Below are 72,089 nucleotides of genomic sequence, written 5' to 3' on the forward strand. Positions count from 1 at the left end.
TATGTATGGTTTTGGTTTACAGGGCGCATATGGTGACGGGTTTTTTTGACGTCTACTTTGTGTTATTCTCTTTCTTTTGTATGTATTATTTTGTTTTACTTATGTATGTAATTGTGTTTTTTTACTATCTATGTCCCCCATGATGTCATATAAGACCTCTGGGGGACATTCACATTTTTTTTTCTTTATTTGACACTTTCTTACTGTAGCTAGGGCGTCCATAGGAGCCCTAGTTACAGGGGAAAGCAACCCCTGTGGTGACATTAGTCACTTGCAGAGCTGCCAGAGTCTAGTCTGACCCTCCAGCTCTGCAGTAGCAGGGAATCCCAGGAGGTCACATGACCCCCCGAAGCTCCTGTAGTGAAAGTACATGTTACTTTCACTTTCCCCACAGAGTGCTCATTGAGCACTGTATATCTGGGTAGCAAAAGGCAGGAAGGGTTAAAAACCCCTCCTGCCTTCTGCTCTGGGTAATCAGCTGTCACTAACAGCTGATAACCCGTTCCTGCCTCTGACTGACTACGTAATTTTACTATCGGCGGTGCTCTAAGCCCAGGACCAGCCACCGTAAATTTACGGTGGCTGGTCCTAAACGGGTTAAACACCAGCTAAACTGATGAAAGGGTTATTCCCGAAATGTGTCTTCATATGCTGATCACGTATTTTATTAAATAAAAGGAGAAGTTTTCCACACCTTTGGTCACTTCCTACATGCTTTAACCTGGAGTATTGTGTCTCCTCCACTACTAGCTTTTAGTCCTCCACCCTATCTCTTTTTTTCCTCCTTGTTCACATGATATAATATAAGGTCAGTATAGTGTAGTTGGCTGTTAGACATAGCAGTTCTAGATTTTAGGTAGAAAATCTAAGAGAATATGTATTGTCTCCTTCAGACAAGTGTCAGGTAGTGTCCACACTGAGGGGACAGGTTACTATGGGAGACATTAGCATTGATGTGGATTAGAGATAGCAGACAGCAGTAGAGACACTTTCAGAGAGAGAGAGAGAGAGAAAGTATGATTAAGTGATAATGATAGTCTCCAGACAGTGCACCAGTGTCACTTTGTATGACCTTGGAAGGAATATAGGAAAAGATGTATAGATAATAGACATATGTATAGGACAACAGGAAAAGAAAGAAAGGAAAATGGCTTGATGAGTACTGTTTCTGTGTGGTATGGTTGAATTTACAAATGGCTAAAGAGCTTTTCTTCATTTGAATGCTTGATTCTTGCAAGCCCTGATAGCAAAATTGCTTCTTCACTTCAGCCTTACAGAACTTGTTTTAAGTTAGAGAAGGGAGGGGGAGTGTGTGATTGACCTTGTAATGTAGGAGTCTGGGAGCTGTACTCTGCTTGCGTGAATTGGATAGAGACTTATGATGAAGACAGAACTAAATAAAGTGTCTCCTTTGCTGGCTCTACCTCCCCTCCTCTTCCCCTTGCTGTTTGGGTCCCCCAGGGCTCGGTCCTCGGCCCCCTTCTTTTCTCTATCTACACAGCCCCTGTTGGACAAACCATCAGGAGATTTGGCCTCCAATACCACCTCTATGCTGACGACACCCAGCTATACACCTCTTCCCGTGACATCTCTGCACCTTTACTCCAAAACATCACCGACTGTCTGTCTGCTGTCTCTAACACCATGTCCTCTCTCTACCTAAAACTAAACCTCTCTAAAACTGACTTACTGGTATTTCCACCTTCCACTAACCGACCTCCTCCCGACATCTCTATCTCAGTGTGTGGCGCCACCATAACTCCTAGACAACATGCCCGCTGCCTTGGGGTCATATTTGATTCTGATCTCTCTTTTACCCCCTACATCCAATCTCTGGCCCGAACATGTCAGCTGCACCTCAAGAACATCGCAAGAATCCGCTCTTTTCTCACTGTGGACACGTTAAAAATGCTTACTGTTGCCCTCATCCACTCCCGGCTCGATTATTGCAACTCGTTGCTGATCGGCCTCCCCTGCACCAGACTCTACCCTCTCCAATCCGTCCTAAATGCCCGTTAAATACAGAATACAATTTAAACTTGCTACTTTCATCCACAAAGCCCTCCACAGCGCAGCGCCCCCCTATATCGCCTCCCTCATCTCAATCCATCAACCAGCCCGGGCTCTCCGCTCTGCTAACGAAACCAGACTGAGCGCCCCTTTAATTCGAACTTATCATTCCCACCTCCAAGACTACTCCAGACCGGTCCTCTGGAACGCACTACCAAAGGCTACCCGAGCAATCCAGGACTCGCAGAACTTCAGGCGTGCTCTAAAAACGCACCTCTTCAGGGAGGCATACGGCAGTCCCTAAACAAACCCCTCTGTATTCCGCCTGATAACATGCTCCCTGACCTACTGACTGCAATCCCTGCTAGCCATCATAAACCACTCCTGCAGTCATACTGTTTCAGCCATCACACGGCTAAATGTCTGACCATTGTCTGTGTATAACATCCCTCACTCTCCACCTCGCAAAACCGTGCACATCTCCAGCCCCTTTACCTTCTGTATCACCCCACTATTCGTAGTATGTAAGCTCGTTGGAGCAGGACCCTCACCCCTATTGTTTCCATCAAGTGATTACTATGTAACCGAGGCTCTGTAATGTTTGTACTTTTGTCTTTCTGTATTCCCCTGTCTATGTAAGCGCTGCGGAATATGTTGGCGCTATACAAATAAAGTTTATTATTTATTATTATTACGGTGTGTAAGTATAAGCTTGTGCAAATACGAAGTTGAATAGGAAAGATACAGGAATCTTAAGGTATGATCTTGCTGTTATTTGTGTAAATGTAGGTTCTGTGATTGACTTGCAGTGTGTATAATTGTTAAATAGTGTTACTGTTGTGTTTTCAGTGTGATAACGTCATGTAAGAGAAATAAATTGATGATCAACAGGATCATTCCCTGACTAACGTTAGGCTGAAGACACTAGAAACAGTTAACGTTTTTTTTCCTTTTTTTTTCTCTTCTCCCTTTCACTTCTCTCCCTGATAACAGGAATTCCGGAGAGAGGAGTTGTTAGGTTAGAGAATCAAGTGAATTCGTATGCGAATGAGGTGAGTAGTAGTACTTGCGTGCATTTTTATGCTATTTGGTAAACATTGTGTGTAGAGGATTATATGCTTATTAATATTTACATGAGAGTGAAACACTTGACCACACAGATGAAAGTTGTGACAAGAGTTCAAGCAGTGATGAATGGAAAATGTGTGATGCAGAATGTAATCTGACCATACGTACTGTAAATCTGTTGGATTTGTAAATATCATTCAAACTCCATTCCTAATGCAGATATTGACTAGGGTAAAAAAAATTTCTCCCCTACACATAAGACTCTAATGACCGCTCAGTGTGGGATGTGTATTTTATCCTGCAGATGAGTTCAAGGGAATTAGAGGGTTTATGAGAATTATTCAAGTTTTTTTTCTCTCCCAGATATTATTGTCATGCTCCATCATGTAAAAAGCCAAGATCTGCTCCCATTACTTCTATAGTGGTAGAATTTCATCTTCATTTCTATGCCTTAGTAAATGTCAGTGTCAGTCTTCACTGCAGCTTTGGTATTCTATTTGTAACGAGCAACAAGTAGGAAGAGGCCTACACTCTCTGATCGATTGCTAAGATGCGGCTGAGGAGCCGTGTCACAGTGGCAATGAATGCAGCATGCTCTTTGTAATCTTGTGCACCATTGAAGGTATACAACAGGATCTGGACGACTAATGGAATTAGGTGATCATGATGCCAGTATCTGGATTAAAAGCTCTTGGTAGCGAAATAAGACTAACACACATATGTAGGTAAATGGCAAGCACACCATTTACTTTTAGACCTGTGTTTGTCTGCATTAATCTTAAGCACAAGAAATTGCATATACAACTTGCATATACACTGTTTAACACTTTATACAGGGGGAAAAAACAACCTTTGAGGAGGCAGCATCTGAGGAAGAGCTATAGAGAGAGAACTGATGAGAAAATACTCCTTATCAACCCCACTAACACTTTTGCCATTCCTGAAACATTGTGCTCAAGTATTGTTTAGTACTCACAACATCTTATGAAGATTCTCTAATGCTTGTCTGAAGCTGTGAGTTTGTGTTGCTGTCCGGTAGGAAGGAGACCTGACTTGAACAGACTTCAGGTTTGGAAAAACAAACAGTTTCTCTCAGCATCAGGATATTTTATGAGCATCTGCACACAGGATTTCTTGAACATTTACATAGCCTGTCTCTAAGTACAGCAGGACAAAGGAGGAGAAAAAGCGGTGTGCTAGGGCTTCACATGGCTGTCGGCTTCCTCCATGTCTATCTTGGCTCCTCTCCCTCTCCTCTGACTGACCTCTTCATTGTCTCACTCCATACTGCCCTTTCACTTTGGTCTTCTAATACGGCTTATCATAAAAAAACCTGTGCCACTCGAAAATAAGCAGAAACCCCACATTTTTTTTCCTCACTCAGGTGGTCTGTCACAGCTAAGCAGCTAACTAATTGATTTATGGCGGTGCTTAGCAACCTTAACTCTTTAGTTTCCTGACTCCCTTTTCTTATTAAATGAAGTCCAGCATAACTACTCTTTGTTAAATGAACTAGTAGTTAGAGCAGTTGCTTTTAACTTGCAGGTAAAGTACTTCTCTTCTCTAGTGCCAGTCCAGGTCACTACATATTCATGAACTCAGAAGTTCAGGTTAAGCAGTGATAAACATTGCCTGCCCAGTAAACCTTTTCTGCTTGCCTGACCAGGCATTGAAAAATTAAAAAACACTACATTTTTTTCACACCTTGAAGACGGTGGTCTAGTTTTTTTTGTCTTTCTTCTTAGCCCTGGGGCTACCGGACTATACTAAGCCTTTCAGGCTTTACTGTACAGGAATGAATGGACACACTGCGCTGTCTTCATGTAGGTTCAGCCTGGTCAGCAACGTCCCATTGCATATTACTCAGCACGCCTTGACCCTGTTGCTTGTGGTGCCCCCATTTGTGTTAGAAACAGTTGCAGCAGCTCGATAAAAGTTCTAAGATAGGTTTAAATCTTCCTGTGACAGTATTAGGCTCCATGATGTCCCGGTCATACTAACACAAGTTCAGCTCAAACATTTGTCCACAGAACATCACTTTTGACTACAGTGCGCTCTGCTCATGCCACTCAGAGACAGTGAATTCAGTCATGTTGTTGATCAGGCATTAGACAACCCTGATTTTGCACTCTTTGTGGATGGATCGAGGTTTGGTGAAGAAGGCAGGTTCTCTACAGGTTATGTTGTGCTCTCCTTACATAATGTGGTCAAAGACGAACCCTTTCCATCTCATGTCAGCCCGAGAAGCTGAATTGTAAGTTCTGGAAGAAGCATGCAAGCATGCTCAAGAGGACGTGACTAACATCTGCATGGACTAACGCTATGTCTTTGGCATTGCTCATGACTATGAACCCATCTGGAAAGCAAATGAAACACCAATGAAAAACAGAAAAGGTGTACAGGTACTGCTGGAAGCCCTCTTGCTGCCCGAGAGAGTGGCCTGAAAGCATAATAAGTGGCCACTCTAAGGATGGCACAAAAGGGGCAACCGTAAATCAGCGAACTGATCAGGCTGCAAAGACAGCCACAGAAAAGCTCAGACGTAATCCTTCATGGGTTGGGGCGGTACAGGTACCTCTTCAGACGTTACCCCCAGTGGATTATAACCTGTTGATGCAGGTACAAAAGCAGGCAGCCAAGGGGGAAAAAAAACAATGGGAACCAGAAGGAAGGGCAGAGAGACCTGGAGGTACACGAATGGTATCCAACGAACTCTGTCTTCCGCAGGCCCTCTATCCCATCATGGCTCCGGCCTCCCATGGAAATACACACCTGTCTCAAACAGCTATGACAGATGTGGCTGCTAGTCACTGGTATCCATGAGGATTTAGCGTCACGGGAGCTAAATACACACAGGGCTGCCCGATTTGTGCACAGAACAATGTGGGTAGGTCTGTACAGACTCCTGTGAAGTGCGCTCCTCGTCCTGACTACCCGTTCCAGCGTCTTCAAATAGGCTACTTTCTGGTCTGCCTGAACCTGTTCTCAGGGTAAGCAGTCTGGCCTACCCCCTCAAAAACGCCACCGCCAAAAACTGATCTCTGTGGTGGTATACAGGTGCAGTGTACCAGAGACAATTGAGAGTGACCGAGGCACTCCCTTCACGAGAAAAGTGATGCAGGAAGTAATGAAAGAATTGGTGGTAGAACAGGCCTTTCATGCTCCATAACATCCACAAAGCAGTAGTAGGGCAGAGAGCTTAAATGGTACCTTAAAAAACAAGATCCAGAAGGCCATGGCAGAGCTCAATAGACAATGGACCGAGTGCCTCCCCCTGGCACTCTTCTTTGTAATGTACACACTTGACAGAACAAGCCTCAGCCCATATGAGGTACTTTTCAGGTCAGGCCAAGATTAGGATTGTATTTTCCATGATAATTCCAGATGCAGCCTGGTAGCCTGACAGACTATATTATTATACTTTATATTATTGTTTATACTTATTATATATTATGTCGTTTGATATGTTTCTCACTTCAGCCTATGCAAACACTCATATATATTAGTATATCTACCTTCTTAGTAAATAGTTAGCAGCTAAATGGTTAACTCGTTCAATATTGTACACTGGTGTGTGTTGGATTCTTGTGCCATATCTCCCATGCATGGGTTAACACTGTGGGAGTGTATGAGGGAGGCACGCTGTGGGAGGTGTAGTGTATAAGGGAGGCACGCTGTGTGAGGTGTAGTGTGTAAAAGGGTAACACTGTGAGAGATGTACTGTGTGTGTGAAGGGGTCACACACTGGGAGATGTGGTGTGTGAAAGGGTAACACTGTGAGAGATGTAGTGTGTGTGAAGGGGTCACCTTGGGGGAGGTGTAGTTTGTGTTAGGAAACACACTGGGAGGAGTAGTATGTGAAGGGTTCACATTGTGGGAAGTGTATTGTATGAGGGAGGAATACCATGGGAGGTGTAGTATTTGAAGGGCTCACATTGTGGGATCTGTAGTTCATACTGTGGGAGGTGTAATCTATGAGAGGGTCACATTGTGGGAGGTGTAGTGTATGTTAAGGGGGTTACACTGGGAGGTGTAGTATGTGAAGGGTCACACTGTGGAAGATGTAGTGTACGAGGGAGGAACACTATGGGAGGTGCAGTAGGTGAAGGGGTCACACTGTGAGAAGTGTAGTGTATGAGGGAGGCATACTGACAGAGGTGTAATGTATGTGGGGGTCACTCTGTGGGAGGTGTAGTATATGGTGTCACTGCAGGAGGTGTAGCATATGAGGGAGTCACACTGTTGGAGATAAAGTTTATGAGGGAGGCAAGTTATGTGAGGTGTAGTATATGAGTGGGTCACACTGTGGGAGGTGTAGTGTATGATGGGGTCTTACTGTGGGAGGTGTAGTGTGTGAAGGGGGTCACACTGTGGGAAGTGTACTCTATGATAGGAGTCACATTGTTTGTAGTATATGAGGGAGTCACACTGTGTGAGGTGTAGTGTATGAGGGAGTCACACAGTGGAAGGTGTGGTGTATGAGGCTGTCTTACTGTGGGAGGTATGTTTGAAGGAGGCACACTGTGGGAAGTGTAGTATGTGAAGGGGTCACACAATGGGAGGTGTAGTGTATGAGGGAGTCACACAGTGGGAGGTGTAGTTTGTGAGGGGGTCTTACTGTGGGAGGTGTAGTGTGTGAAGGGGTTACACTGTAGGAGGTGCAGTATATGAGGGAGTCACCATGTGGTTCAAGCAGTGTATGACCAGGTTACTCTTTGAGGGCTGCAGTCTATTAGGGAGTCATACTGTGCACTTTGTAGTGTATAAGGGATTCACAGTGTAGTTCATTTAGTGTATACTAGAGATGAGCGAGCATACTCGTCCGAGCTTGATGCTCATTCGAGTATTAGGGTGCTCGAGATGCTCGTTACTCGAGACGAGCACCACGTGGTACTCGTCTTGATTAAACGAGCACTGACCATTGAATTCAATGGAGCCGGCAATACAGCCGGCTCCATTTAATTCAATGGGCTGCCGGCGTACGCGGGATGAATTGTCGGGAAGGGCTTAAATATATAAGCCCTTCCCTGCAATTCATCCAGAAAATAAATAAAAAATATATATATACTCACCCGGTCCCAGCAGACGGAGTTCAGCGCAGCAGGCTGCAGTTTCCCTGAACTGCTCTGAACAGCTGTGAGTAGTATTCAGCTGCCGGGGATTTAAAATCCTCGCCTGCTGAATGAGTTGCCTCTGATTGGTCACAGCCTGACCAATCAGAGGCAGCCCTCACTCACACCCATTCATGAATTCATGAATAGGTGAGTGAGGGCTGCCTCTGATTGGCTCAGGGGCAGCTCTCAGCTGAATGCTACTCACAGCTGTTCAGAGCAGTTCAGGGAAACTGCAGCCTGCTGTGCTGAACTCCGTCTGCTGGGACCAGGTGAGTATATATTTTTTTTTTTTATTTTTACACATTTCTGGATGAATTGCAGGGAAGGGCTTATATATTTAAGCCCTTCCCGACAATTCATCCCGCGTACGCCGGCAGCCCATTGCTTTCAATGGAGCCGGCTGTATTGCCGGCTCCATTGAATTCAATGGGCTAACATCGTTCTTCTCTGCCACAGCTGTTACAGCTGTGGCAGAGGAGAACGATCTTTATGCTGACAGTGCGGGGAGGGGGGGGGGGTCTCACTCTTGCCACTATTGTGGCTTAATAGTGGGACCTGGGAGCTTGAGATGCAGCCCAAAATGTAGCCCCTCGCCTGCCCCATCCGTTTCTGTGTCATTTCCATCACTTTCTTGGGTTTTGCAGATTTTCACAAATGAAAACCTTAGCGAGCATCGGTCATATACAAAAATGCTCGAGTCACCCATTGACTTCAATGGAGTTCATTACTTGAAACGAACTCTCGAGCATCACTGAAAGTTCGACTCGAGTAACGAACACCCGAGCATTTTGGTGCTCGCTCATCTCTAGTGTATACTTTTTGGCTGCTTTCAGACTTTTCTTTACCTCCACAGCTATAAGGCATTTTCTGTCAGCAGACATTCATTAAAATTTTACACCAGCTGTGACTAGTGAGCCGAACACCTGCCAGGCTCCCCGTAAAGGAGAAAAATGAAGTCTCTCGGGTACCGTTAGCAGTCTGAGGAAATGTCTCAGCTGGATGATAAATATCAGCTGCTCTCTGTGGGTCTCTCAAACCTCTGCAGTCAGCTGGAAGGGTGCACTCACACTGGCCTCGCCGTATTTGTCGAACATTTCCATAGGCGCCCATTCACCCGATGGAGGCCAAAAAAGCTTTTTTATGCCTATGATGCGCTGGTATATTTTGTTAAAACTTTTTTGTTTTGCTCTATTGAAAAGTGTAGTTGAGTACATAATTCTACACAGAGGCATCAAGTTAAAAAGAAGAACACCGCATATCCCAAATAGGAGCCTATGGGACTTTATGTCTATACAGCGTCATGCGTCGTAGACGTCCGTCCAAGGAATATGTCTTCCAACCCTTCGACCATATACTTCTGACTTACACTGCATGCACAGGGGAGGTGTAACTTATGGCCAGCCAAACATAAATATAGTTTTACAATCAGCCATTCAAATAATGCATTAGAGAGGGAACCTTTGATACTACGCAGATCTCTGTCCTAGGGGGTCCTCGGTGTGGAACACCTCTCTGACATCTCAAGATGTGGACACAATGAAATATATTAGAGGCTCTGAAGGGTGCAAGGTAGTCCTGCTTGACTCTATATTGCACCTTCTGTTTGATGTATGTGGTGTGATGACATCTTCACTCCTTCTCTTCTGTGTCTTACTGCAGGACCATGGCCAAAAGATGCCCAGCTTTCTCTGTATGCCAGTAGCTGGGTGACGATGTGGGAGCATTAGTAGATGGCTCTTCATTATGGGTGCATGGTGGCACAGCAGGGGACAGTTTATTTATTCAGGAGGTCCTAGATAATGTGATGCTGTTATTTTCAGTGGTACATTGTATGAATGTGTGGCAAACTCAGCAATGATGAATGTTAGTCAAATAAAGTCGTCATGGAGGTCTGGGCCATGTGATGAAAAAAAGGAAAGAGTCAATTCTAATCGGTGTTGACGTCACCTGTGAGTCACCGATTGAAAATGTTTATTCTCTTTTTGATTACATCTGATCAGTACTGCTACTGTAGTCACTATATGGTCTACTGAGTGATGTTGAGTGATAGCATTTTTGTTTGTGACACAATAACTCTCTGCATAGCTTTACCATTATTAAAGCTATAGTGTAGTTTTACATGGTACAAACGTACATGACAGTGGGTTAGTCTAGCTTTGCGATGTATCTCTGCATTGATTTTAATTCTAATGCTGTATTTATCTAATGAGCTGGTTTATAGTATTGTATTTAAGTAAAGAGCTTGGTTCTAGTGCTGTATTTATGTACTGACTTGGTTCTGGAGCTGTATTTGTACATTGCATTTGGTCCTGGTTGTGTATTTATACTATGAGCTTGCTTTTTGCGCTGTATGTATATACCGAGCCCAGTTCTGGGGCTATATTTATGTTATGTGTTTGATTCTGGTACTGTATTTATGTTCTCAACTTGGTTCTTGCATTGTATTTGTGTGCTGAGTTTGTCCTGGTGTTGTGTTTGTGTTATCTTGGTTCTGGTGCTGTATTTATGTACTGAGCTCAGTTGTGGTGCGGTATTTATGTGCTGAGTTTGTCCTGGTGTTGTGTTTGTATTATCTTGGTTCTGGTGCTGTATTTATGTACTGAGCTCAGTTGTGGTGCTGTATTTATGAACTGAGTTTGGTTCTGGTGCTGTATTTATGTTGTGAACTTCTTGCATTGTTTTTTTTTTAAATTACAGCTAGCAGAGCTAAACAACTTAAAGGGGTTGTCCCGCAAAAGCAAGTGGGGTTAAACACTATTGTATGGCCATATAAATGCACTTTGTAATATACATCGTGCATTAAATATTGGCCATACAGAAGTTATATACTTACCTACAGGCCCCCCCCCCCCCTGTGTTGGCGTCCCCGTCTCCCTGGCGCCGACCAAATCCTATTCCTTGATTAGATGCGCTTGCGCAGTCTGCCCTCTTTTGTCCCGTTGAATGGGGCCGCTCCAGCGTGCTCGCGCCGCACAGCTGGTCTGCGCATGCGCAGAAGACCTGTGCGGCGCGAGCACGCCGGAGCGGCCCCTTCAACGGGACAGAAGAGGCAGACTGCGCAAGCGCGTCTAATCGAAGCAGAAGAAGGCTTTGGTCGGCGCCATGGAGACGGGGATGCCAACACCGGAGGGGGTAAGTATATAACTTCTGTATGGCCAATATTTAATGCACGATGTATATTACAAAGTGCATTTATATGGCCATACAGAAGTGTTTAACCCCACTTGCTTTTGCGGGACAACCCCTTTAAGGCCCGTTTACACGGAGCGATGATCGCTCAAAAATTGCTCAAAATCGATCGTTTGAGCAATAATCGTTGCATCTAAACACGCGGCCATCATGCATTTTTCGTGTGCTGCTAGTTGATTGTTAAATTCAAGCCAGCCTAAAAATCATTGTGCGGTCTTATCAGGAATTTGATGCAAGAAACCCTTTTCCAGAATCGATGTCTTCTGATGAACCTTTGGAAACCTGTGTTTGGAGGGCACCATTCCCCTTTGGTAGGGCAGTGTGACCCGGGATGCACGTGCCACGTAGTCTCTTCTGGCCCACAGTGCTAGAATAACTATTTCAAGAAAACATCAGATTTGATATTAAAATTAGATTTATTTATTTTTCTGTGAAATCCAACACAATTGATTTTTGTCACAGTTTTAGCCTTCATTTAAAAAGTATCTCAGCAATCTACTCATAGACATGCCACACATCGTCTAAGACGATCCGAGAATTTTTGGGACAAGATATATGGATGGAATATACGGCAGGACCCTGCGTGTCCTCTTAGTCTGGCCATAAAGACTTCCCGTAACATTATAATATATTCTCCATGGTTTTATAAAAGAACACGAAAGAACCTCATTTCGCACATTTTAATGTATTTTAGAAAAGTACCCGGCGTATCGCACGGCTCTGTTTCTCCTTTTTACCAGCGTTTCAAAAATACTGTAATAAAATAGTAGAATTTCTGATGCCCTTTTAGCAGCTCAATCTGATCACACATCACTATATTTGTTTTCCATACCTCTTAATATTTGTATCCCAATTTCTGGGACATTTTAGGCCCCGCCTAGTTCTACACAAGAACGCCCATTTTATGCAAACATATGAAAGCCCCACCTCTCTGGAGTCCCATTCAAAGGAACCGTTCAGCAAAAGATATTAGTGTTGGGAGGTATGTGCTTCATGTATCAACATGGACTCAGAAACAATCAATCGAAAACCAGGGTACCAGAAAAATAAAAATCGCTCTGATTGACTCCTATGAGCCAATGTGATTCTTTTCAAATATTTAAAGGGGTTATCCCAAGATTAAAGTGTATCCGCTATCCACAGGATAGTGGGTGTCTAATTGGTTGGGTCCAACCGTTGGGACCCACACCGGTCACAAGTCCTTCTCTATGGATGGAGCAGTGTCCAAGCATGCATGCTGCTACTCCATTCATCTCTATGGACAGCCAAAGAGAAACCAAGAACAGCACTGGGCAATCTTGACCTCTCTCTAGATTGAAGGCGCCCGTATGCCAAAGTTGTGTTGAGGGTAACTCAATAAAGCCGCCATCAACATAGGTAGGAACAGCTATCAAATTTGAGTACAATAGAGGCATCACAATGCCTTTCATTCACGCAATTATGGTGGGCCCTCATTCATGGTCCCTCACTGTTGCCTTCACCTGACATGTAAAATAGAGAAAAATGGAGGTGAAATAGATTTATGGGCCTCATCTCTCAGAGGTTTGTTAAAGGAACGCTCCAGATAAAATATATACAATATACAGGGTTGCTACAAATGATCTTCCTGATCCGAAAACCTTATAACTGCGTTTAATGACACTCAGATACATACATTTGATATTAATGGAACCAGAAAACTCTCGTTGATCAGAACCGTCTACAAGTGTGTGTCCTTGTGGCCCAACCAATCGCAACACAGCTTGCATTTCTCAAGCTGCTGAGGTACAATGAAAGCTGTGCTGTGATTGGTTGTTAAAGCACAGTCTTACGGTCAGACAGTTTTCGTTAAATGAGGTCAAAAAAGTCTATTCTGCTGTAGTCATCTATAGGGGGATATGAGACAAAATGTCAACGAAGACAGGAGAGCATTTTGTGTCCTTGATTTTCACGTCTGCCAGTCAGTTATTAGTGTGCAACGTAACTTTTGAACAATGTTTGGTGAAGATCCACCCAGCAGGCGCACAATTCGTGAATGGTACTCCAATTTTAAGGAAAAAGGTTACATCTGTAAGGGAAAATCATCCGGCCGTCCACCAGTAAACGTGGAAACAGTGCAGTGCGTCCGTGCAACTCCTCAGAAATCCACCGTCAGAGCAAGCAGAGAATTGGACGTCCCGCCGATGACTGTGTGGAAGATTCTGCACAAACGTTATCCCTCTCGATTGCAATTGTTACACACCTGAAACCGGACGTCAAAGTTAGGCAACGTTCTTTCTACGAGAGTATGTGAAGTCTAATGGAAAGCGATGGTTTCATGGAGTCTTCAGTGAGCTCAATAGGCGACTACCAAACAGATGGATTGGCCGTGCAGGTTGTGGCGATAGTGATCGTCTTCCTAGACTTCCACATTCCTCGACCCTTACTTGTGATGTTTTTCCTCTGAAGGGGTGTTAGAGTCCACCTGGCACCCTTACCAGCCACCATGTATGATGTGCGAGGACACATCACAGAAGCCATTGCATCAGTCAGTCGTGATCCGCTACTACATGTATGGCAGGAACTTGACTACAGGCTCCATGCATGTCCAGTGACAAAGGGGGCCACACTGACCTCTGATGAGGAAAACATTTTTGATGTTGTGCAACAACACGTTTTGAGCTTCGTTTTCCATTGATATTAAATTTATGTATCTGAGTGTCATTAAACAAGAGTTATAAAGGGTTTCAATTTGGGAAGATCATTTATACTAACCCTGTATGATGGGTCATTTCATGCCAAATGGTCACAAAAAAAGAAACTTTTCAACCCAACCATCTCAGATGTTCATGATATTTGGTAGGATTGTAGAGGACCTAAAGCAAATTACACGTGTAAAATTTTAACCCTCAGGTCAGATGCGGTATTCATATAGCAGGGTAGCAAACATGAGAAAAAATGTGAAATTTATTCGTACAAGGTCAACAAACAAAAAAAAAACGAACTTTGCTTCTGATAGAGCTTTCATCTTAGACTTGTTTTAAAGCTAAGGCAGCTCACTTCCCATAAACATTTGGTTAGGCTGGGAGGATGTGATGATTTGGCATGGAATGACCTTCATGCCTAGTATAAGGCCTGAGGAGGCAGGATGGGCAGGATTTAAAGCTTTGCCCCTTCGTACCTGCACTAATCATAACCATGTATCAGTTCGGCCCATCCTGTTCCTTTACCTGTGCTGGGAAAAACCTGATCAAATAGGTGATAAAAACAAAATTATGAATGTTATTCTAGATTCCAGAGCAGAATATTTCTTCTAATATGTGGCGATGCTATTACATATCTAATCATATGAAGTCACATGACATACATATCTAATCATATGAAGTCACATGACGACCCTGTAGTTTTCCTGTTTGTTAGATTTCTTAAAAGAACACTTCCATTTCCTATGAAGTTGAATGCAATCTAATGCCTGTAAGCCACCATTTCAGACTCAAGGGTCTAACTCTAGCTCTACACGAGAACTTTGATTTTGACACCGGTCACATGGCCAAAGATTACAGTATAGCCTTGCAGTGTGATTGAAGTTAATGCGGTACCGTTATGGCTCGCAAGATGCTGTCAAAACACTGGATTTCTTGCGTTGACTTCCATTACATTGCAATCTTTGGCTGAGTGATGTGTGTCGCAGCTAAAGATGACATGTAGCCCTATTCTACAAGTCTCAATGATATCAAGAGCACTGTCCCCCATGATCTTCAAACCATTTCATTATGTGAAAGATATTAGCAGCTCTTTACGGTATTTTGGCTGTACTATACAAGTAGCTGACTTTAGGTTTAGCGCTCTTTTAAATTTACCAAATAGCTTTTGCTTTCTTCCTGAGAAACCTGCAAGAGTATGGACATAAAATTATGTTCCAGCCGCAAAGCTAATGCTTATTTGGTTCAGGTAAGACATCCTATCTATGCTAAACTACACACCAGGAATTGCATATTTCTGTAAGAGAGTCACAACATATCATTTTGCAGATGAAGAAAACTTTCTTTGGGAGGGGGATGAATCTGGAAAAAATGTAGCACAGGCTATTACAGTTGCATGTACTGTAGCGTGGCCCAATAGTAATCACTTAAAGGGATCCTGGGGATGCACGAATTGGGACAGGGTAAACATTTTCCAACACCCCTTTTACATGGGACGAGAATCTCACGATTAATTCCAAATTAAATCAGAAATCAAGAATCTCGTTTGCCCAAGCAAATTAGCTGGTGACGTCATCACCAGCCCGTTCACGTTCGTGCAGTTAGACTCCGAACGATAAGGGCTTAGTCACACGGGCGCCGATGTGCCCGTGTGACTGAGAACTTACTGCAGGAAGAAGAAGGCCGCACTTTAGGACGGATGACTCCCCGCAGGGCCGAAGAAAGAACACATGACCGGCAATGAAGCCGGTCACATGTTCTTTCTGCCGTCGCTGCAGAGAGACGTCCGTCCTGAAGTGCGTCCGTCTTCTACCTGCAGTAACACGGGCGCCAAAGCGCCCGTGTGACTAAGCCCTCAGGGCACAAGCTGACGCTGATCTTTAGGCCGCCTAAAACTAAATGACCAATGAGAAGCGTACGATTCTCGTTTGTCTTCCAGTCGTTGGCTTGCGTGTAAACTGAATGACTATCATTCAGTTTCACTCGTTTGCACAATATTGTTCCGTGTAGACACAACATAAGGCCTCTTTCACACGAGCGTGGTTTTGACAAAAAGTAGGCGCGTTAAAAAATTGCGTTTCTTGGAACCCAACAATTGCACTGCAAAAAAAAAGAACATAGGCGCGTTATTTTAATGCCCAACTATCTTTCGCGTCTAAAGATAGGTCTTGTCCTATCTTTTGACGGCAAAACGCTGGAGGCTCCATAGACTCCTATCAGAGTCTATGCGAGCCGGACGAAAAAGGGAGGGAGTTTAACAGCGGCTATCTAGTGAGGCATTTCAAGTCATTTAAATTGTTCTGGCGACCGAGGGATTTCGGGGTTGCAGCATCAGTTCACTGCAAGACACCCCAGCCAGCCGTTTAAAAATCACGAAAAATAGCCGCGACCAAGTCTTGGTCGCGGCTATTCTTCGTTCATGCGGTTTTAAGCTCGGATGGTCACCATTTTTAGCGTTAAAATGACGCTCGTGTGAAAGAAGCCTAAGGCTCGGTTCTGCTTGTGCACCAATTGCAGTGTTTGCAGGAAAGCTGTGTAATTACACATCGCGGATGTCTAAAAGTGCCTATGTACAAAAGAGACTATGTTATAGAATAGGCACTTCTGCACACAGGAGAGAGCTTCAACAACAAGACTATTGGCTGCTACTTGTTACACTCTTAACTTTCTATTATAGTCTACATATAGACTTCTTACTTCGTGGCAGCATAGCTTAGAAAATTTTGCTGCCCTCAAAAAGTCTGCCTGAGCCCTCCCCTTAATGATCAGGCAGAGCGCTTCTGAATTGTGCTGCCCAATCCTTGGAAGAGCTGTGCAGCCATATCATTATAGTTGCACAGTTCTGTCCATCTCCTCCCTGTACTAATTAATATCTATAGTCAGTGCAAGGAGAAGCAGAAAGCTGAACTATCAGAGTTCAGCTTCCTGCTACAGATTAAAACTATCCTGAAGGGAAAGCATGGGCAGCAGTCTGCAAAAAAAGAGATATGGGGCATGAATAGCAAGCAATGTAGGAAAGGGGATCATAGGGATTAGTTGTTGTGAGAGAGGGGATGTCTGTTCATTGCAGTCTGAGCCTTCCTGCTGCAGGGATAATACTGGAGCCTGGAGGTGTGAGTAACCCACAGGACACCAGGTATGCAACAGTAACCCTTCCTTCTGAGCTAGACCCCCAGGGGTAATGACATTAATCCCATCACTGCCTTATCACCAGGAATACTGACATCCCATTACTGCCCTACCTGAGATCACCATAAAAACCGACATCCCTTCACTGTTTACCCTAGACCATAAGGGATACTGATATTAATCCCGTCACTGCCTTGCCCTAAACCACCAAGGATGCTAACATCTCATCACTGCCCTACCCTAGACCACCAGATATACAGACATCTCTTCACTGCTCTACCCTAGACCACCAGAGATATTGAAATCCTTTCACTGCTCTACACTAGACCACCAGGGATACTGACATCAATTCACTGCCTAACTCTGGACCACCATGGATACTGACATTAATCCCTTCATTGCCTTACCCTGGACCACTAGGAATACTGACATCTGTTCAGTACCTTACTTTAGACCACAGGGATACTGACAGTAATGCCTTCACTGCCTTACCCTAGACCACCAGGGGCACTTACATCCCTTCAATACCTTACACTGCACTACCAGGAATTCTGACAATAATCCCTTCACAGCCCTACTCTAAACCATCAGGGTTGCACAGATAACTTCATCCTTTACCCCAGGGATGTTACCATAAACCCATTAACTACTTTATCTAATTATGTCAAATTATTTGCCGCTGATGTCGATCACCCAATTTGGACTACACAGGTCACTAACTTCCTCCTTCACAAGCTACAAAAGCTTAGAGGAAAGCTTGGTCTTCATAGCCCCATAAAGTATAGATACATAGGTGATACTTGTACTGCCCTAATGCCATGCTTTTAATGCCCTGCAAAGAGCTGATTATGTGCTCAATGCAGTTATCATTATTTATCAAGAAGCCCCTAAGGTAATGAGATTCATGATTAGCCATACTGTATTTATCCATTGTCTCTTTTTAAAACCCAAGACTTCACATAATTGCGTGCTCTGCTATGGGCATGGCAAGAAAACATGACCATTATATCCATGGTGCTCTACCCCCTCAAACAAATGCGGCAGGCATTGCATATTTATTGGGCAGATGCACAGCACTTCCAGTCGGCACACAAATGCAGAATTGCCCTTATGGAATGAAAATAACTATAAATGGGTATTACTTGGAGTCTATAAGGTTCTCATGATCTAGCAGGTGCAAATGGGGATGGAACAATACCTCTACAGCGCCACCTATTGGAAGGTAGCATTCCTGCAAGTCAATGTCAGACCAAAACAGTCTGTCTGTACCTGGTTATCGTTTCCTTCTGGAGAAGACTCTGGCTTTGGCTTCTATTCCCAGTCGTTATTACAAGGCCTATCTAAAGGTCTGGCATAAACTTTCAGGAATGCTGCCTTCTAATAGGTGGCGCTGTGGAGGCATTGTTCCATTCCCTTTTGCATATTCAAATTTCCCAGAGGATCATGCCTGGCATTATAAGTCTACTCACACCTTGTAGGTACTCACCCTAAAGAAAAACTTTACCCTTACTGACCAACATTTGCTATCTTACCATGGCGGTAAACCCAATGCCATGGCAGTCTTTACCACCTGAGCTCAAACCAATGTGGCTGATCTGTCTAAGATGATTTAGTGAATCCTGCACTGAGCAGGGGGTTGAACCCAATGACCCTGGAGGTCCCTTCCAACTCTACCAATCCATGATTCTATGGCCTCTTGAAAAAACCAAGCTCAGTTTGGCATACTGATAAAAAAGCATGATCATGTATATAACACACAATACCAAACATCCATACAATGCAAAGCGGTTTACCAGCATCACCAGAGACTATTGCTCCATATTGACCATAGTTCTATATTTCCAACGTCCATGTCTCATGCACAATAGCCCCACTTTGGTATATAGCATCCACTGACCTGTAATTTCTGTATGCAACCATTCCCTGTCTTCACCATTTATATAAAATATTACTCACAGTCTTTTAATGTGCAGTCGGTACAGAGAAAAGTATACATAGTACATGGATGTGAGCATCATATCAGTAATGAGCCTAGACGAGAAGACGCAAGTGGAGGACACCTGAGCTACAACAAAATGTCTCCATATGAAACACATGGCGTGACGTATGGAGCTGAAGGGAATTGTGCTTCAACCTATGCGGGAAATGACGGCATCTGCATGAAAGTGAGCTCTGGCATAAATGTGAAAGTGTAATTACTCAAGACCTTCACTCTTAGGACCTCAAGATCTAAGTGCTCTTTACAGGTCTGTGGTTCCCAAGACTCCGTCAGATGGACTCCCAGGTTTACAATCAGGATCACAAGTATAGAGAGGTAAGTACATCCCCAATTATAAGACCCACGACTGTCAAGGTCCACCAAAGTGTACACCACTATCTACATGGACAGTCAACATTTTATGGGTGGCCTGGACCTAGTTCTAAGCCTTGCACTGTGTCTAATGCCCATATTCGAGGACCTAACTGTCCAAAGAAAGCAACTCTATCGGGGACGCCCATCCACGGTCATTCTGTTGTCTTCTTTCCTTTAATTACTGTTGTATAATGGTCCATATCTACAAAATGCACACAGGTACATAGCCGACAGTCAACTGCCATCATGTACAATCACAGCAGACATGGAATGACAGCAACAAGGTCACAGAGGAGAAGTGGGGACCACAGACTGATTATTTGCCTCGTACCCTTTAAGAACCCAGCGCCGTGCACTGGTGTTATTTGTAGTCTACAGCTGTGTAATACAATAGAAGATAACACTGAGCTCTGTCCAAGGCAACTCAACTAACCTCGATCTACCAGCATAATGATGTCAGACATACGCAGTTCTCCATAGCCCTCTGTTTACACGTCCGTACGTTTTGGCCATGCACCAGCCTACGAAAATCAGCGGTTTCAGCATTCAGACATCATACTTGGAGACGTTTAACTGTCTTTTAGGTAATTCCTAGACCTCAGTTTTGTCTAAAGCTGCAGAGGACTTTATTCCACACCGGGAGACCAGTGAAGTGGGACAGACAAGACAGAAAACACCACTAATTTAGTTGTCTGGATCTTTGAACCACTCAGGGTGTGAGAAGGAGATGTTATATACAGATGCCCAGCGGGCAAAAACCAGTTTCTCTGTGATGAAGCGGTGGTGGTTGCCTCTTCGTCCACGCTCGTTCTGAATGTATGTGGTGCACTCGTCGGAACCCCTTGGCTCGTAGTAGTGATACGGCATCTTGTGCTGCCGTTTACTGGAAATGGAAAGAGAAACCAGCATTAGACCCCATATTAAATCCCATACCACACATATTAATATAAGAGGTGTAAAGACAGAAGAAATGTAGCTTGCATGTATTGAGCTTTAGTACAAAAACCAAATACCTGGCCCAGGGGCGTAGCTAAAAGCTCATGGGCCCGGGTGCAAAAGTTTATCTTGGGACCCCCCAATATCTCTTAACCCCTTAAGCTGGCCCCTCTACCTTCTAATGATGTCACATGTCATCATGTTATGACTTCCTGTGCATTGGGTAGTCTAAGACGTGATGCTCTACTTTGTCCCGTACTGCTCACTTGAGCAACCCTGGCCAATCAGAAAGCAACAAGCAGTTTTGGATCACCAGATCGGGGCCTCAGAAGCAGTAAGACTGGCGGCTGTACAAGAATAAAAAAGAGCACCAAGTAATATAGCCCCCTTCAGGACAAAATTGTGTCCTGAAACTGGAGGCTCACTTTAAGTGAGATTTTATAATGCAATCAGACAGCATTACGGATCCAACACCTATACATGAAGAGTGGCAGAATGCTTCCTGCGAGGTCTCTATCGGCTAATGAGCCAAGACGGACGCAGTGATCAGAATACAGAACATACGTCTAAATTACTGCCCAATCCACCCTCGCGACCCTCTATGCAAGTGACTGATTTGTCTTCTTCCACACGCTTTTCTATAGAGATTGGCTTTTTATAGCTAGAGCGCATGAGTGGTTGTTAGCTGAATGACTGTTCCCCCAACAGCACTCTTGCTGACCCTCCATATACATGCATGCTCAGCCGAAAGTGCATGAGTTCTGAATGAAGAGAGGTGTCTGGCGGCAGCTCATCTCATGAGATCAAAAGGTCCGGACCATTGAAATCCCACAACCCAATCCCTATCTTCCCCGCCAACAGATGGACGGGCTAAGGGATTTCAACTGTGTTGGGTAGGTGCCATACACATTAGATATTTGGATGGTTCCTCCACAATCAGAGGGTTTGGCAGATGTACATCTAATGTATGTGGCCAGCTTAAAGGGAGTGTCCAAGTAACATTTATTTTGGAAAGGTACTCACAGTGTAGAAAAAAAAACATATTAACCCTTTCCAATCCACTGTCTGACGTCTAAAGACATTCTGATTGAAGGCTGCACAGCTCCGATGTCGGAAGACGTCCGGCAGGGTATTCTTACTGTACATTACTGGCCGCTCTGTTGTCGGGGGCCTCTCTAGCATGATCCATACCACAGTACTGGCTCTAGCCAGCAGATGGTGCTGTTGTATAATAGCAGAAAGAGAAAACCCCCTAGGAAACCCTAAATCCAAAATTGGATTGCAAAGGGTTAAGATATGCTCATCTCACCCAATCCTCCACCACTTCTTTTCCAATGGTGCCCAATGTCCCCACTACTCTACGATGATATGCCAACATAATGACATGTGACCACTGCAGTTCATCCCTGATCAACATAGACTGATGATTGGCTGCAACAGTCACATGTCCTCTTGTTGGTGATGTCATCACAGATGCAGGAAATAGGATGAAATAGGTCTTCTTTTATGCTTTTCCAACCTAGTGAGCATTTTTCTAAAGGTTTAGACACACGGGATGGAGTACGCCCTTCTGCAGAATATTCAGCACCAAAATCTGCACTACTAACATGCGGATTCCGCAGTAATTCCGCATCAAAGTCTGCCGCTTGCTTTGAAGATTTTGGTGTGGAATTCAAGGATGGTATTAAGCGGAATGGCAAAATACTCAAAAAAGTTGGGAGCCATTCAGCTTTCGCTGGGAGGCGCACGTTGAACAAGTGCAGACCTCCCTGCAAAGTTGTTGGCTAGTCGATGATAGACAATGATTACCGGATTACACCAGACGATGATTAATCAACCAGCGACAATTTTTAGGTGAGCCGAAATAAGCAACTAGTGATTGAATTCTCACTCGTGCCCCGCTTGGTGGCCGTGTTTGCACAGAAGTGTCACTTACATTCGCTCTTCCAAGAGACTTTTGAGATAATAGTTACTTCGTATAAAGCCACCCTAACTCTCTGCACGCATCTCCCATATGGTGGTTTGCACAGCTAAGGACAGGGGCGTAACTATAGAGGGTGCAGGGAATGCGGTTGCACCCGGGCCCAGGACCCTTAGGGGGCCCATAAGGCCTCTCTTCTCCATATAGGGAGCCCAGTACTATGAATAAAGCATTATAGTTGGGGGCCCTGTTACAAGTTTTGCATCGGGGCCCAGGAGCTTCAAGTTATACCTCTGTGCAGCATGGTTTAGGTATGGGTACAGGTACAGATAGAGGGGGGGGGCCCAGTTCACCTTTTGCATCAGGGCCCCTGAGCCTTTAGTTACGCCCCTGGCTAAGGAGATATAAATCCTGCTCACATCTACAACATCGTCCTACCCGAGTAGAACATAATAAATCCCCAAGTCCCAGGAACTAGCCGAACATTCATCAAAGGTTAATTTGACATTTCGAGGCCCTCCTTACCTGCAGTAGTTGGGGGGCACCATCCCGTATACATGGACCTTGTTACACAGCTCCACTGCAATAACCATGGTGAACCACCCTGTGCTCAGCCATGAATGGGACTTCTCCCTGAGAGAAACAATACATTCATTATCATTAAAATGCAATCGGTTCATTTTGAAATGGGTAAAAATAATGTCGCAATTCAGCAGAAACGGGCTCTGAAGAACCATTCTGTAGGCTCGCTGCTGATTGCTATAGCAACGCTCAATGGTGTCTTATCTGCATAATGGAATAATGTCTCTTTAAATCACTAACTAAATATGATGACGAGTGCGGAGATGATGGAAGCTGGTTTGTTCATATATTATTGCCTCTTTATTCGTTCAGTCTACCTGCAGTCTTGCATTACACGGCACGCAATGAAGCCGGTGGGTTACCAGTGAAATCAATGGCTGCCTGCTGTTCGCCAGCACAGAGATCAGTTTGCTGCAGATATCTGATCTGGAATATTAGAGGAGGGTTTCCTGTTATCACCTTTCTCAAATACCGTAAAATCCAAAACTTTGGTAATTTGCCTTGCACTGCTGGAATAGAGACCATGTAGACGGAATATGTTGACCTATTCCTTTTGGATAGTCACCTACAGCTCAGTGGTATTCTATGACGTATTCCCGGTACACACCATGATCTGTTTACACCTAGGACTACGACGGTAACATCCGTTACGTTTAGAGGAAAGCAGGTTTCATCACCAACATAAAAAGGGGTTCTTTACTGTAAGAGCAGTGAGACTGTGGAACTCTCTGCCTGAGGACGTGGTGATGGCAAAATCTATAGAGGGGTTTTTAAAGGGGACTTGATGTCTTTCTGGAGAGGAAGGATATTATAGGCTATAAATCTAAGATTATTTGTTAATCCGGGTATACAGGCAGGTAGGAACTAATAGGGGTTGATCCAGGGATTAGTCTGATTGCCATTAGGGAGTCGGGAAGGAATTTTTTCCCCAAAAGGGCTATTTGGCTTCTGCTCTTGGGGTTTTTTGCCTTCCTCTGGATCAACAAAGGAGGATAGACAGGCTGAACTAGATGGACATTGTCTTCATTCGGCCTTACGAACTATGTTACTATGTTACTGTGGTTCGAGGAATTTCCACACAACTTTGGAAATGGAACGTCCCATCCATCTGGACCCCATTACGATGCCTCGTTCAAACTTCGATAATTCACGTCACCTTGACATGAGCGCGGTGGCCGGTGTTAAACCTCACAAGTTAACACTTCACAACTTATACATGTGTGAACGTTCCTGAGCATCACCTGGGGAACTGCCACTTCATAAGCAATTTACATACTGCTATTCCATGACTTTTGGCACATCAGTCTATAAGTACAGTATGGCCGTATACGGACTCCGAGATTGAATGGACTTTTAATATGGCCACATGCAAGAGGAAAGGCAGGTAAATATCACTTTTAGCATATGGTCAGTTCCTTCAGTTGTCTCCAAAAAATCCAATAAAGTTCCAACATCATTGGTAGAGATTCCAACTCCACCAATGTGACCATCTGCATAAATCCTCTGGTACAAGTGATAAACCTCTTAAAGGGAACCTGTCAGCAGGTTTTGTCCTTTTGAACAACTGATAGCACTACTGCTTGCTCCCTGAATGTGTGGTGTGGCTAGTGGATAACGTAGGCATGTCATCCACATCAATCAAGCAAAGACGGGTGGGCTTACCGGGGAGACCTCAGTGGCTCAAATGGTCCAGGTATGCCCATTGGACATTTTGGGCCTAATTACCATGTAGAGTGAGAATTTTAAAAAGACCTATTCCACAGCAATGCCGGGATTATGGTTAGTAAAGGATCATGTATCAAAAACTTAACTAATGACTGATATAGCGCTAACAATTGCTCAAAAGAGTAAAAGCTCTCCCCCCCCCCCCCCCACTCCCCTCTGCAACCCCCCGCTCACCCCTGGCGCCCCCCGAATCCTTTCGTCCAAGTAGTCAGTTACTCGGAAAAAGCGGTGCTCGAGTGCAAAAACACCCGAACCAAGTACGCTCGCTCATCTCTACTTGGCAGTGTTCGTAGTTACCGGCTGGGTGGCCCATTACTATAGCAGCGGTTTCCAATCTCCGCTATGAAAAGCCAAGGTGGGAAAACCCCTTTCGGGTTGTGCTGTATCCTATTTTCTGGGATGCTCTAATTAAAGGGGTAGTCTATGGTTAAAAAATATGTCTCCTGTCGTTGTTAGAGCTTCACACCTTTCCACAGGTTGTGTGTGATATTGCAGCTCAGTCCTGATTACTTTGAAGGGGTTTCCAACATTAAAGTATTGACGACCTATCCTCAGTTGATCATCGGGGGATCTACTGCTCAGGATCCCTGCTGATCAGCTGATTAAAGAGACTTGGGTGAGCACCACTATCACTTCAGTCCATACCAGGCACAGTGCCCTACACTTTATAACGCCTGTGCCTGGTATTGCAGCTCAGTCCATATTCACTTGGATAGGGCTGAATTGCTCTAGGGTCATGTGACCGATGAATGTAACATTGCCTAAAAATATCAGCTGATCGGCAGGGATCCTGAGTGGCGGACCCCCACTGATCAACTATTGATGGCCTATCCTGAGTCATCAATAGTTTAGTCCCAGAAAAGCCCTTTAATGGAGCCAAGTTGTAATATGAAAGACAACTAATGGACAGATATGCATAGTTAGTCATTAGTGAGAAAAAATACATTGCATTTCTTATTTTGTATAGATCCTGAGTTAATTCTGCAGACTTCACAGCTCAAATCTCCCAGTATTTCTTGCCGGCTCAATGCCTGCACAGAAAGTGATCTGATTTGCATTTTGGGGAATGTCATCTTTCCACCAGGTGCTGTATAGCACAATCATGTGTTGTATTATAAACTACTTCAGCTAAACCAAAGGGAGTTTATACAGCAAGATTGTCCACTGTTTGCAGTGGCAGCTAGCAGAGTTGTGAATGCAGCTCCGGATTTTAACCCTTTGCAATCCAATTTTGGATTCATGGTTTCCTAGGGGGCTTTCTCTTTCTGCCATTACACAATAGCGCCATCTGCTAGCTAGAGCTAGTACTGCGGTATGTGACATGCTTGAGAGGCCCCTGACAACAGAGCAAACAGTAATATACATTAAGAATACCCTGACGGACGTCTTCCGACATCGGAGCTGTACAGCCTTCAATCAGAATGTCTTTAGACGTCAGACAGTGAATTGGAAAGGGTTAATAGAGACTGTAACATGATAGATGTAAATGAATGACTCCACAGGATAGGGGATAACTTGCTGATCGGTAAGGGTCTCACTGCTGCGATCCCACTGATCCCGAGAATGGGGGTCCTGTGTCCCCCGTCTTGTGGATAGGTGATAAGTTGTTTTAGTGGGATAACACCTTTAATAACGACAAAAAAACTGAGATAAGACAAATCCCTTTCCCGAACACCACTTTCCCAAGTCTTCTTTATACTGGGTCCTCAATTTCCATATTCAGGGTGCCAGGGATTGGTCTCAGATATAAGGATTTTTTATGCATGAAGCATGCCGCATGCTACACATGGAGTGAGTTAAATGCATGGTTGATGGTGTGGAGTTACTGATGGGCTGGAGGTCCACTTAGGGGGACAATATTAATACTGGGGTCACTAACGAGGCTCATTGTTACTACTGGGGCAACTAAGGGGGGCAGATTTACTACTAGGACCACTAATGGTGTCACCATTACTACTGTAAAAAGTGGAGTGCAGCACAACCTTGTTAGTGAAGAAAATGTGGATATACTCTTGGTGCACGTTCCTCAGCAATGGATCCGGACTTCTAGATCCTCAGACCAAGCAGGAAAGTTTCAAAAGGAGGACCAGCACACTGGATATCTTTTAGTCAGGAAATTCTTCTTTTATTCCCCAGTATAAGAGCATAAAAAGACTGCGACGTTTCGACCTCACATACTAGGTCTTTATCAAGCATGCTTGATAAAGACCTAGTATGTGAGGTCAAAACGTCGCAGTCTTTTTATGCTCTTATACTGGGGAATAAAAGAAGAATTTCCTGACTAAAAGATATCCAGTGTGCTGGTCCTCCTTTTGAAACCATTACTACTGTAGTCACTGTGGCGGTCACTATTACCCCTTGGGCCATTAAGGCCGGTTGCTATTACTACTGGGACCACTAAAAGGGTCACTGTTACTATTGGACCACAAAATGAGACACTTTACTACTGGGAGCATGATTATTACAGGGGCCACTAGAATAAAGGAATAAAAAAAAACATACATTGTGATAAGCCACGCCCCTAACACCCCAACACCCCCCTTTACCTTGGCCTGTATTTTTTGTGAAAAAGGTTGCAACCCCTTTTATAAAGCGTTGCTATTTTTCACACCTTATCGTTTTTTTTACCTGTCTCTTCCTGTTTCTGCTCGAAACAGCTCATCGAATCGCGCCATGTTCTGAGGGGACAAAACAAAAGCAGACACATTGGGGAAGGCTGAGCTGGCTCGCTGGATAATGTGGTACAGGTTGGCTTTGCTGTTCTGCTGCATCTTGATCGGAGGACCCCAAAAAATAAGAGTCTGACTTGGAGCACGGCTTAAGAACTCTTGGGGTCGCCGCAGTACACGGTAGACACTGGAGTGTGCAACCACCCTGAAGGTTGTCTTATTACCCACATCTCTTTCATAGCCTGTCGTGGGGGCATCATTCATGCGGATGATGCACTCTGACTGATCGATCGTAGGGCCCAGGCCGGTGTTAAGCAGGTGGCTTGAGCTGGTGACCAGCAGACAACTGTTGCATTTGGTGTGAAGAGTCTACAAAGAGATCAGAGATTATTGTGAAACTAACATGACAACGATCTTTAAGCAAGTACAATATATTTTCTGACCAACGCACTTTTGTTGCTATCAGGGCTAATATTGTAAGTGTGACTTTAACCCTTTGCAATCCAATTTTGGATTCAGGGTTCCTAGGGGGTTTTCTCTTTCTGCCATTATACAATAGTACCATCTGCTGGCTAGAGCCAGTACTGTGGTATGTGATATGATGGCAAGGCCCCCAACAACAGAGCGGCCAGTAATATACAGTAAGAATACCCTGCAGGATGTCTTCCGACATCAGAGCTGTACAGCCTTCATTCAGAATGTCTTTAGACGTCAGACAGTGGATTGGAAAGGGTTAAAGTCCCCTTTATTGAGAAGACCTCTCCGGACATAGGTCTGAATATGTGCAGTAAAAACATGGCCGGCCTTAGCTATGTGCGAGTCTTACAGTCACACAGGGCGTTGGCCACCAGCTTGTAAGGGGCCACCAGGTAGATGTAGACTGACGGTAATCTCCCCCTTTAAGTCCATGTAGCAGCATCTTGTGGAGCTACGTGAATCATCCTCCTCCTGACTCCTGCCATATGATGTTCCGAAATGCCGCTGTCAGCCCATCTGCACCACCGCAACACAATCATTTAGTTCTGCTACTGAATTTATTTTATGAGCTTTTTTCTGCTGCTATACTATGTTATAAGCTTGGTTCTGGTATTGTATCTATGTTCTAAGGTTGTTTAGTGCTGTATTTATGTACAGAGCTTGGTTTGGGTGTTGTATTTATGTTTTGAACTTGGCTCTGGTGCTGTATTTATGTCATGAGCTTAGTTCTAGATCTGCTTTTTATCAGCTTAGTTCTGGTATTGTATTTATGTACTGAGATTGATTCTGGTGCTGTATTTATGTACTAAGTTTAACTCTGGTACAGTATTTATTCAGTGAACTGTTCTTGAGTTGTATTCTGTTTTCTGCATAAGCAGAATACAGGCAGACCGCCTATTGGTGCAATATTTATAGTTTTTTTATGATGAGGGTGCCAATAAAATTACATACAGGTCACCATCTAACCTAAGGCCGGTACTGAGCAAAAACCTTGTATTGTGTGGATGTTTTTGGATGGACAACCATTGAAGGTAGAGCTATTGAGTCTTAATGTCTCATCTCAAAATCTCGACCCCCCCCCCCCCCTCTACAAGCTCAGCAACGGGTGACATTTTTATGAAGGCAGCAGTCTTCCTTCCCATCTCACCTTGTTTCCAGACACTGGGATATAACCGTCTTGCAGCCCCCATTTTCTAATATTGGGTGGGTTGTGATGTTTGATTTTCAGATCCTTGTAGTTGAATGGCTCCTCATAGTTATTAGAGCTCAGAATGATGAGGAAGGTTACAAGGGCGAAGATCAGTATGAGGGCAGCAGTACGACCCTGTGAAAAAGCAACAAAAACAGAAAAAGTTAGTTAGGCCTCATTCACACCTATGCTATACATTTCCATTATTCAGAGAGAGGGTATGCCAAGGGCTGGATGGGGATAAATGATTACGGATTGACAATGAAGGGTTATGTATAGCAGTCCCTGCTCGGAAAGATGGGAGATTTTGGTCGGAGCATGTAGAAATGAGAAAGAAAATAGTGAAGACTGTTATACAATTCCGTTACTTGCTTAAATATTTTCGGGGTCTTCAAGAGAGAAGGTACATTCAAGCGAGAGAGGTGAGTGCGCTATAGCCAGACAGCACAGTCAATGTTGAGAAATGTGTGAGTAAGGCCGGTCTCACACGACTGGATTTGGATTGTGGGTTCTGCGAGTGTATCATCCGTGGTAATATGTGGATCAATCAAATGCATTGAATTACGCAGTTCCACTCACAGTAGCGTGTCGGAATTGTGTAATTAAGCCTATTGTTTTCTTTGGTCGTGGATATACCCTCAGCACATGTTACATTGCATAGAGCAGCGCGTATCCGCATCATCACTAAGCAATGGCGTGGGAAACCTAAACAAAAAAATGGTGTACTGCGCATGACTGCTTGCGTGAGTCATGCACAGTATAGTTTTGCGGCTGTATACGAGGGTCACAACCAGGCTCACAGCTGGAATCTGCTGCGGACCTCCGCAAATGGATCCCGCTTACGGCCTTAGTAGGCTGTGATATTACTGTGTAAAAAGCATATACTTTTTGTCAAATCTGATTTTGTCATTTGATCATTAATAATGTGGATTTGTTATTTTGGGGAATTTTTGTGTGTATGTGTGAAGGGCCCATATTTGTTGTTTGCCTGCATAAGTTATATGGTTTATGTGCATCCATTAGATGACTGGACATAAAGACATGCCCAAACAATTAGCTGGACCCCAAGGGGTGAAGCTAGGTGATGTAAGGAGAGGGTGGAAAAATAGGTAAGATTTCTCAGACGTGATAGTTTTGCCCCAGCTTAACATAGATCGACCTAGCAGAGAAGTGTATTTCCGTTTGAGTGGAATATGTATGTGTATATATATATTCTTGAGTCAGGAGGGGTAACATCACTCCGTAGGGAGAGCACCAAGAATGGCCTTATTAAAGTCTCCTCACTCACCTTCTTGGTGCTCTCCCTAAGGAGTGATAATACCCTTACCGACCCACGTTATAGGCCTCTCACTAGCCAAGCCAGAAGACTACTGCACACTGATGAGAAGCAAAAACCCCGAAACAGCTGTCTGTGTATGGATTCTGGCTTGGTTTTCAATTCCCAATCATTGCTCTACAGACCTATAGAAAAGAGTCAAGCATTGATTTGAAGAAATGCTGCCATCCAATAGGTGGCACTAAAGAGGTATTGTTTCATCTCCTTTCTTTGTATCTTCCTGATGTGTGCACAACACAAGTACATAGTATATAAAATATATTGGATTTTACTTATTTGAGTACTATTGAATTATGATGCTAAAATAGTATTAAGACAATTGTGTACTTGATTAGTATATTGCAAAAGGAAGTCGATGAGTGGATCACAGTGTCTCAGAAAGCGTGTGACAGAGGGTATAAGAAAGTTGAAGGGAACGGATGTTATCTGTATAGTGGAATAAGTATGACTGAGGAGGCAGCGCCATCTCCTCCTCTGTATCCACCTCCTAAAGCCTCCCTCACACAGGCATTTTTGTACAGCATTTTAGCACTGCCTTTTCAGTGCAGCGCTAAACGCTGTATAACGCTCCCATTCATTTCAATGGGGCTTCCCCACACAAGCCTCAAAACACAGAGTCTTCAATGCTGCGCTTTGACAGCGATTCATGTTCTATCTTTGGCCATTTTCAGCCATGCGTCGCCCATTGAAATGAAAAGGTGGCACAACTTGATATCACGCTTCTGGCAGCGCTAAATGCAAGTGCCAGCTGCATGACCTAAAAAAATCAATACTCACCTAGCAGGCACCGCCCGGGTCCCTGTCGCTGCACTCCGGAGCTCCAGGCAGTCTGCCGGCCACTTGTCATCGCCAACATAGCATCCTTTGCTAGTGATGGAGTTTGAAGTCATGGAATGTGAGACCAGGGGTCTGGAAAATGTTGTTGAAACCACCATTGCTAATGCAGATTTTGAGTTTTTCGTAGATGGCTTCAGATATCATGAAAATGGGCAAGCAAAAACAGGCTATGTAGTGGTAACTAACAATGAGGTAATTGTACAGAAACCAATTCTTGGGAAATCAGCTCAGGAGGCCGAGCTGATGAAACGGATTTGAGGTATGATTTTTGGAATCACATTCAATTTCGCACCTTTGTGGCGCAGTAAAAGTTTTGTCGGATTATCGAGTAAACCAATCTGGAACACAGAAGCTGTGTTTTTGTTGTACAGGGCTTTAGCTCTTCCCAAATAGGTTGCCATTACCAAAGACCAGGCTCATGTCAAGGGGACTACTCTTGAGGCCCTAGGGAACTGGAGAGCAGACACAGCAGCCAAAGCACCGGCCTGAACTTCCTTGGATGAGGTAACCTACGTTAACCTACTTCCAACCGAATCGGAGTGGATATCTCTATGTTGCCTATTTTGTAGAAACAGGCCTCAAGCGAGGGAAAAGGGTGGAGAGACAGATGAGAGGGGAGTCCGGATGACAGGTAAACACCTGTGCTTTCCCAAACGCTCTACTCTATGATGTCACATTTGAGTCAAGGACCAACTCACCAGTCAAAGACGACAATGTGTGGTGTCTTCGGCTTGGATTGCCACAGGGTTTAACAATGCTGCGAGCACATTTGTGCAGAGATGCATGATTTGCACCCGACTCAACCCAGGCAAAGTTGCCAAAGTACCTCCTCACCGTACTCCAAAGCCAAACTACGTGTTCCAGCAACTGCAGATTGACTACATACAGCTGCCTATGGTAGATGTGTGGGAGTTTGTGTTGGTTTGCATAGACCTTTTCTCATGTGGTCCAGAGGCTTGACCTGTGAAAAATGCTAACGCTAAGACTACAGCTTAGGAGTTGCTGAAGTAATTTGTAGATATGGTGTATCAGATATTCATAGAAAGTGATAGAGGTACACATTTTCTGGCCAGGCACTTTAGGCGATCTTACAGGGGTTAGGAATTACTCAAGTGTTTCACCTCCCTGTCATCTATACAGTAGTGGCAAGGTAGAGAGATTAAATGGCACCTTAAGGCCTCATGTCCACGGGGAAAATCAGGCCCGCTACGGATTCTCCATGGAGAATCCACAGCGGGTCCCTCCTGCCCCGCGGACATGAGCCCTGAAAATAGCATTTACTCACCTCTCGCACGCTCCGCATCTTCTCTCCGTCACGGCCGGATCTTCTTTCTTCGGCCCAGCGGATGTGCACGGCACGTCGGTTGCGTGCCGTGCACATGCGCCGGTCCGAAGAAAAAAGATCCGGCCGCGACGGAGAGAAGTTGAAGCCGCGAAGAAGGGAAGATCCGGAGCAGGTGAGTATATTCTGATTTTGGTCTCCCGCGCATCCGGACGGCTTCCATAGGCTTCAATAGAAGCCTGCGGGAGCCGTCCGTGCGGGAGACCCGCACGAAAATGGAGCATGACCATTTTTTTTCATGCTCCATTTTTTAAAATTCCCTTTTATTGACCATCCGCGGATATTTATCTACCCGCAGGTGGTCAATGCATCCCTATGGGGCGCGGATACGCATGCGGGTGATCCGCTGCGGATTTAAAATGCTATTTTGCCCGTGTACATGAGGCCTAAAGTTGAAAATTAGCTCTCTACTCACTAAGAACCATTTGAAGACCAAGCTGTCCCCATATAAAATTATGTTTGGTAGGGCCCCTGTAAAAGGCCTATATTTTCCCTAACATCTCCAGGCCCAGCATGGGGAGCTTAACTCCTATGTGACTTTTTTACACCAGAATTGACTGTCGCTCATAAACATGTATTTTCCTAAATTCCAGATCCAGACTAAAAAGAGGGGTCACATAACTTGCTTCCAGGAGATTGGGTTGTCCTCAAAAGACATGTGAGGAAAAGTTGGGAACCGAGATTTGATGGTCCATACCAGATCCAGCTGACAACCGCCACCTAAGTCAAAGTGGAAGGAAAGGACACCTGGATACAAGCCAACCATTGAGAAAACTTTTTGGCTCCAGAGCCTGAGAAATGCTTGGAAGGCCGTTTCTACTGTTACGGACAATCCCCAGTATAGAGGGACTCAATGATGTACTACAGGACGATTGGGACAATAAGTTTGTTAAACATTATGAGACTATTGTTAAGGATTTTGATAATTCTGAGAAACTTAAAAACTTCTGTATACATATACGTAATAGTTGGTATTCTGGACGGGTGGTTAGCTGATGTCCTCAACCATACTGTCCTAGCACTTCCTCCAAGTATTTACATTATATGTGGACATGAGGCCCATAAATTGTTTCCGTTAAACAAGACAAAGTTACTTATATACCCTTGCTCGTCTTACACATGCCACCTTTGTTCTCCCACATGATTGCCATTATGTGGATCTTGAAGGTAATATGCAATTAGTGGCTGAGATGAGCATGAGCAAAAAGAGCATGAGCAAAAGCAGGACACATGGTGGAGTGACACATTTACAGTATTCAACCCCAGCAGTTGGTTCAAATCTATAGTAGGATGAATTATGGGGATGAAATCTATAGTAGGATGAATTATGGGGATGAAATCTATAGTAGGATGAATTATGGTAATGGAATCTATAGTAGGGTGGATTATGGGGATGAAATCTATAGTAGGATGAATTATGGTAATGGAATCTATAGTAGGGTGGATTATGGGGATAATGCAGGCTATATTTCAGATATTGCTGCTATGTTTAGCTGTCTATGTTGTATTCATGTATTGCATATCATGTCTTTTTAAGGCTTGCAGGAAGGTAATGCATTACCATATAAGGCCATATATTTGCTCACTTATAGGATTAATATATAATTATATGTCCTATATAGTACTGTCAAAATGATTTGCAACAAATAGGCTTATACAGGTCATTTAGGCTGCATCCACACGGGCGACTTTATCATGTGATTTTGTCGCAATGCGAATGTGTTACAAATCGCATGTATGTGGAGCCCATGCTTTCTGTTGGGTTTCCTTCACACAAGTGATATTTTGTAGCCTGCTACATTGACCACACTTGACAAAGGGGGAATAAAAGGAACTCTTTATTTGTACCGCTACTGCTGCCTTCATCTCTATTCTTTGGACTTTTTGTACTTTGGGCTGCTTTGGATCCAGACCACATTGGGCGCTGCAGGATTCCTGTCCAGCCCTGGTTGGGCATAAGAAGTGCTACTGACAACTCAACTGTATATAGTAGCCTGCGACTATAAAATCGTGGCATGCTCTAATTAGCGTTCTTTTGTAGCCCATGTTTCCCTATGGAGCCTTCCTTTCTGTTGCATTGCATCACTCGAAAACGTGGTTTTAGTGCGATGCAACTTTTACAGTAGGAAATCCTACTGTAAAAGCCCTATACTAAGCCCTATCTGCAGTAAAACAATAAAAATTATAATACATTATCTAAGAAGCCTGTCATCTCCTCTTCACCTCTGGTGCGTCTTCTGCCAGCCCTTCCTGGATTGGAGGATCAAAATCCCTGCCTCCAGGAAGAGCTGTCTGTGATTGGTTCACGGGCACCACGGCTCTGCCAATCAGAGCCAGCGCTCAATAAACCAATCACAACCAGCCCTTTCCGGAGGCGGGGATTTTGATCCTCCAATCCAGGAAGGGCTGGCAGAAGACGCGCCGAAGGTGAACAGGAGAAGACAGGAGATGACAGCGTTTGAGATGACAGTGCCGGTGATGTATTACTTTTTTGTTTTATTTACTGCAGCTGGGGCTTATTTTCAGGAAAGGTCTAATATTTCAAGCCCCTTCCCCCTGAAAATCCTCACAGTTAGCGCCACAAAATTGCGTTATCACAGCGAGAAGATGCAGTGATATGGCAGGAACCACCGATGTGATATCGTTGCAATTTTCCCGCATCATAATCGCGTCGCCTATGTGGATGCACCCTTAGGCTAGTTCCACACGGGTGGTTGCGCTTTTGCTGCAATTTTTTTGTGAAAGTCAACAAGACTTTCTAGTGTTAAAATTGCATCGCATTGCGTTGCAATGCATTATAAAGGAGGCTCCATAGGGAAACACAGAGGATAAAAAAAAAATCACACATTGCAGAAAGATAGAGCGTGACGCAACTTTTTGTTCTCTCAGCATCGCATCAGTGAAAACATCGCAGAGGGGAAGGAAACCATTGGAAATCATTGGTCTCATAATCTGCTTTTTTACTGACTCTCGCATCAGGCGTAAATCGCATGATTTTCTCGCCGTGTGAAACCACCCTAAGTGATTGTATAGCTAGAGGGTGTTGTCTGACACTAATTGGTGTTCTCTCTCTCTCTCAATATATATAAAAGCTATAAAACAGGAAGCATGCTTCAAAGATAAACTCTGAGCTGTGCCCCAACTATTTGTGTGTTGTGTCTCCCTTCTTCTCCAGTGTACTGTACAGATAATTGGGCGTACCTGGTTGATAAGGCTTTAATACACCTTGAGAGTAAACCTAAATTAAGAGGTAACTCAAACAGATCCCATTGACTAAAATGTGGTTAGTCCAGTTTCTGTTCTGTCATCTGGCATTTACCAGACAAAGTAGCACTTTAACTTGTGGTATAGTCATATGTGGTGTTTATGCTGCATAGTTTCCGTTGTGGATTTATGTGCAGAAAATACACCGTGTGTTACAGAACAGAAGAAGTGCATGAGATTGAGGTACCTTTTCAGACATTGGAGAAATCTTCTCAAACAATAAAGACACCTCAACCACATAAGAAACCTTCTCAAACATCGGAGGAACCTTCTCAAACATCAGAGGAACCTTCAAACATTGTAGGCATCGTCTCAAATATGGGAGGCATCGTCTCAAATATTGAAGGCATCGTCTTGAACATTGGAGGCATCGTCTTGAACATTGGAGGCATCATCTCGAACATTGGAGGCATCATCTTGAACATTGGAGGCATCAGATCAAACATTAAAAGTATCAGATCAAGCATTGAAGGCATCAACTCAAACATAGGAGGCATCTTCTCAAACATTATTGGCATCTTCTCAAACATTGGAGGCATCTTCTCAAACATTGGAGGCATCTTCTCAAACATTGGAGGCATCTTCTCAAACATTGCAGGCATCTTCTCAAACATTGAAGGCGTCATCTCGAAGATTGGAGTCATGACCTCAAACACTTAGGCCATCTTTTCAAACATTGGAGGCATCTTCTCAAACATTGGAGGCATCTTCTCAGACATTGGAGACATCTTCTCAAACATTGGTTGCATCATCTCGACCACTTAAGGTACCATTTTAGGTACAGTATTTGTGGCAAGACGGCCCCTGACCATAAATATGAAGATATAGAACCCTTCCAGTATTTTTCTTTACTAATGGATCGCATGTGCTGACTCGGCATACTCTTCACGTAAAGGACACTTTGCTCTAATGTGAATGATTTCCCCTGGTGAGTCTTTGCATTGACTAATATGCTATATTTATTCCTTACCAATATTTATATGCTACATCAGCAACTAGAAAGGAGGAAGATCTGTCCCGTTCCATAAACACTCACTTTGTCACCATATATATGCTAGTTATTGATATGGTTACTAGCTATTGGTTGAATTGGACATATTTGAAGGCAGAAAAAAACTAAGAGAGTGGGACTAAATTAGATGGTGTTGTGCTGCACTCTAGCTTCTGTACTGTAATTATATCCCTCCTGCAGTTGCCATGCAGTGTTATGTATTTCTTAACCCCTTCCCGACACATATGGCTAAATACGTCTGAAGTGCACATACCCTGTGCAGCTAAGATATATGCTGTGTATGTAGCAGGCTAGCAAGCTCGGAAGGTGAGTGCAATCCATAGATTGCAAATATCGTCTGTCTTTGACAGCCGACACCCGCCTACAGCAGTCATGATCACAGATATCTTCATGGCTGTTAACCCTCTAAATACCATGGTAAATTCTGAGAGAAGCATTTAAATGTCCTGAACGGGCCCCCTGCAATAAGATCGTGGGGTTGCCGTCCGGGTGTCATGGCATCCTGGGGCCCTCTCCAGGCATCCAGGGGAGCCATGATTGTTTGCCTATTAAATCATGCCTGTAGTATGTCTTTAGTAGGCAGTATAATGTAATACCATAGTATTGCATTATACTGTATAAGCGATCAAACTATTGCAAGTTCAAGGCCCCATGTGGACTAAAAAAAAAAGTAAAAAGAACTAAAAAAAAGACTTTCCTTATTAATTATTACAAGAAAATATTAAAAGTTAAAAAAAAGCTTTTCAAAATTATCGCATAAAAAAAAAGTAAGAAACATGTAAGAATTGATATCACTGTGTCCATAAAGGACCAATTTATTGGATAAGGAGAAAACGATGGAGCGTGGGCACATCCCTTGTAATGTAAATCACATAAAAGCAAAGAGATTAACCCAATTTCTTCTTTATTAATTAAATGATAGCCAGCACAGGTAACGCGTTTCGGGGACGCAACCCTTTCCTTAGAAGTGGCCATAGAGCACGTTTACACTCCAATACCTGTCCTCCACCCATTCTGAACCAGTACCTGCTATGTTACTATTGCCTAAGCAATTTGGTTTCACTCTAATTGAGACAAAGCCTTAGTACATTCACATGGGCGATAAAACTGTCTGCCGCCTGCCCTGACCAACCGCATGATATCTGTGATGACGTTTATGCTGCCTGCCACGACCTCAGCTTGTTTCTGGTTTACGTATGTGTTCACACCCTCAGTTACAAAATCTCGGCCTTGTATAGAGTTAGCAGCTGCACTACTGAGACTATTTCTTTGAGTAACGGCTTCGGGACCCCGCAGTGAAGACCAGATCCCAATTGGAGGGGTCACACTTTCACCCTGCCAATTTGGATCTGACCTTCACTGTGGGGTCTCTAAGCCGTTACTTGCAGAATTGGTCTCAGTCATGTGGCAGCAGACACTACACGAGACGCAGGCGACGTACTGGGAGGATATGAACAGAGACTTAGCCAAGGTCTGGGCAGGCAGCATAAACTTCAATACCAGAGTCAGAACAAAATTGCTTAGACATCCTCCTTAGGGAAAGGATGCCCAATATGGTCAGGACTGCAGGGCATAGATTGGGGGGAGTATAAACAGAGCATGCAGTGGTCTAAGCACAGGAGCGCAGAAGAATCAGGAAGGACGTAGCATCTGAAACATGGGAGAGAGGTTAGGAATAGTCGCCAACAACGGTGATGGCAACAGGAGCAAAGATTATGTCCGTGCCTGCATGCACATGAAGAAATGTAAACATATCATGTTATTACATAGCACATATAATGTGCCAATGTTACTCTTACTTTATATAACCACACTGCATCTAGTTATCGCAGGTGATGGTATCACGACCCAGATTGATACAATGCAACAGAAGGAGTTACAAAAATATGTAATATTTCAGAAAAGAAAACTGCAAGTTAATAATAGTACATTAGCAAGTAAACAATCAACGTTTACTGTAGATTTATCTAATACTAACAACGGCTAACTGAATCCTAGGATTAATAATACATCGTGCACAATGCAGAATAACGACGCCAGGATGTTATCACTAATGCTGTACGAAGATTAGTCCCAAGGAACAGAAATATAAATCACACAATGTAATACAAAGTTTGTCATGAAAAGGGATTAACACACTGTTATTACCCAGGTGGTCTATTGTAAATACAGCAGTCAGACTCTGATCACAAGTGTTGGAATTATGGAGGCTTACCCTCCTGTATAATATCGCAGTCCGTAACCTCAGGCAGTGCACTTTGTTGAACAGTCCGAGTTCTGTTGTGTAACGCTCTCCTGTGTAACAGCCCTGTTTGTCGATAACTCCCTGCAGTGTGCACACCTAGCGGTTTTACTGAGGCTGGCCTCACTTACAATATGTTGTGTGAGAATGGCTTCCTCCATTGATGCAGGCTTTCTCTTGGGACTATCATGCTTCTCCTGGTAATACTCCCAGCAGCATCTCTGCTCACAGTCTCTGCACTCCGCTCCTCCTATGGCGTAGCAACAAATCCTTTTCATAGGGAGCTTGTTGCTCTGAGAACATTTTGGCTCGTTCTGCAGGCTTAGGAAGCTTAAAGGGGTTGTCCGGTTACTGGACAATGCCTTTGCAATAGGAACCGCTGTATAAAAATAATTAACAAAGAAATACTTACCCCTCCGTGGCCATCGGGATCCAGTGTTACAGCCTCGAAGTCTGTTGTGACAAATGATGTCACTGGAAATCACATGACCACTGAAGCCAATGAGAGGTCGCAGTGGTCACCTGATTTTCTGTGATATCATCTGTCACAGGAATCACCAGGACTGCAGCGGGCTGCGGTGCTGCATCTCAGCGGCTGCAGAAGAGTAACTATACTTTTGATAATTATTTTCACACAGGGGGTCCTATTGAAAAGGGGTTTCCAGTAACCAGATAACCCCTTTAACTCTTCAGCACTGAGTAGTGTTGTAGCTTTTTGGCACTTCATGTGCCATAATCCTCTGCCTAATTCTGTCCCATGGCTAGTCTTCTCCCTTATTCCGTTCCCGTACGTCTGACGGGGGACCCGAGCTTCGTCAGGGAGCTGCTACAGTAAGAGAGGGCAGTGGGGTATCGCTCACAAGCTGGCAAAGTCATTGCATAAACTTCATTTCCAAATTCATAGCCTTAGTATAATCTTTAACCCCTTAAGGCCAGGCCTTGGTTTATCCATTTTCGTTTTTACCTCCCGACTTTCAAAAAATCATAACTCTTTTTTTTTATGCATCAACGTAGCTGTCTGAGGGCTTACTGCATTTTTCAATGGCACTGTGTAAGGTACCATGTACAGATAGTCCCCGACTTGCGAACATTCGACTTACGAATTCCGCAAGATGTGAACAATCTGTCCTGCACAGTATGATGTCATGCTATGGCATTACATCATACTGTACAGGGACTGGGCAGGCTTCTATCAAGCCTGATAGAAGGCTGTTCGGTCAGATCGCGGTTGCTAGGCAGCCGGGGGCCTTCTGAAAGGCCCCAGGGCTGTCTATGCAGAGCGCCTATCAAGCCGTGCGCTCTATCGGCACTCTGCATAGGCAGCCCTGGGGCCTTTCAGGAGGTTCCCGGCTGCCTAGCAACCACACAGCATCCCGCGATCTCATCGTGGGACGCTGTACGCGACCCCGAACGTCGGGTGCCGGCTGTTTCTTACAGCGGGCACCCGGCGGCAGCAGTTCTGATGAGCTGCGCCGCTCGTCAGAACTGTTAACACTTTAAATACTGCTGTCAGAGCGGTATTTAAAGTGTTAACAGTTCCGACAAGCGTCGCGGCTCGTCGGAACTGCTGCCGCCGGGTGCCCGCTGTAAGAACAGCCGCCACCCGACGTTGTATGGAGCGGGATCCACCCGCGATCCCGCTCCATATAAACATTTGTCCGACTTGCGAACAAATCAACTTGCGAATGGGCTCCCGGAACGGAACCTGTTCGCAAGTCGGGGACTATCTGTACTGTACTGAAAAACTAAGAAATTTCTAGGTGAAATGAAATGGGGAAAAAATGCTGCCATCTTTGACTTTATGGCGTACACACAGCAGCAAAAGTGACATAACTTTACTCAGTTTGGCAATACGATCATGACAATGCAAAATTTATATAGTGGTTTTTTTGCTGTACTACTATTAAAAAATAAAATATCGTTGGAAAAACATAACATTATTTTCGGCCGCCATCTTCTGACTGCCATAACTTTTTACATTTTCCGTGTTGGAGCTCGTTTTTTGCAGGACATCCTGAAGTTTCTTTTGGTGCCATTTTGCAGTGCATAAAACTTTTTGATCGCTTTTTATTTCATTTTGCCTTGCAGACGGGGTGACCAAAAAAAGAGCAATACTGGCTTTGGGTATTTTTCTTTCCGGACGATGTTCACCATGTAGAATAAATAATGCGTTACTTAGATAGATCAGACTTCAACGGACGCAGCGATACCAAATATGTTTTGGTTTTTTTTTATGATTAGGAAGAAGCTGTTTTTTTTTTTTAAAAAACGTATTATCTTTAATTTTTTTAAATTAATAAAACTTTTTAAATCTTATTTTTACATTTTTTTAATCCCCACAGGGGACCTGAATTTACGTTATACCGTGATCTGATAGGCATTCTATCAAGTCACGCCACAAGGTGTAGCTTGATATGCAATCAGCCATGGCACCGTTGGGGGTCTTCAAGAAGCACCTCACAATCTCATTGTGGGTGGGGGGTGCATTTGGAAATAGTCAAAACCGATTGGGGGATTTAAATGCTGCTGCTAGTACTGACAGCGCAATTTACAGGGTTTGATGAATGTTCAGGCTGATCACAGCTGTTGTCGACAAGTGTCAGCAGTAAGAAACAGCCAACATCCCCATTGTATGGAGTGGGATCGTCTCCTGATCCCCCTCCATACAAACCCTGAACACAGAGGAGAGAACTGTATGTCCTGTAGGGGTTAACATGAACATATATTTTAAAGTTAACGTAGTTTCCTTCTGAAACCGATTTCCTGTGTTCGTAACGCTAGCTGTGCTTTTGAATCCCTTGATGAAGATAAGGCTCTTCTTCCTTCTCGTCAACATAACTCAACTTCTTGAATAAGCACAACTCATAATTAGGAAACTCCCTACTTGCATGTTTCATGTCCAAGTGATTGGTACTGTACCAAAATGTTGTGTATGAGAAATCCTGTTTTACTCAATATTATTGTCACTTGCCATATACTTGTTGTGCTGCTGTGAACCAATGGATGCATTCATTGTCAACTAAACTACAAGGTGATCATCATAAATAAACTAGAGGTCTCCAGAAAAAGAACAACCTGAGATACCAGCCATGCCACTCAACGCTTGCCTCTAGGATCAAGCAAACGTGGCCTGTGGCTGTGTGATCTTCTGTCAGACGTCTGGCCATGGTTCAACCAGTCTTGGTACACTCATGATACTGCGAATGTTTCAGAAATACTGGCACCACACCACCGGGCTCCAAAAATCTGCCCGAGGTCAAAGTCACTCAAGTCAACACTTTTACCCATTGTTGCCTACTGTTGTGCAGAGGAGAGGTCAGCACTTTATCTGAGAGCAGATCATGACGTGGCCATCACGCAGTACCGTCTTACTGATCACAAGATGTCATGTGCTGTTATTAATGCAGCGACCGTTCAGTCTATAATGCAGCTGGTGAAAGCATTCAGTCAATCTATTATTCAGATTGTGCTGTATGACTGCAGTGCTATGAGCCTCACATTGCCTGAGCGTGCCTTGCTGGTTGAGCTTTATTATCAGAGAGGAAGTAAGGGGGGTTTCTCATTTGTGCTCAGGGTTACAGTTTCCTGCCCCATTTCGGGGAAGCAGTAAAGGGGAATCCCCACAGTTGAATGGCTCTGGATGGAACTGAACCATGTTGGGTGGACCCCATTGACTATAATGGGGTCTATTCGTTTTCCACTCAGCAGCCCGGCTTTTGGGCCAGTATTTTGTGTTGGAATTGCGCCTCCTGATGGAAGTTCCAACACAGATGTGAATCTAGCTTTAGAAATTCAACAAGTATGTGCAAGGAGCACGCATGGAACTATGTCTATAAGTCTTTCCAAGCCATCATACAGTAAGCATAATTGGTTCTGATTTCCGAGTGGCATTTGGCATAGAGATATATAGCCTCAGCAAAAGTGTGCTGCTGACTACATCTATTTGAAATGACTTCTTGTCTGGTCACACTATGTGAAGCTCTGGTCTGGTCTACGACTTCCTGTCTGACTCCTGTTTGACTCCAGCCTGTTCTCGGTCTCAGGTTAAAGGGATATTCCCCTCTTGGCTTTTTATAGTCGAAATGGGAAACCACTGCTATAGTTATTGGTACCTACGAAGACAGCCGAGTGCTTCAGCCCGACGCTCTTTCCATAGCTCTCATTGAAGTGAGTGGGAGCTAAGAAAACAATGTAGCACAACCCACTACACTGTTACTACAGCTCAGGGAGTTACAGAAATGGTGTAGAGCACTGTGCTACACTGTTTGCTTAGCTCCTATTCACTTCAATGAGAGCTATGGAAAGAGCACTGGGCTGAAGCACTCGGCTGTCTCCGTAGGTACTCATAACTATAACAGCGAATTCCCACGGTTTCTGACAAGTGGTTGGAAACAAACAGCCAGATTTTCCATTTCGGCCATGAAAAGTGGAGATGGGGATACCCCTTTAAGCCTAGTCTACTGTTTATTTTCTACATTTATATTTAGTGTGCCATCTATTCTTTGCCACATTCCCTGGAGAGTCTTGGGTCACTCCAGATTCCTGATGTGGGGCTGCCCTTATCAGGGCAATCGCTCCGCTTTTAGGCAGGGATCTCTTGTATTAGGGCTCGTTTGCATCAGCATTCGGTTGGTCTATTTTCTTGCACCATTTGGGGGGCAACAAAATATCACCCCCTGGTCAAATGGATCCATCTTATGACGGAACTGAATGGCCCTCATTGATTATAATGGGGTCCGTTCAATTTCCGGGCCAGCAGTCCAGCATTTTGCCAGAATTGACAAGACAGAATAGGTTATTTTGCCCTGGTTCTTAGCCGAAATCAGCGTCGGATGTTCTGAATAGAATCTCCGACACTGATGTGAACGAGCCTTTAGTTGGTTAGGGTCAGTTTTTCTCTGCTTTCCCTTTCTTGGATGCATTTTAGTGTTGTTTAAGTTTGTTCTTTGGGTGTATATCAATTCTTTTTGGACATAACATTTACATCTGATTCGGAGGCATTGATTTCCATCCAGCACGGACCTAACAGCACTTTATTATTTTACGGATTTACTACAGAAACCATCCACAGCAAATCTGTCCCGTGTGTATTTTCTCTTGTCCTTAAAAAAAATCTAATTTTTTTTATTTTTTGCTAGGTACTGTATACGCCCTAATGACATGAGCGGCAGTCCTAAAGCCATTCCAGCACAGCGGGGCATTTACCCTCATAGGCCCACAGGCTGGCCCGCCCCTACTTACCCTTTCCTACCCCAGTTCTGCAATGCGGTGATCTGTTCCCACCTCTCATTATAACACTTTTCTTATTGTATTGCAGGCGCCACATACGGTGTCAGCACAAGCTGAATGTGTTTCTATAGCAACAAAATCGGAAGGCTTGAAGTCTGCATCACCCCCCACCTTCCCGAAACCGAGAAGAGGGAACAGGGAGGGTGGGAGAGCCATGGAGATGAAGCAAGTGGGAGAGGGAATAAGAGGCTGAGGATCCAGCTTATATCGTAGAGTAGTGCCTAATGATTCAGAGATGAGAGGGGGGGGAATTAATGAGCATGCAAGGTAAGGGAATACTAAGCGGAGGTAAAGCGCTATCATCTCTCCTGGCAGCCCCCGTGTGACAGCCTGTAAAATGAAGGTTTTTGCAGCCCTACTAATGCAGTGCTGCACGAGCGAAGAGCTGGTGGGGTCAAGCCCACTTTCTTGACTGTTTGCAGTAAATTACGGCCACCGATGTTACGTGCTACTTCTATTTATCAGAACTAGAGTACAAAATAGAAGAGGCGCAGGAAATGTCAATGGTGCCAAAGTTTCAACCTGCACTTTTCTAGTGTAAATCGATACAAATACAGTAAAAGTCTAGAATTTTAGAGTCCACCAATTCAGATAATCTGACACTTGTTTAGGGTACAGAATGGAAAAATTCACCCGAAAACTATAAATGGTACTCTACTGTTTCACTATATGGCAAATTTGCTCTGGCAAAGTATACAGTGCCTCACATAGGCACCATATGGCAGGTCCATACAGACCCATGCGTTTTTGTGTATTCATAGGATAGGTGATAAAACTGTGATCGGTTCGACCACTGAGACCCCACCAATTTCAAGAACAGGGGTCCTGTGTCCTCCACTTCTCATCACTGCAGGTTCGCTGCACCCACCTGCGTTTGCACATGCTCTATTCATCTTCAGTGGGGTTGGCGGAATTCTTGGTACAACCCCTTTAAGACGTTTGTCAGGCTCATTTACCTCCATAACTCTATGCTAGCCATAGATGAAGTATAGGAAGATCGGTGTAGTCATATTTTTTTTCAACTCGTGCCCAGAAATTGCCATTTTTACATTATGCAAATGAGGTCTGAACTATCTGATGGGCAGTTCAAATGCTGGAACTGGTTCAGCTCCCCTTATGCAGTCCAAATTCCACCTCCTATGTAGTGATTGACATCTCTGGCTCCCCTGAGCTGGAGACACCATGCATTCCAAGGGAGATTGAGATGTCAATCACTTGGCAGTTAGGGCTCAACAAGAGAGTCCCTGCATGTCAACCATCCATTGGACAGTTCACGCCTCATTTGCATACTGTGAGAATAGTGATTTCAGGGTCCGGGGGACACTGGGAGTTGAAAAAAGTATAATTACATTTGTTTTCCTATCCTTCAACCTATGCTTAGCATAGGTTTATGGGGTAAATGAGCCCAACAAACTTTTTACCTGTCTCCAAAGTTTGAACTCCTGTAATTTCTCCTTTTATAGACTTTTTTTATTTTCTTTTCGATTTATTTTTGTATGGAAAAAAAGCAAAAACAACCAAAACAGTGTGTGAACTCACCGGATGTTTCCTGGATATGGCCTGTCCCTTCCGCACAGTAGAAAGCCTCCTCCACATCTATCTCACTTCATGTTTTCATGCTGCTCTGAAAGCCTGGCTTTGTCTGCAACAAATATGCCTCACACTGTGACTTCAGATTCTCCAGCCTTTTTCCCGTGCGTTTCAGTAAACAGCTGGTGAAGAGCTGAGTAATGATATCTACGCTACCATTCATAAGAAAAATTCTCATTAGTCATTTGAGGGGAGCGAGCGGAGGAAGCCAAAAACTTTGGCAAATTGTCCTACGTCAGCTAAGAAATCGATGTTAAAAAGGACTTTTTTTTAAAAATTGTAGAATGCAACAAAAATGTATTTTTGTACAAATATAAAGCATAAAAGATGCCCTTTTTTAGCAGTAATGGTCCTTTTACAGTACAAGATGTGTTGGAGATCAGACGGGCACTGATCAACAAGAACGGTACTTGTCTACTTGGCCTTCATACAAGCTGATTCAGACTCTATTTAGGGAGGATCGATCATGCACATGGTGAGATATGCCGCCACCAATGATTTCTTGGTGCTAGTTAAATGATGCAATCACCCGATGAATGAGCACTGGCACATTTGTCAGGTGTTCTGCCGCACCTACACACCCCGATGACTGCGCAAACCAACATTCCTTGGAGCATTCTCAGTTCATTGGCCCATGAAAAAGATCAGAAATATGTCCAGTGTCACACAGGTGTAGTTAGAAAAATTTTAGTGTGGGTGTTTCAGCGCCAACACCTAGATCATGCGGGTCTACTAAACCAAACTTAGGTCATAATAAAACTCCGCGGAACCCTATGGTGATCCAAATTCGATTAAGTAGCACTGCAAAGATGGTACAGTACAAATGTTGTGACCGTAATGTAGATGTAGTCATTAAAATCCGACTATATTATGAGTAATATAGACCAAAAACTGCTGTGTAGCCCTGTGACCTCGCACTCTTAGAGGTCAATGGGGTCACAGTGCAAGTTGAAAGTGGTTGAAACGATAACCCACAGGTTGCAAAATATCCATTGAGGTTAGGTTTTTCATAACCTGTGGGTTGCAGTCATGGCAACATGCAACTTGCATCATTACTCTACTCACCTCATTGTGAGTGCAAGGTCGCAGAGCTACACAGTGATCTTTGGTCATGTAATTCATGTTTTCACTGTAAGAGTAATCTTGCAGGTATTTCTGTACAATATTCCCCAGGGTTAATATAGTTCACTTAAAGACTCATAAAAGTAGTCAAAAGCAGAACAAGCCGGCTAGATCCAGCTTGTTGGGGGGGGTGTAAAATGAACTAATGTATTCAAATGTCATAAAAGACCTTGACTGTGATTTGCAACAAAATGCTGGAGAAAATTGCAAGACTTATGCTGCTTATTATAACTGGATAATTGTTATCACTACTTTGCATTCCACTATTTAAACTATACAATAATAAACATGCTTCAGAAGAGTTTAGAAACATCACTTGAATGTTTCTCACTGTGTTCTTCTCTGATGCATCACAAATACAATTAGGCATATCTGGTTGATAAGCCTACGATACCCCTTGAGTATCACCGAAATTGGAACGAATATTCTAACAAGCTTGGTGGAGAATGCGGGCAGGTGGAATGTTCTAAGGACTGTCTGAACCTCCGGATGGTAGACACCAGACAAACACAAAACCGCAGTAGGTAAGAACCTTGTTTCTTACACATATTTGTTTCTGTCTGCTGTCTTGAGAAAGGTACAGTCTTTTGTTTCTATTCCACTTGCCAAAATTATCAATCAGTGTATTTTGTGTGAATAAATAGACGATGTCTGGACTGGGTTTGCAGTGTCCTACACAAGCTGTATCAAAAGATTCTTAAAATTCTATATAATGGTCCAGGAGTTAGGAATTACTCAAGTGTTTCATACTCCTTATCAGTAGTGGTAAAGCAGGGCCATTAAATGGTACCTTGAAGTTGAAAATACAGAAAGCTATGGAAGAGACGGGGAAACCATGACCGAAGTGGCTGCCATTAGCTCTCTAGACAGTTAAACAGTAAAAAACAATAGAAACACCAAGCGGTCCTTGTATAAAGTTTAGTAGGGCTCCTGTAATAGGCCTATATTTTCCCCAATACCTCCAGACCCAGCATGGGCACGCTACCTTCTATGTGAATGTTCTACAACAGAAATTGACTTTGTATTTTCCTCAATTCCAGGTCCAGACTCAAAAGAGGGGTTGCATAATTTGCTTCCAGGAGACTTGAATGTCCTCAAAAGACATATGAGAAAAAGTTTGGAACTGAGATTTGATGGTCCATACCAGATCCAGCTGACAACCGCCACTTCAGTGATATTGGAAGGAAGATACACCTGCATACAAGCCAGCCATTGAAAAAAGATTTTGACTCCACAGCCTGAGAAACGTTTGGAAGGCTGTTTCTACTGTATAGAAGTATCTCCAGTATAGAAGGACTCTATGATGTGCTAAAGTAGGGGTGTCAAACTCCTTTTCACCGAAGCCCACATCAGCTTTTTTGTAGCCTTCAAAGGATTCATTCACATGATCGTAGTTTTTCACGTGATGTGCAATTGTGTGAAAAAATATGGGGCATGACCTGTGTCTTATGCACCGCAATAGGCCATTGATTGTGAATGGGTGGTGGCAAATACACAGTGAATATGGAAGAAACCTATGTATTCACTGCATATTTGCACACCATTGCCATGAGCATGCCTGTGCTCTCTTTTATGTCCTCAAATACCCAGTGTATTTGCGCACATAAAAAAATGCCAAAAAACCCGGGTGTTATCAATTTTGATTGTGCAATGTATTTGCACAACTGAGATATGTTTACACTTGTGCAAACAAGCCCCAATAGTGACCCCCCCCCCCCATAGTGGCCGCAGTAGTATTAGTGTCCCACACAGAAGCCCCAGTAGTAATAGTAACCCCCATAATACTCCCAGCGATGCTGTCCAGCCAGAGGCCGTTAGCAGCTTCCCTATTGACCTTTGGCCAGGCAGCATCCCTACAGGCTTTACATTCACTCAGTCTGCTGCCCTGGCCTTGTGGTGGCAGTGTTGAGAGGTCAGTGGCCACAGACTCTGCACAGCGCGGCTGGCGTCTGCGCCAAGGTGAAAGATCAGTAGACACAGACTCTGAAGCGGCTGCTACCATCCCCAAATCGGAAAACTCCAGTAAATTAAGAAGGGAAGATCATTCTCTCCTAGTAGCGACCTAGTATGAGGATGCTTGGTTGGTCCTTCACCGATCATTGCCAACCAAGCGGGGCAGGAGTAGGTACTCACCTTTTGGCCTACAGGGCATGACCTCAATATTGTGCTTTCCCTCCGGGATCAATTGTTCGTATGTTTCGATCAGGAGTGGTAATATAGGCAACCAGCTCTTCCCACATACTCCAGATGAGACTTGTTCAGGAGAAGCAACACTCGGTGTATAGGGGGGAGAACCATAAGTAAAAGTGTTTACACCTCTAATTACTGTAGGTCAGTGAATCTGTCTTGGAGTCATTACAATGATAAGGAATATAAAGAAAAGACAGTAGATGCCATTCTGGCCCGGTAGTAAGTTGTTGTCCTCAACCCTACTGTCCTGGCATTTCTTCCAAGTATCTACATTGTATACGGACATGAGGCCTATGAATGGCTTCCGTTGAACAAGACAGGGTTATGTACCCTTGCTCGGCCTACGCCTGCCGCCTTTGTACTTCCACACGATGGTCTCTCCTATATCAGTATCTCTAAACACACTCTTTTTAGGACATCGGCAGATAGCGTCCCAAGGCCCAGTTGTGAGCCCTTGTGGTGTCTATGGGTAATGCTAATAGGATTTTTAGTTTTTTCTTCATCTATTCCATACTTATACAAATGCGTGAGAAGCTGGTGATGGCAACTGATTAGATGACCAAATATTCGCAGTATTGGAAGTGGTAAATCAGACTAACACAATACAAGCCTAGGCCATTGTGGCCACGAACCAACATACCATAATGTTATATTATCTCACAGCTGCCCAAGGAAGAATTTGCCAAATAATAGGACCAACTTGTTGCCATTACGTGGATCCTGATGGTAATATGCAAGTAAAAGCTAATGTAGTGGCTGAGATGAGAGCTAAATGGCTAAAAGAACATACACAAAAACAAGATCCACGCTGGGTGACACGTTTTCACTATTTAACCCTGCCAAGTGGTTCCAATCAATAGGAGGATAGATTATGGGGATAATGCAGGCTATAGTCCAGATATTACTGCTAGGTTCTGCTGCCTATGTTGTATTCAAATTGCTTATGTGCTGCATACCATATCTCTTTTAGGCTTGCAAGACAGGAACTAAGACCGTTACCAGGGTGGTAAACCCTAGACAATACCCCTATGATAATTTTTATTCAATGGGAATTCGCAACGCCATACCACAGATTTATTAGAGCGGTCCCCAAGCCTGAGGGACACGGTGAAGACAAGTCCAGGTCAGGAGATAGCCCTAGTTTGGTGAATGTACAAGCCCTCCTCTTGGGATTAGCCTTAGGGATTTGCCCTTATTCAGGAATAATGTGTAGAAACAAGAGGGGAACATGTAAGATTAGCCTAGCTGTTGTTTTTGTGCATTATCCCCCAGGGTTAATAAAGTTCACTTATAGACTCATAAAAGTGGTCAAAAGCAGAACAAGCTGGCTAGAACCAAAGTTTGGGGGATTTGGAAAATGAACTAATGTATGCAAATGTCATAAAACAACTTGATTGTGATTTGCATCAAAATGCTAGAGAAAAATGCTACATTTCTGCTACTTATGATAACTGGATGATTATTATTACTACTTTGCATTCGTCTATATAAACTGCAATAATAAACACGCTTGAGAAGAACCTGGAGAACCCACCTGAGTGTTCCTCACTGTGTTCACCCCCGATGCATCACATGTACAATTAGATGTTGATGAGGCTACGATAGCCCTTGAGTATCACCTAAATTGGAACGAATACTCGACCACCACCCAGAGCCGCCGTGTAGCCCTGGACTAACTCTGTAGCTCTGGCCTAACTCTTCCTTACAAGGGATAAAACTAATTTTTACAAAACCAGTAGAACGTTTTCATTCCTCTGAAACACAATGAAGTCAGATTGCTAGAATAAGAAAACGTGTTCAAGTGAAGGTTCATACGATGTTTGGAGGCCCTTAGTTCAGTATGCAGAACAAAAATAACAGACTTCATCAACTGGTGACCTTCCGACTATGCAGCGGTGATGCAAGGTCAACGGTAATAGTGGAAGTACACACTTCCTTCCTGTATTCTCTGTACACTCAGGGTGTATGCTTTATGGCTACTGCAATGAATGGTTGTCCAGTTGTAAACTATTGATGGCCTATTCTCAGGATGTGCCATCAATAGTAGATTGCAGGGGGTCCTTCGCTCAGGACACCCGCTGATCAGCTGTTCGCCATGCACTAAGCAGATTTTTGGAAGAAGTAGACAACTCTATTCCCAATGCAACGACATGGGTAAGTTTAACAAAGTTCCCATTGGGAGCTTTGCCTGTAATACTAAGCTTGACCACTGCAGTGGGAACAGAGCTGTCTGCTTCCTGTAGAAAACAGCTCAGTGCACGAGCACAAAAGTCCAGAGAACGGCTAATTGCTGGGGGTTCTGCTGATCTATGACCCCCGCTGATCTATTATTTATAGCCTTATTCTACAGTTTATAAGTGGACACGTTTTTTAAATGACAGAGGAACATCAACGGCAGTTTCCAGGAAGTACAGCCCTTTTACCAGAGAAAAGAGAGAAACTACAGACAGTCTTATCTACATGTGTATGGTGTGGTCTATCCTAATATAATCCTCCAGCAGTATAGCAGATCTGTCAATAAATCCCCCGCTGACTCTGTCCTAGTCTATACAGCAAAGCTGACAGGTAAGTTTCGAAAAACAGAAAGTGTCAGCCTACTATGACTGCGCTATGAGAATGGAAAGATTGTTTTATGTTAGTCTCATCAACAGCATCAAAGACTTTTAACCCCTTCACGCAATCTGATGTTAAAGGGGTGTTCCCATCTGGGCTTTTTATAGAGACCGCTGCTATGGCTACTAGGCACTTATCCGGAGCCTATGAAAAGAGCTGTCATCGAAGTGAACGGAAACTATGGAAACAGTGTAGCACAGCACGCTACGCTGTATCCATTGTTCCACAAGTTACGAAAACAGCATAGCGCACTGTGCTACGCTGTTTCCATAGCCCCCATTCACTTCAGTGAGAGCTACAGAAAGAGTGCAGCACTAAGTGTTCTGCTCTTTCTGACGAATGGTTGGAAAAGAACTTCTGTGTTTTCCCATCTTGGGCATCAAAAGCTAAGATTGGAATACCCCTTTAAGTCATTTTGGATGTGCACGTGGTTAGTATTGTGTAGTCTCGGGATCCTACTCAAATGAGGCACGTGGTAGCTGGAAATACAGGTGACATCTGGCCACAGTGGCTGGTATCTGGGTTAACTTAAATCCTGTCCGTTAACCCTTTACATGCCACAATCAATGCTGACTGTGGCACTTAAATGCCTTAATAGAGGAAGGAGGCTCCCTCTGTATCCTGAACAGCCCACCAGTGATGAGATTGACATTTTATTGTCACGGCAGCCTGAAGCTTTCTTAAGGCTATCAGTGCTGTCTTTAGCCTATAAAACCCTGGTCTGTGACAAGGTGTAATACGGCACCAACAAATATTCAATGTACTGCAATACTGAACTATTGCAGTATATTATGAAAGGTTCAAAAAAAACCCTAATAGGGTGAAAAAAGTTTTAATATTTTGAAATTTATTAAAATATTGCATTATTTATGTCACACGATGAACAACATCAGCAGGAAAAAAATATAAACATATAAGAATTGTGCTTTTTTTAATTACCCTGGCCACACCCAAAAATTGGTACCCAGTCTGATAGCGTGGCTCTTTCCTACAGTTCGTGAACGCACTCTAATTGTTCTCTATGGTGCTGACTGAAGAATAGAGTCACGTTCACAGACCAAGCGCCAACATCCAGGGTCGACAGTGATGGAGCAAGGAGCTGAGTAAGGCCGCCTGCAGACGGCCGGGTCGGATCCGGCTGCGAGAATTCTCGCAGCGGGACCCGACCCGAGCGTCTGCAGAGAGCAGCGTGACACTCACCTGCTCCCGCGGCCCCAGTACTTTCATGTGCCAGCTGCCGGGCAGCCGGCGCATGTGCAGAGCGGAGCCGGCGGCCAGTGAGTGACGTTTCTGTGCGGGGCTCGCAAGCCGCAATTTGTTTGCAGCACGAGATTTTGCGCGGCCAAATCGTGTCCGTCTGCATAGGATTGTGTTTGTTAACGCAATCCTATGGCAGCTTCCAGGGCCGGAAATCCCGCCGCCGAATTTCCGCCCGTCTGCAGGCGGCCTTAGTATAAGAAGTGGTCCCCTGGACTCCACGTTCCCCATTTTATAAACACCAACTTAGTTTATGGTGCTCATAGGACTCGACAGGTTCCCTTTAAACGATATCATTACCAAATACAACTCGTCCCGCCAAAAATAAGCCCTTGCAAAGCTAAGTCGGCATAAAAATAGAAAGTTATGATTTTTGAAAGCAGGGAGGGAAATGTGAAAATAAAAAAAAATCCGAAAACCTCTGGTGCTGAAAGTGTTAAGCAACATTTTTGCATTAAAGATATGATGACATCAGCAGATCATTGACTGATGACACATCCCTTTAAGTGCCCGCGAGGCTGACTGCGGTACTCAATGATTGCACACGCTTTCCGTTCCAGCCATCAGCCTAACAAGAAAACATTGACTGCATTGACCGATATTGCAAAACAAGCAGCGAGAACACATCAGGGCGAAGCGCTTGTAGGACGGAAATGTTTGTGCGTTAACAAAAACCGTGCAAACTAATTAAGTCTCTTCTCGTCGGGTCATTTGTTCTCATCCAGGGCTTTGTGCTACCGAGTGTGGAACGGATTTGCAAATATTTGCAGATGTCTTATACGAAACCCCAAAATTCCAGCTTATAAACGAAATTACGTAATCGCACCCCCCTTCCCCCATGTGGCCTCGTTACCATTCATTATCTGTAATTTTTTCCGCCATGACATTTCTCAGGGGAAATAGGCTGACAGGAGTTATAGTGTCCGGGAGTAATATTATCGTAGAGCGGATACACACTTGTCGTCTTAGGAAGGATACGTAAGTCTGCGGATGGTCACATGTAGCGAATGATGCATTTCTGCCATGCGGCTGGGTTGTGGCAGTGATGTGGCCAAGAACCGCACCGGTGATGCAAGTAGGGTTGCGACAAAAAATTATTGGCCAAGGTGAAGGAGGCGTGGTTTAGGGGGATTGTTTGGGGTGTGGTTAGGGGGCGTGGCCCCAACTAGAAATTGTGGTCCCCTCAGTGGCCCCAATAGTAATAGGGGCTGCAATAGTAAATGTCCCCCTTAGTTGCCCCAGTAAAAATATTGCCCCTTTAGTGGCCCCAGTAGTAACAATGACATCTTTTTATGGCCCCAGTAGTAATATTGACCTCGTTAGTGGCTCCAGTAGTAATAGTGCCCCTCCTAGAGGCCCCCAGTATTAATGGTACCCCCCATCCCCCTTTAGTGGCCCCTGTGGTAAAAGTGACCTTGTTAGAACCCCTAGTAATAATAGTGCCCCCATTAGTTACTCCACTAGTATTAGTGCCCCTGTTAGTTGCCCTCATAGTAATAGTACCCCCATTATCAGCCCTAGTAGTAATAATGCCCTCGTTAGTGGCCCCAGTAGTAATAATGACATCATTAGTGGCCCCAGTAGTAATAATGACATCGTTAGAGGCCCCAGTATATGACATCATTAGTGGCCCCAGTAGTAATAATGCCCTCATTAGTGGCCCCAGTAGTAATAATGCCCTCGTTAGTGGCTCTAGTAGTAATATATCACTATTAGTTGCTGCAGAAGTAATAGTATCTCAGTAGCGATAGTGACCCCTATAGTGGCCCCAGTTTTGATAGTGTCCCCCTTAGTGGACCTCCAGCCTGGCAGCAATCCAACACCATCAATCAAGCATTTAACTCGGTCCTAAAGGGTCACAATCTCATTAGAGCAGCAGCCGCCGGACTGAACCAGAGCTACAGACTAAGCTAAAGGCGTGATTGATGGTGTGCGGCCGCTGCCCGGCCGGCCGGCGGTCCTCACAGCTGACAATTATTTTTTACCGACCTTTGATATTGACGGTAGCGGCCTTTAGAGTTAATTACCGGTTTGGCTGTTGAGTTACTGGCCGGGGGCGATCCTGGATGCAGGTTCTTGTGGCTAGTGAAGGAGGTGTTCATTGACTTAGAATGGGTTCACACCGCGGATTTTGGAGCAAATTCCACGCCAAATCCACGTCCCATTCATCTGAATGGGAATCTGTGTGGCTGTCATCACAACGTGTGGATTTCCAACTGCGGATTTAAAATCCACGTTGTGAAAAAAAGTGATGCTACTTCTTAAGGCTGGTTTCACACGGGCGATCGTGATTTTGCCGCAATTTTTTTTGCGCAAAAGTCAATAGGACTTTCTAATGTTAAAAACGCATCGCACAAAAATCACAAGTTCGTGCTTTGCGATGCGATAAAAGGAGGCTCCATAGGGAAAGCAAAACACAGAAAGATAGGGCATGCCGCGATTTCTTCATGCGACATCGCATGAGTGAAAACATTGAAGGAAACCATTGTAAATCATTGGTTTCATAAATCTGCGTTCTTCCTCACTCTCGCATCCCGTGAAAATCGCGTGGTCTTATCGCCCGTGTGAAACCACCCTTAGAAAACGCCAAAAATACGACAAGCAATAATTTATGGGATGTGATCCCCATCTGATCGCCGGCACCTTCTCACGGGGCAATGATCCGGCGCACCAACCTTCGGGTGAACGTTCACCGCAGATCATCTGCCCGTGTAAACGGCTCTTAACCTTAGAGTACAATCACGTAAGCCAGCAGCGAGATAAGATTATCATGTGGCTGCTGCCCATCAAATATACGGACCCAAGCGAACCTCAATAAAGAACGGTGTGCGAGCTCCTTTTTACACGCAGCGCACATTATTTATCGCATCAGATAAGCAATCCCTCAGCCTAGTTCAGCGGGCGACTCTTATAGTAAAGTACTGATGATTCGGCATTCTCAGGACCGCTGAGGTTCCGGATTATATGCCGTACCATTGGAATATAGCGATACTAAACACATATACAGTTTGATACTTACTGGCGGCCAGCTAATAAGAACGAAGAAATCAGCGCAAAAGTAAAGTCAGAGTTTCTGCGCCTGTACTAGAAACTTTTACAGTAACTAGTGCAGGCGCAGGAACCTCAGTTTTTGGGAAGACTGATATGACGCTTTGATGTTCTGACCCCTCCTCATAGGAGGCCTAAAATAGTTCATGAAGGACGACTGCGTACCTCAAGAGACGCTCTGTTCTTTATTTTTAGATGCTGCCGAGTGCCTCCCTGTGTCAGGTGACTTTTGTTATAATCCAGCATGGGACTATTTTTGTCTCATGCTGAATTATCAGGATTCCAGGTGATGGGGTTCTGGATTAATGGAATTGTACTGTGTGACTATTATTAATGCTTCTATATACACTGAATAGCCCCTTTATTATAACTCCTGCCTCTCATGATTGGCGCTGTCTATATGGAAATTACCCCGGGGTGCAGCATACAATCACATGACAGGTTTTCAGTGGATCGGCTTCAGTATGAATCCACATTAGATGGGAAAATCCAGCGATCGGAGCGACTCCCAACAGGTCCGGTCAATGGGGGTAGACTAACCGGGGCTGGGATGTCACAGCGAACCGCGTGGGTTTCTCATGTAGAGATGTGGATAGTAAGCCAAGAATGGTGTGATTTAGGAAAGTCATCCAGCGAAAGGTAATCCCGTGGATGGAAACAACTCATTGATAGAAGGGGTCAGAGGAGGATGTCAGGAATCGTTCTGATGAACAGGAGGTGCACAATCAAACAAATTGCAGCCAAATACACCGCCGATGCTCCGACTAACATGTCCGAACGCACAGCTCGCCGTTCCTCAGTACGGATGGGCTATAACAGGAGACGTTTCTGCAATTTGCGATGTTTTGTAGCCCATGTTTCCTTATGGAGCCTCCTTGTTTATCGCATAGCATGTACTTACGATTTTTAGGCGATGCGATGTGATTTTAACATTAAAAACTACTACTAACTCTCTCATGATAAAATGGCGCAAGAAAATAGTAGGTAGCAGCGACGAAGAAAAAAGCATCGCTGACGCTGCAAAATCGCAGGAGCAAAGTTGGAATATCGCAGCGATTTTGTCGCAGCGATATCGCTGTCGCCCGTGTGAAAGAAAAACAGAAAGCTGAGGCTGCGGGGGACAAAAGAGCGCAAATATCGGAGCACTGCGCAGTGAACAAAACATCGCCTGGTTGGATGAACCCAGATTTCCGTTGTACGTGCTGATGGGAGGTCAGAATTTGGCGCCTCTTTCACATGGGCGCTGTTTTAACGCTCAGACCGCTGCTGTAAAACATTGCAGGTATCTGAGCGTTAAATCAAGTGAACGAATAGCAGCGGCGAGCAGCCAGTATTCGTGAGTATGCGACCCCAGCTCCCTCCCCTTGCTGGCCGGCTCCGATAGAAGTCTATGGGAGCTGCCGGCGTTGTGCCATCAAAACATAGGACTTGTCCCATCGTTTGACTGAGAGAGATGTGGGCGTCAAAAAAAACCCCAAAATCTATTGACAAGTGATTTTTTTCGCCGCATCAAAAAATCGTTTGTCTGAAAGACGATTTATCGATGTGTCTCCTCTGCGCCAAAATGACGATCGTGTGAAAGAGGACTAATAGCGCATTCCACGGAGGTGGCAGTGAGCCGTGTCTCAACTTCTCGGGCGCAACTCTCACGGCACAGCACCTAGACACCTGTCCGTGCGTTGTGCGGTGTTCGGGAGAGCTCACATCTGCATGTTCTATCCTCGCGTGAGACTCGCACTAAAATAGAACTTGTTGTGATTTTTCCGTCTTCCAGCATCACAGCGAGAGAAAAATCGCCTACGTAAATACACCAGTTGCGAATAATGGGTTGTATTTTCGTGCGAGTTTTGCGCGTCTCACGATTTCTTTGCCCGTGTGAACGCACCCTAACTAAGTGGTCGTTCAGTGATTTCAACTATGGCTAAAACGCTATAAACAGTTCACTTATAACGCGGCCCCTTCAATAAGATCTCGGGGGAGTCAGTGAATACAATCCATAGATACGCAGGGTTTGCAGGGGACTCTGTTAACCCTACTCTACGTACATAGAGTTCAATGTATGCAGGACGTCCATAGACCTTCAAGTATAGATACACCATGAAGATCTCCTCTAACACAAATGTTGAGCTGTCAGCAATGAATGGGGGGTAAAGGAACGTCCGGAATGGCAGCGGGTAAGTGTCCGTGATCCTCGCAACTCTTTAGAGAGGAGGAAAGAGTTTACCCAAGGCGGTTGCTATTGAGCAAATGCCAATTAATGATACTTTGTGTTCCGTTTTTGACTCTTTTAATCTCAGTATTGGTCTACAGTCATGTAAATCTAAAAGTCCGACAAAAGAAACACGTGGCGTAAAAGTATGAATGGCGCGGGGTCCCCCTACAGAATGCGGGTTCTGGTTCTATGTCTTCAGAAGTGGTTGCTACTCTCAGTGGAATGAATGGAATTCTTGGCAGCCTACAAGCACTTTCTGTTATCAGGAATACCCCTTAAATGATGATTCATTGTACTACTATGGTACGATATAAAGGGAAACGTTCCATTTTCGCCACGTGCCCAAATCTTTCCTTCCCGAACAACTATATGAATTAGGATGACCCAAAGACAATTTTAAGAATGCCCACAACTCCATTTATAAGGAATTGGGTTATTATTATGGGACCCTAGAATTACTGGACACATTTCCTTAGAGGGAATAGTCATAAAAGTGCATTATTTATAAGTGGCGCCTCCTAGTGGAGGGGCAGAAGTGTTCTGTATTTCTTCTTCATGCCCACAATATTACTCTGCCACCTTTCTGAACTTTGAACGCACATCTGGAAAACCCTTGTCCTCACCTGCACCCAGAATGGGGAGAACATACGGATATACCGGTTACCGGGCCACCAAAACAACACGATAAGGACCAACAGGCCACCATATTGAGTTACAGATGACAGCAGAAGAATATTTCGGTCACCATCCAGAAAATACTGCAACAGCTTTATGAAGGCAGCGGTGACCAGCTGGCATCCCCGCACCGAACAGGGCGAGGGGGCAATGAGCTGGACTCGTTATATAAGAACAGTTGTCACCGATCCCCTCCCCTTGTACACTCACCGGGGCCATAAGAGCACTCAGATGTCCCCTCTGGTCACCAGGCCTTGTCTTGGATGTCAGGATATTTGCCGGTTGTCCCAATATTCTTCGTTCCTTGCACACGCTTCCTTCTTGGATCAGTCCTTCTCAACCCAACGCACAACACATCCCTATGCATCTACCTATAAGCAGCCTCGAAGAGACTGTCTCTTAAGTATTAGGAGGGGGTCCTTCCTCTATGCAACATAAGGTCCAATCCTACTACATTTGGAGTGTCCTCTCTGCCGTCTTCCAAGATCACATTTTACCTTCACTCGGATGAGCCCTTCTTCCTTCCTTTACCAGGGTCTGTCTTCCAGCTTGAGAGTCTCAGGCCTCCCAATCCCAAATAAGGGTCTCTTTCTCCCTATGCGAGGGTCTGTCACTTACATCCACCTATGCAAGGTGTTCTGCATATTGCAATGATCTCTCTTTCCAATCAGCCTGGGATCTCATTGCCTTTAGTCTACAAGGGTCTCTCTTTCTGTGTGAGGGTCTCTCCCCTTTCTGCAGATTGCTAAAGTCTGCAGCTGCTACATGGAAGCGGTGGAAGACGGCGAGTCAGAAACAGGGTCCTAGTGCCCTCCGCTGTCTACAGTGGTGCTGAAATCCTTTCAGCACTAGATGTATAGGGAGGACAATATTCCCCTCTATACAATATAAATATACATCACATATATATATGTGCATGACATACCGTATATACGTATGCGTGATTTCTTGATTTCGCCTTTATTGAAGGGCCGACTGCTTAGTTGCTCTTTAAATGTGGAATATTTGGTATCTGAGTGATAGCGATGTGTAGGGCCAAGAGATTAGCGCTGTTAAATCCACTTTCCATATTTGCATATTATGAACAGGGCTGCTTTAACCATACTGCGGGCCCGGATGCATCTGTACGGGGCCCCCTGGCAGCGGTACCAATTTCAACTGCATCCACATCCTGAGGACATGGCTACAGCTGAAAAGTATTGAGGGGGTTGAAAAATAATTAATAGCTATAGTCACCTATTGTACTACTCCACTGTTTCGGTCTCCGCTCACTTCCAGGTCCAGCGGTCACGTGACCTTGGAAGCACATGACTGCTTGTGGCCAATCACCAGTCTCGGTACTCATTGAGGCTAGTGATTGGCTGCAGTAGTAATGTGCATAGACTGGGCTATTTACACACTGCAGCCAATAGAAAGCCCAACAGAGATGTACTACGGACATCCAGTAAACCTGGTAGGGGCTTCTGTATTAGAAGGCCACATGACAGGTTTACGGGATGTCACCTGTCAAATGTTGTGGCGCCAAAGCTCCGAAGCTGCCCTCCGGCACCATAGTTGATTTTATTTAGTTTTGGGCACAGGGCACCAAAACTATATTAAAAAAAAAAAAGCCGTAAAATCCCTTAAAGGAGTATGGACTCTGCCCAGGGACTCTGGTACTACCTGAAGAACTTTAAAGGGTTATTCTGGTTAATAAGCGATTTTCGAGTTTTCACCGATCCACTTGATAGGTGAAAACTGATGGATTGGTGGGGTCTGAACGTTGGGACCCCACTGAACCCAAGAATGCGGGGGCCCCATTTGCCCCACTTCTGTTCACTGGAGGACTACAGTTCAAACCTGATCTGACCTAAGCAAGGTTGCGTTCAATGGAACGATGAGCGTGTATATGTGGTGGCGCTCCATTCATTTCAATGGTGCTGATGGAAAGAGCCGCAGTCAGTGCTCCATTAAAAGTGACTTTACACAGGTTGAATTGGGTAGAAGCTGCCGCCCTCCAGTGAACAGAACTCAGCATCGTCAGTGAACGGAATTGGGGTAAACTGGACCCCCGCATACTCAGGATCGTGGGGGTCCCAGCAGTCAGTTTTTACCCATCCAGTCTTTGGTACAACCTCTTAAAATATGTTTCTAGATAAGCTGGGTGACAACCAATATTGCTGCCATCACTGCGCTTACAGCTGTTGTCACACAGCTTTTCTAGGCTCATGAAAGGCAAACCTACCTAACTGGAGCAACCAGTGTCAGGCAGATGTTGCCAAGGCAAATAGGATCAAGAGGTGCATCAGAAGAGGTCTAGGTGCACATGGCAAGAACATTGTTCTTCCGCTTTACAAGTCACTGGTCAGACCGCAAATGGAATATTGTGGACAGTTTTGGGCACCGGTACTGAAGAAGGACATATCAGAGCTTGAACAGGTACAAAGACGGGCAACTAAAGTAATAAACGGAATGGGCGGACTATAATACCCAGGGAGGTTATCAAAATTGGGATTATTTAGTTTAGAAAGAAGATGGTTGAGGGGTGACCTAATAACAATATATAATACAGCAGGGGTCAATACAGACCCTCTCTGTATCTCTCATCAGCTATTCATACCCAGGACTGTGACTGTAACAAGGGGGCGCCCTCTACATCTAGAGGAAAGAAGGTTTGCACACCGACATACAAGGGGGTTCTTTACTGTAAGAGCAGTGAGACTGTGGAACTCTCTGCCTGAGGATGTAGTGATGGAGAACTCACTACAAGAGGGGCGTGGACGCCTTTCCTGAGTGTTACAATATTACATATTATATCACAGATCACTTCTGAAGGGTCGGTGATTCTGATAATATTCTAAATGACAGATTGGAGTCATACCTCATGAGGGAGGGGGGATTGTCTTCTTCCGGATCAACATTGAAGGGGAGAGGGAGGGTTAAAAGCCTGAAGTAGATGGACATATGTCTTTTTTCAGTCTGATGATAAGTCCGGTGACTAAATAAAACTTTTAATAACTTGAATGAAGACGGCGAGTCAATGATTAATTTAGTTTGTGGTGATTTTATGGTTTAGGGGAAAGTGCGCTGTGTATTATGTTAATGGGTGCCATCTGTCCCTTATTTTCTAGATTCATCTCCTATGTAGAATGACAGAAGTAATAGGAGCAGAGTACTATAATTGTGGCATCAATCTGGCATTCACAAGACATCATGGCATGTCAATTAACGACTGAGGAACGTAGTACGATGCGAATACCCAGACTTGCTTATTAAAATCATCAGTTCTGGCTGTTGCATTCTGTATAAGAGCTGGGAGTACAGACATGTATAGAGCAGACTAATGGGGCACACAATTAGTGATGAGCCAACTTTCAAAAACTTTGGTTTATCCGATTTGCTGAACTTTTGCAAAAAGTTCAGTCCGGTCTCAATCAGTTCGAATTGAACTGGTGGATACAGCGCAGTTGGAAAGTCTTCAGACCCTTTCACTTTGTTATGTTGTACCCTTGTGTACATTAACAAAGATTGGTGGAGACTGCAGTGATGGGTGACCTTCTGGAAGTTTCTCCAGGATCGTTGGAGTTCAGCTAGAGTGACCATTGGATTCTTGGTCACCTCTCTTACCAAGACCCTTCACCCCCGATTACTTGGTTTGGTGGGTCGGCAGCTCTAGGAAGAGTTCTGGTTGTTACATTCTTCCTCTATGTAAGAACTATGGAGGCCGCTGGACTCTTGGGAACTTTCAGTACAGCAGAAATGTTTTTGTTGTAGTCTCCAGATCTGCGCCTCCACACAGTCCTATCTCTGAGTTCTATGTTCTTTCTTCCTCATGACTTGTTTTTTTAGTTGCAATGTTTTGACATAGGACATATCATTAACCCCTTAGTGGCACGGCCTATTTTGGTCATGAGGACGCAACGATTTTTGGGGGGTTTTCATCTCCACTTTTCAAAAGCCATAACTTTTTTTTTTTTTCTGTAGACATGGCCAAATGAGGGCTTGTTTTTTGCATCGTGAACTGTAGTTTTTATTGGGACCATTTTTGGGTGCATGCAATGTATTGTAAAACTTTTTTTTTCGAGAGAGAGAGCAGGTAAAGACAACACGTCAATTCTGCCATTGTTTTTTTTATTTGCAGCATTTATCATGTACGGTTACAACAAAACCAGAAATATGAATTTTTTTGTTTTTTCCACTTTTGCACAATAAAGCTAACTTCACACTGGTGAGTGTGATATGGGGCTGTGAATTCCGCCGCCATATCGCGCTCCCCACCATGTGAATTTTCAGAGGATGCAAGACGTTATCGTGTGAAAACAGCCTTGCATCACTTTGGGGATGCAGGGATCCTCCAGTGCTGGTGTATTATGTCTCCACCAGAATAATGGGTGGAGACATGGCTTGGCAGTCCTCAGCTGAAGGACAAGCTCCCAGCACCTGATTGGCTGCCCCAGGTGTTCCCTCCTGAGCTGTACCTCCTGCCTCATCTGAAGCCGAGAAGCTGCGCGGCCGCTACTGCTGCTGCTGGTCGGCCACCTGTGACAGCGGTCCCCCATCTGCAGCGGCCGCAGGGAGAATGGGGAGAGTGACAGCGTTGCCGGCGGCAGCAGGGAGGAGGCAGCACAGCAGAGCCCTGAGCAGCGGCGGCATGGGGGAGGGACGGCTTCAGCAGGGACAGAGGATGGCATGGCAAAGGGAAGATGGGATGGGAGCATGTGAGAGGGTGGGCGGCTTCAGCGGGGACAGAGGACGGCATGGGAGACCTCCACAAATGTGAGAGGGAGCTGGTGAGCGGAGATGGCACCCTGCCGGCAGGAGAGTAACAGGGTCGGCAGGAGCGCAGATAACATGCCGCAGCAGGCAGCTATAAAAGTTAGAGACTGACGGGGAAGAGTCACAGGGTCGGCAGGAGCTGACATAGCATGCCGCCAACTGTGAAGCAGTCGCTAGGACCGCACATTGCAGTCCTGTGAAAAGCGAACATGCCGAAGGGGTGTGTACAGCTGTCAGCCTGGCCCTTCCCTACTACTGTACCCGGCCAACCCATGTCTCTACCCCTTTTTCAGGTGTAGACAAGATACACCAGTACCAGATCCTACTCCGCAGCTGTCAGGATGGCGTAAATTCTCCCATCGTTTTCATCACACCTAGCACATATTGTGATGCTGCCACCAGCCCAATGAAAACAACCGGAGGTGCGATGCGAGAGCGCGCACAAAATAGAACATGCCGCGATTTGTTTCCAGCATACCATCGCGGAAAAACATTGCGCATGTGTATGACCCCATTCAAAATAATGGGGTTTATATTGCGTCTCGCAACATACAAATCTCGCACAATTTTAGCGCCTGTGTAAAGGCAGCCTTAAAACCCTTTCTTTATAAATTATTACTATTTTTACATTTTTTATACAAATAGGGGAAAATGCGCAAAAAAAAGTTTTTTTGTGTATTTTTTTAACGTTTTTTTTTTACACTATTTTTATTTTATTTTTTTACACTTTTTATATCCCTGTAGGGGACTTGAACAATGATAGCTACGATAATACATTACAAGACTTCTGTACTGCTTACAATAGCGATCATAGGCAATGGCAAGCCAGGACGCCAGTATTTGGTATTTTGTTGCCATGGCAACCCATCAGACCTCCACGATTATAACGCAGAAGTTCGATGATGTCACACAGGGAGCGTCCTCTCTGTGTACCCTTTACATGTTGCGATCTACATAGATCGCGGCATATAGAGGGTTAACAGCGGGGATCGCTGTTCTTATGTACCCCCGCTGTTGCAGCTAGAACCCGGCTATCGGTAACAAGCTGGCTCAGCTTATCAACCAGCGCTATCCACATGACATAAGTTTACGTCCTGTTGTGTTAAGTACCCTGCAGCCAGGACATAAACTTACGACCTGCGGCATTCAAGGGCTAAAGGGGTTGTCCAACTGTAAACTACAAATGAACTATCCTCAGGATGAGCCATAAATAGTAGACTGCCATCAATAGTTTACAAATGGACAACCCCTTTAATAAGGAATAATGAGTATTTGATCAATACTCACCCCTAAAAACAGCAGCAAGTGACATGCTCTGCCAATGGGTGTGTCCACTGATGAATCTCATGGATGCTGTTCTGCGGGCCAGTTCGATTCTGGATGTTCTAGTTGACCATTTTCTCTGACCCGACCCGTCCTTTGTGAATGCCAGGGCCCAAACTTGAGTCCTGTGGCATTCAGGGGTTATCCAACTGTAAACTATAGATGAACTAGCCTCAGGCTGAGTCATCAATAGTAGACTGCCAGAGGTCCATTGCAAGGGACACCCAGCGATCTGCTGTTCTCTGGGCAGCTGCGTTTATGCACTGAGATGATTTCTACAGGAAGCAGACAGCGCCGTTCACACTGCAGTGGCCAGGCTTGGTATTATACCCATTCATTTCAATGAGAACTTGACCTGCAGAACTAAGCTTGATCCTGTAGGAACATAGTTGTCACCTCCCTACAGAAATCAGCTCAAAGCATAAGTGCATCGACCCACAGAACAGATGATCAGGGGGTCCTGGATGATGGCCCCACACTATTCTATTATTATGATCGTAGAAGCTTAAAATCCACACCACCAACTCAGACCTCCCATTACTCACCGAGCAGCTGCCAAACTTCTTGCCAAGCTCCGTCGCTAATAAACTGAGAGCTGGATGACCAAAAACCTCTATAGATATAGAAACAGCAACTGCTATTCTGGCCTCATTCAGCAAGAGCCTGCAACACGGCACTAGTCATCTCTCTCTGGAGTGTGGGGTTCAGCTGTGCCCCAATTCAACAATTTTTTTTTATCCATGAATGGCGCCCAATTTCAGGTGCCACAGCACCTGACCGAGGACGGTGCCCACTGACGGATAGACTCTCCAGAACAGGTGACACAGCAACTTCAGATAAACCCGTGTTCTCCCCATCAGATGCTGTTCAGTGATGTAGCTGATTTGGCAGCGACACCGTGGGTAATGCGAGGCCCCTTTGGGTAGCGTTGGTTGAATCTTCTGTGATAACACATGTGCTTTGTTCACTGGAAATGAGGTCGCTCTCAGCCCATTCTGCTCGGGTTAATGCCATTATACGCCTGTACAGAGGAAAATCACAGTTTTACACGAGAACAAGAAGTTGCGGTAGCATGAAGCCCAACATTGTTTTGGGGGGAAATTCTCTACTAGTTTAATATGTCACACATCTACCTTCCCATTTGCAAAACTGAAATTGAATCCAAGTTGGTGGTATTCAAGATGGCCACCATGTTGGTGACACGGTATAACAGATTGCCCCTTCCCTCACAACTTGTGTCTAAATTGGATCACCATTCCCCATTCCATTTTATATGGGCGTTTCCTTACTTTTAAGAACCTCCGTATGTAAATTGACTGTAGTACTTCTTGGTGATGGAAAATATGAACGGCGTAATACTTCATTTCGCCTGTGGAGGCACTGCAGGGAATATTATACACTTGCTACAAGCTTCTCCCACAGCTTCTAGCTATGTTCTGAGGGTCTTAACAGCAGGACATCCTGTGAACAGCTCCTAGCAAAAAGGGATTGTCAGAAGCAGAGATCACTTGTAAATGGGGTTATATATACTAAGGCTAATTTAACACAGGCAAGTGCACTATTAGGGCTTATTTAGACGACCGTATATCGGCTCGGTTTTTTAACGCTGAGCCGATATACGGTGTCCTTGTCTGCAGTGGGGGAGGATGGAAGAGCCAGAAGCAGGAACTGAGCTCCCGCCCCTTCCCCGCCCCTCGCCACTAGTTGCAATGGGAGGGGCGGAGCTAAGCGCCGGGACTTAGCTCCGCCCCTGGAAAAAAATCACTCATGTGTATGACGCCACTCCTCGCCCGTGTGAAGCCAGCCTAAGAGTCCTTTCAGACGAACCAATTCTCGTTTAAATGAGTGAGTGATGTCACCGCGGGCTCGTTCGCTCTCATGCAGCCTGTTTAGACAGACAGATACATCGTTGACTTGTTCAAACAAGAATCGTTCAATCGTTCACATTCAATATATAAGGCTGGGTTCCCACACGGCGGAATCGCGCCAGAAATCTCGCGGTTTGGCCGCAGCAAAAAAACACGGGTTTTGGAGTGACTTGGCCGCATGCTTTTCCGTTGCGGCTGGCGCTCCCATAAAGGAGAGCGTGGACGCAGCGGGAAAAAAAATTGACATGCTGCAGTTGGGGAATCCGCGCCGCAGTGCAGGTTTCTGCTGGCTTGGCCGTTTTGAGAAATTCCGTCCACATGGCTGGTTAAACCCGGGATTAGTGGCCGCAGGCGGATTTGCCGCAGCGAAATTCCGGACGGAATTTCCGTGGTAAATCTGACCCGTGTGAACCCAGCCTAAGTCAATGAGAGGGACTGAACTTCGGCGTTGAGTCGTTGGCTCGCGTTTAGACCGAACGCTTATCGTTCACTGTCACTATTTTTTGATTGATAAGGGTCACGCCTAAAAGCACCCCAAGTGAAGGATTGCAGCTTTGCCGGTTCTTACGTTTCGCACATGCGCTGCGGATATGCTGTATTTGCACCCTGTGAATTAACAAGTGAGGTAACCGACGGTCCCATTATATTTAATTCATACAACTTGTTCTTCGTAGAAATATGTTTATTTGCAGAGATAATGGTGAAAATGAAACACAATTTCAGTAATGTACTGTAACAGCTCGAAACAATTCCCAGAATTTTCCTCAGCCCACTCAATATTGTATCTGCTGCCAGCGTCAGAAAGAGGAAAGAAATCAGCTGGTGCCTTAAAGGGATATGAATATCTTAAAGAGGGATGGCATCGTAAGAGGGGAGATCACTCCCCATACTGAAGTACTAAAAGGTTAGGCAAAGCCCCCTGCAATGGGATGGGGGAAGCGGAGGACTGGCCGTACGTCACAAAAAACTGCAGCCTAAGGCAGTGAATTTAAGTGTATGAAGCACCAGAGATCAGTAATTCTTGCGAGCGCTGCAGAATAAGCTCCGCCCCTGAACGCAACTGTTTTCAGTGCGGCAAGTGCCAAATAAAAGGCCTGGTTTCACTGTGCCACAAGCACAGGGATTGTTACTGTCTAGAGCTAAGACTCTGCAATGAGCTGCCAAGGTGGAAGGAACTGTGTGCAGAGCTGCTGCTGGACAGGTGCAACAGTCTGCAGAGGAGCTGCTGCTGCCAGACAGGAGAGGGCAGTGGGAGCCAGAGTCCCAGGATGTGAGAGCGGCTGCTACTGTACTGCCCAAGTGATCCAGGAAGAAGAGCTGCCTGGAGGACAGAGAGCGCGGGACTGTGGAGCAGAGCAATGGACAAGACCAAAGAGGACCCCACGGAGTTTGTTAGCACCGAGTTGTAAGTGAGGCCGGCCTTAGAAAAAACTGCTAGGTGTGCCATCATAGGGACACAAAAAGTTAAATTGCAGGCCTGTTATGTAGGATGAAGACTGTAGTAGTGCTCAAGGGTACGAACCGCGACAGGGTCACAGGAATATGAGCCTTAGGCCACTTTCACACAGGCGACAAATTTGCGCGATTTTACTGCAATGCGATAGAAAATGAATGTATGTGAAGCCCATGCTTTCCAATGGGTTCCTTCACATTAGCAATGTTTTCTCTGCTGCTATCTTGCGAGAAAAAAAATCGTGGCATGCTCTATCTTGTTGCGATATTTTGTAGCCCATGTTTCCTTATGAAGCCTCCTTGTTTATTGCATCGCACGAACTTGCGGTTTTCGCGTGAGGCGTTTTTAACATTAGAAAGTCCTATTGACTGTCGCGATAAAAATTTTATCGTAAGCGGCTGCGATGCAATGCGCGATTATAATCACAAAAAAGCAGTGATATCGCAGCATAATTGCTGTCGCTCATGTAACGTAGCCCTAAGTTATAGAGATATATCGGCTGGGGCTCTGTGTGATACCACCACCTGAGACAGTAGATTGATAGGATATGCCATCACCTTACGATCAGTAGGGATCCAACCCACCAGTCCTGAGAATGAAGGCAACACAGTGGCTCAGTGGTTAGTATGTACTGTGCAGGGAACTGCAACACAACTCCATCCAAGTGAATGGGGCTGGCTGAAGTTCTCTGCACAGCTTGGTCGTGGGGAGCACCAGGGGCGTAACTATAGAGGGTGCAGGGGATGCGGTTGCACCTGGGCCCAGGACCCCATAAGGCCTCTCTTCTCCATATAGGGAGCCCAGTACTATGAATAAAGCATTATAGTTGGGGGCCCAGTTATAGGTTTTGCATTGGGGCCCAGAAGCTTCAAGCTATGTTTCTGTGCAGCATGGTTTAGGTATGGGTACGGGTACAGATACAGATAGAGGGGGGGGGCAGCTCACCTTTTACATCAGGGCCCCTGAGCCATTAGTTACGCCCCTGGGGAGCACAATTGTGCAGCGTAAACTCAGAACGAGATGCAACACTGGACAGCATGACAGAAGCTGAATGGATCTCATTATAAATAAAAAAAATAAAAATCTTACTTGTAGAGCGCCAATGTATTCCACACCGCTTTCAATTAATTTATTACCCACCCACACCCCACCCCACCCCCCAGCAAGCTGGGTTCTCATTTTACCGACTTCATAAGGATGGAAGGCTGAGTACACCTTGAGCCGGCTACCTGAACCACGTGGAGATTGAACCTGCAACCTTCAGGTCGTGAGCGAGAGCTTAGGACTGCATTTTATGCTTCCTTAGCACTTTGCGTCAAAGGGCTCTATTTGGCACTGTTCATTTCCTTCGAACATGGACCAATTTGACCAGTGGATTTAGTTTTCCTGCTTCCATAATACAACCTGGAAATGGAACCCACAATGCTGATGTGAATAGAGCCTAAGATGGGAACAACATTTTAACCCCTTAAGGAGGCGGCTTTTTTTTTTCTTTTTCATTTTTTCCTTGCCACTTTAAAAAAAAAAACCTAACTCTTTTATTTATCCATGAACATAAATGTCCGGGGGTTTGTTTTTTGTGGCACTCGTTGTGTTTTTCAGTGGTACTATTTTTTACCATATAGTGTACTGAAAAACTTCTTAAAAATTCTAAGTTGAGTACAATGGTAAAAAAATGAAACTCCGCCATATTCTTTTTTTTCTTTTGGGGGGGGTGGGGGGGGGGGTGGGGGGGTTGTTTCTACAGTGAATAACAAAAATGACATGGTGATTTTCTTCTGTGGGTCGTTATGATTACTAAGATCCCACATTTATTTAATTAATTATTTACTGTACTATTTTTAAAATATATTTGGAAAAAAACTTTTTTTATTTTTTCATCAACATAGTTGTGCGAAGGCTCATTTATTCCGGGCCCTCCTGTAGTTTCTATTACTACCGTTTTGGAGTACATATGACTTTTTGATCACTTTTTTATTACATTTTTTTCTTGGAGACGGGGTGATCAAAAAAAAGGCAATTCTGGCGTTTTTTTTTTCTTCTGACGACGTTCTCCGTGCCGGGTAAATAATGTGTTACTCTGAGAGATCTGAGTTTTGTGGATGCAGCGATACCAAATGCACTGTGTGGACAAAAGTTTTTGCGAGCGGGAAAATAAATCGCAGCACACTCTATCTTGCTGCAGATCAGCACAGATGGCCTCCATTGAAGTCAATGCAGGCCTCCAACAAAACGAGCAGTTTTTTGTTTTACCCATGCCCTTCCCAGCATCCCGTTTGGGATATTTGAATATTTGCTGATTTTTTGCAGTGTCCAAAAATTATTTATTCATCCAATCAAGCACTTGCGGGACTAACTGAAGCGGCGGGCACGGCACCGCCACCCTCACCCATCCTCACAACAATCTCTTCTCACAGCCTTGCACGAGGAATTGCGAGCTATTCCTGGCCAAACTTAGTCCTCGTGCCCATGTCCAGGTCAGATTCCGACTGCGAAATACTCACCTGTCCGGATCCACCGCTAATGTCTCGGCCGGTGAAGCGGCGCACAAGTGCAGTGCAGGGCATGATGTGCTGACGATGATTTGGAACTGCGGCAACTCGCTGGGGGACAAACGGCTTCCATTGACTGCAATGGAAGCAGTTTGTGTGATTTTCCGCACCAAATAGAGCATGCTGCCATTCTCACCCGCCAGCGAAAAATCGCAGTTGATTTCCGCTCGTGGCAGGGAAAAATCTTTTAACATAGCAGGTCTATGGATGGACATTGCTGCGGAAATCGTAGCAGGCGTCTACCCGCGAAAATCCGTCTGTGGGCATTGGGTCTTACAGAGAGTTTGTGGTAAGTATGCCTTGACGTGTTGCTGCTGTAATACGAGCAAAAGGAGGGTTTTTTATTTACCCTGTTTCCCTAAAAATAAGACATACCCTGAAAATAAGACATAGCATGATTTTCCAGAATTTTTGAGGAAGCAAAATTATTTTTCAGGCTTTTTGAGGATGCTTGAAATATAAGCCCTACTCCAAAATTAAGCCCTGCTAACAGTTAATTTAAAAAGACACTAATTTAAATAGTGTCCAGGCAGCTATACATGTAAAAAAGTTAAACCTTTTTGAACAAAAATTAATATAACACACTGTCTTATTTTCGGGGAAACGCGGTATTATAAATGTGGCAAAAGCATCGACCCCTCGTCCCCCTCCATACAGACCCTGAGCCTCTATGCCGTAAATGTACGCCCTGGAGGGTTAAGGGCTTAAAGGGAACCTGTCACCAGGTATGAGCACCATGGCACTTTTCTATAGCCAAGATGCATCAGAAATGTTCAAAACTGGCACCAAGTGGGTATTGAAGCTATAAAACCCATAGAAGCCCAAAGTTCATATATTCAGATTTCTTCCTGCAGCCGGGCCTAGTAAGGCAATTGTATTCGATCTGTCACCAGGTATGAGCAGTAAGTTATGGTGCTCATACGGCAGGTTCCCTGGAGTCTGGGTAGGTATTTTTTATACTTACCTGCCTCTTCAATCCAGCACTGTCACCTCTGTAGGTCAGCTCAGTTCGTGCAGCCAAACCGCGCATTCCCATAGCAATCAATGGGAGTTCAGCCAACAGTCCGCACTGACTTTCGGGGGTGAC

General features: G+C 44.6%; 1 protein-coding gene across 1 annotated transcript; it reads right to left on the reverse strand.

Moving 5' to 3' along the window:
• Window positions 1-11,790: 11,790 nt before the first annotated feature.
• Window positions 11,791-59,774, reverse strand: ST6GALNAC6 (ST6 N-acetylgalactosaminide alpha-2,6-sialyltransferase 6). The gene is made up of 5 exons (XM_066580586.1): window positions 59,262-59,774; window positions 28,981-29,157; window positions 27,316-27,725; window positions 22,906-23,013; window positions 11,791-20,406 (listed from the first exon to the last, which is right to left on the reverse strand). Exons 1-5 carry the CDS (start codon window positions 59,268-59,270, stop codon window positions 20,208-20,210), a joined length of 903 nt encoding a protein of 300 aa, XP_066436683.1. The 5' UTR covers window positions 59,271-59,774; the 3' UTR covers window positions 11,791-20,207.
• Between the last annotated feature and the right edge of the window lie 12,315 nt (window positions 59,775-72,089).

This window comes from Eleutherodactylus coqui, chromosome 10 (genome assembly GCF_035609145.1).
Source record: "Eleutherodactylus coqui strain aEleCoq1 chromosome 10, aEleCoq1.hap1, whole genome shotgun sequence".
NCBI classification, from domain to species: Eukaryota; Metazoa; Chordata; class Amphibia; order Anura; family Eleutherodactylidae; genus Eleutherodactylus; species Eleutherodactylus coqui.

Excerpts from the sequence above, each read along its gene's own strand:
- ST6GALNAC6 (XM_066580586.1), bottom strand. Across the intron at positions 27,726-28,980 it reads TCCCAGTGTCTGGAAACAAG|ACTCTTCACACCAAATGCAA; the intron begins GTGAGATGGGAA and ends ATCTCTTTGTAG. Across the intron at positions 20,407-22,905 it reads GTGCCCCCCAACTACTGCAG|TAAACGGCAGCACAAGATGC; the intron begins GTAAGGAGGGCC and ends TTCCATTTCCAG.